This window comes from Dermacentor variabilis, chromosome 8 (assembly GCF_050947875.1).
Source record: "Dermacentor variabilis isolate Ectoservices chromosome 8, ASM5094787v1, whole genome shotgun sequence".
In the NCBI taxonomy this organism is placed as follows: domain Eukaryota; kingdom Metazoa; phylum Arthropoda; class Arachnida; order Ixodida; family Ixodidae; genus Dermacentor; species Dermacentor variabilis.
In genome coordinates, this window is record NC_134575.1 from 117,744,668 (window position 1) to 117,816,756 (window position 72,089).

The following is a 72,089-nucleotide window of genomic DNA, read 5'->3' on the forward strand; positions in this document are numbered from 1 at the left end:
AATACCGGGGAAAGCCTTGGTAGCGATCATTATATCATAGAAATCCACATTCAGGCGGGTCACCCCTGCAAGAAGAGCAAATGAGTTTCGCTCACGGAATGGGACCGCTTCCGCCAGATTCGGGAGACAACTGCCACCGAGCATAGAAACGATCTCGAGGCCTGGATCGGGGATCTCAGAGATTGCGTTAAACGCGCCACGAGAAAAATCCCTAAAGACGATGGTCTGGTCGAGGTGGATAGCCACCTCCTGCACTTATGGGAAGCCAAAAAGAGCATGCAAACTCGCTGGAAAAAGAATAAACTAAACCATACACTCCGCTTGCGCATCGCGCAAATCAACATGGAAATCAAGGACTACGCTAACCAATTAACCAAACACCAATGGGAAACGGTACGCGACAGCATGCAGGGACAACTCGGTCTAGCCAAAACGTGGAATCTCCTCCGATATCTTACGGACACGGATAAGAGTAAATCCGAGCTGGGGAAATACCTCAATAAGATCACTCACCAATATCAGGACACCAACGACGAGCTCCTAACAGAGCTCAGAACCCGGTACATAGGCACAAATGTACAAATACCCCAGAAGCCATACACTTGTCCGGAGAATCTTAATCTAGAGGCACCCATCCTAGAGGCTGAAGTACGAGCCGTCTTGCTGAAACTCCGCACTAAATCTGCACCAGGCCCCGATGGCATAACAAATAAGACCCTCCGAAATCTAGACGACGTATCTTACGCTGCCCTAACAGAGTACTTCAACCGCTGTGGGGAAAAGGTTCCATCCCCTCGCAATGGAAGCATGCACAAATAATATTCATACCTAAACATGGTAAGCGACTACAGCTCGAGAACTTACACCCGATCGCTCTGACCTCATGCGTAGGAAAACTCATGGAGCACGTTATACTTAACCGCCTCCACAATTTTGCGGAGGACAACAACTTATTCCCGAACTCTACAATTGGCTTTCGTCCAAAACTTTCCACGCAAGACATCATGCTTCACCTTAAACATAAAGTTCTGGACCACATACCCAAGAATGGTACCCGGGCTGTCCTGGGCCTTGATCTTACAAAGGCCTTTGACAACGTAGCGCATCAGGGTATACTAGAGAATCTGCAGTACCTAGGTGTGGGCCAGAGGACCTACAACTACATCAAAGCTTTCCTCAACCACTGCACAGCGGAACTAAGAACAGGAGAACTACAATCGGACAAGATCCCTCTTGGAAGTCGTGGCACACCGCAGGGATTAGTCTTATCCCCCTTCCTCTTTAATTTAGCGATGATCCGATTACCGGAACAAGTTAATCAGATTCCAGATCTACACCATAGTCTGTATGCCGACGACATCACCCTGTGGGTGGTTCAAGGTAGCGATGGAGATATAGAAACCACGCTACAACAAGCTGTAGACCGGGTTGAAAAGTACGTTACCGACAAAGGCCTCGCCTGCTCCCCACAAAAATCAGAACTCTTCCTACTCAGAGCCCCTACATACCGCAAATCCGACACTGCGCCACCCCCAGAAATCACTGCGCGCGCCGGAGGAGGCGCGATCCCCATGGTGACCACCATCCGTGTACTAGGCCTCTTCATGCAATCTGACGGGCGCAACGGCAACACAATTCATAAACTGCAAGCATGCGTTCAGCATACGATGCGACTCATTTCTAGGATTGCCAACCGACACTCTGGCATGAAAGAAGCCAACCTCATAAGGTTGGTACAAGCCTTCGTTCTCAGCAGCATCACCTGCATCACCCCGTACTTCTGCCTCAAAGCGGCTGAGAGAGAAAAAATAGAGGGAATTATCCGGAGGGCCTATAAACAGGCTCTTGGGCTACCTATAAGAACGGCCAACGCTAAATTGCTACCCCTAGGTGTGCAAAACGCCCTCGATGAACTTGTAGAAGCGCACCTTATATTTCAATACGAGTGCCGCCGGGCGAAACATCCTCCAGAATCTCGGTATCAACTACGAGTCGATGCAAAGCATTAAAGTAGACATTCTTCACGATCAGAGGCGCCATCACAAAAATAATTCACTCCCTAAAAACATGCACCCCGAGTTCTACAATGAAAGGCGGGCCGAGCGGTCCAAAGCCCTACATCCGAAATTCCACACTTTCAAAGACGTAGTCTGTGTCGACGCAGCAGAATACATAGAACGCAACTGTATGTCCCTTGCAGTGGTGGACTCCTCAGGCGAAATACGCGCTGGTGGGTTAATTCGCACCAGAAGCTCCGAAACAGCGGAAGAGGCGGCTATCGCTCTGGCAATAGCCTCCACAGATTGCCAATACATTATTAGCGATTCCAAAGCAGCAGTACGCAATTTTGCGAAAAGTCGGGTATCGGCTCCCGTAAAACACATAGTAGACACCAACCAACACTCACGACCAATCCAGATCATTTGGGCACCAGCACACTCCTCCCTACCCGGCAACGATACCGCTCACACCGCCGCTCGAGGACTCGCCAACCAAGCACCCGGACGGCTCACGCTAGGATCAGAGATAGATCGCATGGTCAGTTACCAGGAAATAACTCAGCACTACAGGTTAGCTTGGGCAGTGTACCCGCCAGCACAGAAATCGCTTAACAAGCGACAAGAAGTAGCTTGGAGATGGCTTCACACGAACACCTACCCCAATCCCGTAGCCTATCACTACTACTACCCGGACCAATACCCTAATACATGTAAGCATTGAAAGCAAAAAACGTATGTTTTCCATATTATGTGGTCGTGCTCAGCCAAAAATCACAAATCACGAAATAAGTAATACTGACCAGCGGGAGGCCGCGTTGCTCAGCTCCGACCCTGACCTGCAGGCCAAAGTCATCAATAGAGCTGACGAAGCCGCCCGGGCCCAGGGGCTCGTGGCTGCATAACAACAAGGTCATCCGTCAATACCTTGTTTTCAAAAAAAGTCTTTACTCACTCACTCACTCGCCTCCGCCTCGGGTTGGCCTGGCATTGCACTGTCTCCGGGATCGCCTCACGTATGGGGAGTTTTCTTGCTTACGACACGAAAATTTCCTTGAACACTAGAGGACCGCGAGATTTCGTCGTGGGAAACCACTCCTGGCCATTTCGCCCCTCGGTGAGACCTCTTCCTAAGGATAAATGCATGATAGTTTGGGCGAGTTGATATGTTTTAACTTTTTTAGGCTTGTAGCGCAGCTCAAAAGGTGGAGGGTGGAAGGGGTAATGAAAGGGAACCGAGAACAGAGTGAGCGCTAACTTCCAACTGATTGTTTATTTCGTGACAGAGAAGGCTACTTATACACTACGCGAACCATGTGACATCAAGAGATTACACAAAACCAAGCAACAAAACCGATAGTAACCATGTGAAACATACTCAGACAGCCTGTGGCTGCAGTCGCAGATACGCCAATTCTATGCTTCACAATGCTAATGAAGGTGAGCTTACAGCCTATGAGCCTATGATAACCTTTGCTTCGATGATTTATCTTGTGAGCTGGTTATGACCACGACCTAGAAAGACGCATTGCTCTAAGACAGGATCGCATCCACACGCTTTCCAGGGCTGCGCAAGAAACCCCTCAGCTGTAATACATTTCTTAGCATTGTAACCATGTTTGCGCAGCCTGTCATTCAGACATCGGCTGGTTTGACCAACGTAACGTTTTCCACACTTGAGTGGAAAATAATAAACAACACAATGTGTGCCATTAACAAACTTCTTTTTCTGATTCTTATCACAGCTAGGAGGAGCCTCCTTATACGGATTAGTGAGCTTGTAAATCTTCATCAGCTTCTTATTGACAGAAAACACGAAATAAACCATCAGTTCGGAGGTAGCACTCACTCTGTTCTCCGTTACCTTTAATTACCCCTTCCACCTTCCTTTTTGCTATTTCTGAGCTGTGCTACAAGCCTAAAGAAGCCTTCCCATGGAACACACTATGCAAGGGGAGGAACTTCCCCCGACGATTTTTTAGATGGTTCCTGCTGGCAATTAGCCGGCCGAAGACACCTTTTGACGAAATAGTCGAAAGGCAGGCCCAGCAATGAAGCTAGGCCTAGCGCGGTGCCCGGGAACAACGATCATGGCAGGACCTGAGCTGGTGTCAAGAGCTGCATTATTCGTCGTGGAAGAATGCCGGCGCTTCCCTGATCCCAACTCCGATCAAAATTGCAATCAAAGTGATGGGTGGCCTGAATATGTCTAGGATAGGTCCGAATGGTGGTGTCTGATGCAATCAACGCCGCTGCTTGCATCGATGATTCCAAGCGTGAAGCGGACATGATCTGTCTTAACTATCAACAGAATATCGTCGTAGTCAGCACCGCCGAGGAGGAGAACCCAACCAAATAGGTCAGGGTCAAGAATATTTTGGTGGCGGGTTGTCTCCACGAGGTAGCGGCATACCGCACGGCGCCACATGCTACCTGCAAAGGTGTGATACGGGACGTTGCCCGTTGTCACGGGCCAGAGGTGTTGAAGCACAAGATTTTTAATGCAAGACACACCCTGGCGCGTGCAGCCAATAGGATCAAGGACACCGGCACCGTCATAACTGCTTTTGATGGATACCGCGTACCCAACTACGTCAGGTATGACAATGCATTGGTCAGATGCACTTTATATCGTAAGCAGATCGACACCTGCTACGTTTGCAGAAGGCTCGGCCATCGTGCCGACGTATGTCCGACGCCCAGTTAAGGCGTATGCAGAGGATGGGGAGTCTCGAACCGAAGCGAGCAACATCAGTGCATGCCTAAATGCGAGTTGTGCGGCGAGAGCCATCTCAAAGCAGGGGAAGAATGCAGACAACGCTTTAAAATCCCATACGTCGTTCGACGTCGTCGAGGAAAACGAGCCAGAGACGAAAGGAGCCGGATGAGAAGCCCTACCCTGGATTACCGCGGCGCCTAGCTCCAGTTCCGGGAGCTCGACCAGCATCGCCCCCAGCAACCAGCCCCCTAGAGAGGTCGCCGTCGCTCCAGATCGCGGTCTAGGGGTCACCACCGTTCTAGGAGTTTGTCCAGGAGCTGTTCCCATGGTCGCTTCAGGGGACGATCTGCTTCCATGGTTCGCTTCGAGCCCAGAAGCCGATCCAGGTCCAGATCCAGAGCCAGCGGACATCAGCAGCAGCAGCATGTCGTCCGCAAGGAGGGCCACCCCACTTGGGCAGATCGGGTCCGTGGAGGACCATCGGAGGTGATGTCGAGGACGCTGCCAGAGCGTGATGATAGCTTGGAAAAAATCACGAGATTAGAGCGCGAGAACGCGGCCATGAGAGAAAACAATAATTGGCTAATGGCTGAGATAGCAGAGATTAAGGGCGCTAGGAACTCGCAACCCACCGATACCGTCAAAGCGGAAATTCTGGAAGTCCCGATGGACGAGCTTAGCGACGGGTCATGAACCCCGAAGAAGAAGGCAATAGCTCGTGATCAGGAGAACGTGTCACGAAAAGCTAAATCAGAGGCGCGCGAGATGTTAACAGCTCCCAGCAAAAGTATGAAACAAGATGCTAAGCAAGATGACGACGTTAGAAGCAAACACCAACGAGCGGTTGGCCAAAATGGAATCCTTTCTAGAGTTTGTTGTGCGCGCGGTAGCGCCACAGTATCCACCGACACGTCTTCCTTACCCAGCAGCTAGCATTGTAGCCACGATTCTAGCCCTACCTAGGATCGGTGTCCAGCTCGTAAGAGATGGCTCCGCCCCTTGAGACATTTCAAATTTGGCAGAACTGTAGGCGCTTCCCTATGAAGAAGGCTCCCCTATAGCAATATCTACGAGGTTGTGAAAGGAAGCCCAAGGTTATCTTATTGCAAGAAACCCTCTCGCCTGGCATCTCGATGACAGGGTTTCGCTCGGTCGCCGTGCAGTCGGGCGAAGGGGTATGTACTCTCGTTCGTAAGAAACTGATTAATGTAACGCATGATCTCAATATGGCTGGTAGTAAATTGAGTATGTCATGGTAGAGATCATACCTGGTCGGGTCAACCGAGACAGCATATATGTTCTTAGCATTTACAGTAGTCCCAACGACAGAAGGCAACGGTTCAAGACTCTGCTCCGCAAGGCCGTAGACCTGGCAGGCTCAAGCCCTCTTATTGTCGCAGAGGACTTTAATGCCCCGCTTCATGTCTGGGGTTATAAATATTCTCCCGTATACCCTGCTGAAGAATACACGCTGAATGGGGATCCAGGCGTTTGTACTTCACGAAACGTAACCGTTGACGAGCGATGCCGAATGAACCTCGTTCTCCTCTTCTTCAGTCCCCTTGCTGTGCCACACCATGTGGCACTACCCCCTCTCCAAAAAATAATAATGAAAGAATGAAAACGTACACAGGCTTCACGTGAGAGCGCCGAGATAGCCTAGGACGAATCCATAGGCTATAGTCACAATCACTGTGGTGTGCGATATAGTCACAAGTCACTGAGGGACGAGCAACAAGAACTAACGTAAGCGGCTTAAACGCAGAATTTTAAGGGCTATAGTACGGTTTCAACCGCACAAAGTGCACAATCTCAGAATGCGGTTTTCGACGTCGGGGAGGCTGGCTTCCGTCAGGAATGACTTCGTAACTCACGTCACTAATTCGCTGCAACACTTTGTAAGGTCCGAAGTAGCGACTCAAAAGCTTCTCGGATAGACCTTTTCGGCGCACGGGAGTCCAGACCAAAACTTAATCGCCAGGTTGGAACTCGACTTGTCGATGGCGGAGATTGTAACGTTGCGCATCGATGCTCTGCTGTTTCTTTATGTACACTCGGTCAAGCTGACGGGCTTCTTGCACACGTTGCACGAAGAGTTCGGCATCTTGGGTGAGATCGAGGTGGTCGAGGTTGTCGCAAGGCAGCATTGCTTCTAACATAGTCTGCACTTCACGGCCATAAACGAGCTAAAACAGCGTGAAGCGTGTTGTTTCTTGCGTAGCAGTGTTATAAGCAAACGTTACGTATGGGAGTATCTCGTCCCACGTCTTGTGCTGTACGTCTACATACATAGAAACCATGTCAGTCATCGTTTTGTTCAGTCGTTCGGTCAAGCCGTTTGTATGCGGATGATAGGCAGTTGTCCTTCGATGGGTTGTGCAGCTGAGTTGAAAAAACCTCTTCAATGAGCTGCGCCGTAAAGGCTTTGCCTCGGTCTGTGGCGACGTGCGATGTGGCGCCATGCCGTAGGACGATGCTCTGTATGAAAAACTGGGCAACCTCGGAAGCTGTGCCTCGAGGCAACGCCTTTGTCTCGGCATACCGCGTTAAGTAGTCTGTGGCGACGACTATCCACCTGTATCGAGAAGATGACAGGGGAAACGGACCCAGAAAATCCATTCCGACCTGGTCGAAAAGTTTGCCAGGTGGGTGAATCGGCTTCAGCAATCCCGCAGGCTTCACAGCTGGCGACTTTCGGCCGCACCGCTTAACACACTCGGCAAGTTTCGGCCAGTAGTACGATTTGCGCACTCTGCCAAGCGTTCGCCTAAAACCCAAATGGCCAGACGGAGGCTCGTCATGGCAGGCGAATAAAACTTCGGCACGGAGGTCTACTGGAACGACCAAAAGGTATGTCTTGTTGGTGTCAGCGGAGTTCTTATACAAGAGGCCATGTCGTAAACAAAAAGACAATCCTCGAGCGATGTGCCGGGGTAGTGATGGGTTTCGTCCCTCCATATGTTCGAATATAGGCCGTAGTGAGTCGTCTGCGCGCTGCCGTGTGGACAAATCAGTAATGCTTACGGCCCCCAGGAAAACGCCTTCGTCCTCAATGTCTTGGTCGGTAGTGTCGATAGGGGCGCACGAGAGTGCGTCGACGTCTTCGTGTATGCGGCCCGACTTGTACACCATGGTCACGTCGTACTCCTGCAAACGTAGGCTCCACCGTGCCAGTCGTCCAGAAGGGTCCCGCAGATTTGCAAGCCAGCATAACGAGTGATGATCGGTTACAACTTTGAATGGGTGGCCGTAGAGGTAAGGTCGAAATTTGGCCAGCGCCCATACGATGGCAAGACACTGTTTCTCCGTAGTGGTGTAGTTGGTCTCTGCACGCGAGAGCGTGCGACTTGCATCGGCAATCACTCTTTCAATACCTTCCTGCCGTTGTACAAGCACCGCACCAAGACCAACGTTAATGGCGTCTGTATGAACTTACTTGTCCGCCTCCTCGCCAATGTGGACGAAAGCTGGTGCTGACACCAGGCGCTGTCTAAGCTCAGTGAAAGCAGTCTCTTGTTCGGAGGCCCAGAAGAACGGTACATCGTCCCTCGTGAGTCGAGTCAGCGGCTCCGCCATCTTCGAAAAATTTACGATGAAACGCCGGTAATATGCGCAAAGGCCCAGGAAGCGTCGGACACCTTTCTGGTCGGTCGGTGTTGGAAACGTGGCTACAGCGGCAGTTTTCGCGGGATCGGGGCTAACGCCTTCCGCGATGACTACGTGTCCCAGAAACATGAGCTCCTTGTAGCCGAAATGACCCTTCTGAGGCTTAAGAGTGAGGTTAGCCGATCGGATCGCTTCGAGAACTTGCCGCAGTCGTTTCAGGTGGTCGTCAAATGTCGCCGAAAAAACAACCCCGTCGTCGAGGTGGACGACGCAGTTTTGCCACTTCAGACCAGCGAGAACGATGTCCATCATTCGTTGGAAAGTTGCTGGTGCTGAACAGAGCCCGAAAGGAAGTACCCTGAATTCGTAAAGGCTATCTGGAGTGACGAAAGCAGTTTTTTCGCGGTCTCGTTCATCTGCCTCAATCTGCCAGTAACCGCTCTTTAAATCGAGACACGAAAAATACTTAGCTCGCCGCAACCTGTCTAAAGAGTCATCGATACGTGGTAGCGGGTACACGTCCTTCTTGATGACATCGTTGAGGCGTCGCTAATCAACACAGAAACGAAGCGTTCCGTCTTTTTTCATGACCAGAACGACCGGGGACGACCACGGACTGTACGAAGGCTGGATGACACCATCATCTAGAATCTCCTTGACTTGGGCTTGAATTGCCTTACGTTCTTTCGGGGAGACACGATGAGGCTGTTGTTTAATGGGGCGTGCGTCGGCAGATGTCGTTATTCGGTGCTTCGTGATTGGCGTTTGGCCCACCTTAGTAGACCGAGCGAAGCATACGCGGAATTCGTTCAAGAGTTCCTGCAGTGCGCTCTTTTGTTCGTCCGTAAGCTCGGAGTTTACATCGATGTCGCTGAGCGAACCGTCGTCTGCGTCCACTTCAGAAGCAAAGCACTGGACGATGTCCATTGATGGTTCGGCGTAGGCGACGGCAGTGCCACTAAAATGTGCCGATGCTCAAAGGGAAAGTTGGTAATGAGGGCCGTTGTCTGGCTAGCACGAAGTTCCACAAGGCTTCGCGCTAGACAAATACCTTGGGTCAGCAACATTGAAATGTTGCCTTCTACAATGGCTTCACCGTCTTGTAGCTCGTCGCACTTGACCGGAACCATAACACTCGCACGCAGCGGTGTCGTGATGCTGTCGTCCGAAACGCTAAGTGTGGATCTGTGTCCAACGGCGTCGGTCTGTGTTGTTGCCATTTGCGTCGAAAAAGTGATGCAGCGCTCACGAAGGTCAATAATGGCGCCATATTCCCGGAGAAAGTCCATCCTAATAATTACATCACGGGAACACTCGCGTATAACCAGACAAGTGGCGGGAAAAGCAGCACCGCGAATTTCTACTCTCGCCGTGCATAAGCCAAGTGGTGTGATGACGTGGCCACCTGCCGTACGAACTGGTGCTCCATTCCAGGGCAACGTAACTTTTTTTCAGAACGGTCGCCAGTTTGCCACTAAGAATAGAGTAATCGGCGCCGGTATCTACAAGTGCACCTATTTTTCTGCCGTCGATCAACACAGGTATGTCCATTGAGATCTTGTTCGCGGGAACTGGTTCTGGCGTTGTCGTGTTCTCGTTGTTCTGCAGTCGGCACAATACGAGGTCTTCAGCGCGTCCAGTATCAGCGGCCCCGCCTCGGAATCGCTGACGTTAGTTTTCGCGACGTGGACTTGGTGATCTCCCTTGCGTCGTCCTCGAGGTGGTATCACGACCAGGGAAATATAGCCGCGGCGAGGGCGAGCGTGACTGCCGCTGCGATGTGCCCGGCGTGCGCTGTTGTTCGATGAATTCTGTGATGTCGGGAGGCCTCTGGCCAAACCTAGGTCTAGGCCAGTCGATAGAAAAACCCCGTAGTCCGAGTCGTCGATAGGGGCACTCCCGATACACATGACCAGCATCGCCGCAGTCGTAGCATAGCGGTCGTCGATCGGGTGCTCGCCAAACCTCTGATTTCCTTGCGGGTGTTCGGCGGTAGTCGAAGCACGGTAGCGGAGTTGACGGAGCGGCTTGCGCCGATTGCAACGCGACTGGCGACGCAACATAGGTAGGTGGGAAAGCTTGGGCGGGGCTCAGTAAGGTTTCTGCGTAAGTCTTGCGCGAGGACTCACTTGGCAGAGGTGGCGCTTCACTGCTGGAAAAAGATGCCTGCAGTGCCTGCTGTACTTCGTTGCGTACAACGCTCGCGAGGGAGCTGACTGGCGGTGGCGACGTACCGTGGTGCTTCTGCAGCTCGTCGCGAACCACAGAGCGAGTCAGCTCGCAAAGCAAGGCGACGTCGCACCCGAAGTCTACCGGCGTATCCGGAGTGCAGGCGGCATCTACTTGTCGGTTGTACATGTTTGACCGTTGCTGAAGGGTTTTCTTCATTGCGGTGGCTTCGCTGAGGAACTCCGCCACAGTCTTGGGCGTATTCCGAACAAGACCGCCAAAGAGCTGTTTCTTTACGCCTCTCATCAGATGACGCACCTTCTTCTCCTCCGACATGCTCGGATCGGCACGCTGAAAGAGACGCATCATGTCCTCCGCGTACATCGTGACGCTCTCGTTGGGCTTTTAGATGCGTGACCTAAGGGCTCGCTCCGCTTTTTCCCGGCGATTGGGGCTGGAGTAAGTCTCCAGTAGCTTGCGCTGGAATTCAGGCCAGGATGACAGGGCACTTTCGCGGTTCGTAAACCACGTGCGAGCACCATCCTGGAGGCTGAAGTAAACGTTCCTGAGTTGGCCGTTGTTGTCCCACTCATTAAACGCAGCCACGCGCTCGAACTCCGCCAGCCAGTCTTCCAGGTCTTCAAATGTGTCGCCATGAAAAGCCCTCGGCACTTGGGGGTTCAGCAGCGTTAGGTAAGTCGGTGTCACCCTTTCCGTAGAAGTCGCAGTTGTCGTAGTCATCACTTTTTCTTAGAGGTTTCCAAATTCTGGGGCGGGGCCTCGGATTTGCCGGCTTGTGCGGTGAACTGGAGTCAACTCCAATTGTGCGAGGTTCTTGCTGCCCAGGGGGCTCTGCTACATAAGTTGGGTGTACCCAGCAAGCTCCACCAAATTGTCGCGTATACGCCTCGTGCACCGCCTGTAGAGGCGCCACTGAAAGCCACCTAGCGGACGCTTCCAACAGTACACGTGGTAGCAGTAGCAGACGACAACCCTTTGCAGCAAGGATGGCTGAAGTTCGCGGCTGTGATTTCTCCTTTGTTCGGGTGCCAGGCTGTTTCTTCTGCGGTGACAGCTGTAGGGAAGATGCTGACCTCTGTACGAGCGGGTATGAACACAATGTTACCGGTGTTTGGGACAACATGGTCCACATACGTGCAAGGTGTGTCCCGCTGAGAAACGCCATGAACCCCATTTACATGACGTGGAGCTCATGTTGACTAGCCGATAAATTTTGTTGAGTGATGCGATCTCTCGATGGTTTTCCTTTTTTATTCTACCCTTGCCGCAATGCTGCTTCTGTATCTGAATAATAAGCACCCGTCGTTAGTGCAGACTTATATCAAACAAATCCACACGGTGCAATCTCTTCATATGCCCTTGTGATTTTTCTGCCGATGAATACATGTGGCATCGCCGAATAACTGCAGTCGAAGTGGCCTCAAGAAGAGTAATCGCCAATTTATTGATGGAAACGCGTACACTAGTCAACGAAGTCACCAAACACACGGGTTAATAAGAGCGCGTGTTAGTGCTGTACCACTGATGCAATTCTGCTGCATACGCCGACGAACTACAGTTTGTGCAATTTTAAATTCCCCAACAGAGCTGCTTGGAAACGTGCAAGGCTAAAGACTGGCTAACTTTTCAGTACTTTTTATATTACTAGAGAGAGGTGCCACATGATATATTTAAAGTCAGAGCAGCGCCAATCAAAGTAGATGAGCGCTGGCGGCAAAGCCCCGTTTAGTCGTCTGCAGCGTAAGTATAAGAAAGAATTCAGTTGAGTACAAAACTCACATGCAAGAAGGGACTACGTTGTGAAACAAACAAATCACTCGGCGTGTTAAGTTTGCTCAGGCAGCATCCAGGTGTGATGACTTCCCAAACGGGACGCGAACTTCTTCCAGTCCCAAGCGGGACTGGAACAAAAATACCATATGCAGCAGCTATTAGCAATTCTCGCCCTGAACGACCTATTTTCTAAACACATTTCCAAAAACGCAAACAATATTTAAGATGCCCTCGGGTGAAAAGAATAAACCTGTTAAAGAAGCACTTCCTTGGTATCATTCCGATAAGACACAGCGTGATTTATACCCTTTACAAACAAGGCAGCGAGAAAACTTCACAGCTCAAAAGAATCGGCAAGAGTTATGCATGCAGCAACTAGCAACAGTTAAACATAGGCGAAGCCACGCATAAAATAGATCTAAAAACATGAAGTGCGCGACAGCTGGTGCGAGGATTTACCGCGCCACATGAAACCAACAATTTCAGTTCTTGCAAACTTCAGTAGGCGCGCTATAACGTAAAACTATTCCAAACTTTTCTATTCCAAATCTGATATCAGCCCTCCACGATTGGTCAAAAACTTTTTTCGGCCACCCCCACTTCACCTGTCTTTCACGCGACGTCACGAAAACCGCGATACCTCCCCATCTGATATGATGCGTACACACTGATTATGCATGATTCGACAGAAAAAAGAAAAACAGTTATTTCTGATTCGACCCCTTTTCGCCATTAGCCCTCATCATCACCATCATCATCAGCCTGGTTACGCCCACTGCAGGGCAAAGGCCTCTCCCATACTTCTCCAACAACCCCGGTCATGTACTAATTGTGTCCATGCCGTCCCTGCAAACTTCTTAATCTCATCCGCCCACCTAACTTTCTGCCGCCCCCTGCTACGCTTCCCTTTCCTTGGGATCCAGTCCGTAACCCTTAATGACCATCGGTTATCTTCCCTCCTCATTACATGTCCTGCCCACGCCCATTTCTTTTTCTTGATTTCAACTAAGATATCATTAACTCGCGTTTGTTCCCTCACCCAATCTGCTCTTTTCTTATCCCTTAACGTTACACCTATCATTCTTTCCATAGCTCGTTGTGTCGTCCTCAATTTGAGTAGAACCCTTTTAGTAAGCCTCCAGGTTTCTGCCCCGTAGGTGAGTACTGGTAAGACACAGCTATTATATACTTTTCTCTTGAGGGATAATGGCAACCTGCTGTTCATAATTTGGGAATGCCTGCCAAACGCACCCCAGCCCATTCTTATTCTTCTGATTATTTCCGTCTCATGATCCGGATCCGCCGTCACTACCTGCCCTAAGTAGATGTATTCCCTTACGACTTCCAGTGCCTCGCTGCCTATTGTAAATTGCTGTTCTCTCCCGAGACTGTTAAGCATTACTTTAGTTTTCTGCAGTTTAATTTTTAGACCCACTCTTCTGCTTTGCCTCTCCAGGTCAGTGAGCATGCATTGCAATTGGTCCCCTGAGTTACTAAGCAAGGCAATATCATCAGCGAATCGCAAGTTACTAAGGTATTCTCCATTAACTTTTATCCCCAATTTTTCCCAATCCAGGTCTCTGAATACCTCCTGTAAACACGCTGTGAATAGCAGTGGAGATATCGTATCTCCCTGCCTGACGCCTTTCTTTATTGGGATTTCGTTGCTTGCTTTATGGAGGACTGCGGTGGCTGTGGAGCCGCTATAGATATCTTCCAGTATTTTTACATATGGCTCATCTACACCCTGATTCCGTAATGCCTCCATGACTGCTGAGGTTTCGACTGAATCAAACGCTTTCTCGTAATCAATGAAAGCTATATATAAGGGTTGGTTATATTCTGCACATTTCTCTATCACTTGATTGATAGTGTGAATATGGTCTATTGTTGAGTAGCCTTTACGGAATCCTGCCTCGTCCTTTGGTTGACAGAAGTCTAAGGTGTTCCTGATTCTATTTGCAATTACCTTAGTAAATACTTTGTAGGCAACGGACAGTAAGATGATCGGTCTATAATTTTTCAAGTCCTTGGCGTCCCCTTCCTTATGGATTAGGATTATGTTAGCGTTCTTCCAAGATTCCGGTACGCTCGAGGTCATGAGGCATTGCGTATACAGGGTGGCCAGTTTCTCTAGAACAATCTGGCCACCATCCTTCAACAAATCTGCTGTTACCTGATCCTCCCCAGCTGCCTTCCCCCTTTGGATATTTCCTAAGGCTTTCTTTACTTCTTCCGGCGTTACCTTCGGGATTTCGAATTCCTCTAGACTATTTTCTCTTCCATTATCGTCGTGGATGCCACTGGTACTGTATAAATCTCTATAGAACTCCTCAGCCACTTGAACTATCTCATCCAGATTAGTAATGATATTGCCGGCTTTCTCTCTTAACGCATACATCTGATTCTTGCCAATTCCTAGTTTCTTCTTCACTGTTTTTAGGCTTCCTCCGTTCCTGAGAGCATGTTCAATTCTATCCATATTATACTTCCTCATGTCAGCTGTCTTACGCTTGTTGATTAACTTCGAAAGTTCTGCAAGTTCTATTCTAGCTGTAGGGTTCGATGCTTTCATACATTGGCGTTTCTTGATCAGATCTTTCGTCACCTGCGATAGTTTGCTGGTATCCTGCCGAACGGAGTTACCACCGACTTCCATTGCACGCTCCTTAATGATGCCCACAAGATTGTCGTTTATTGCTTCAACACTAAGATCCTCTTCCTGAGTTAAAGCTGAATACCTGTTCTGTAGCTTGATCTGGAATTCCTCTATTTTCCCTCTTACCGCTAACTCATTGATCGGCTTCTTAGGTACTAGTTTCTTCCGTTCCCTCCTCAGGTCTAGGCTAATTCGAGTTCTTACCATCCTGTGGTCACTGGAGCGCACCTTGCCGAGCATGTCCACATCTTGTATGATGCCAGGGTTAGCGCAGAGTATGAAGTCTATTTCATTTCTAGTCTCGCCGTTCGGGCTCCTCCACGTCCAGTTTCGGCTATCCCGCTTGCGGAAGAAGGTATTTATTATCCTCATATTATTCTGTTCCGCAAACTCTACTAATAACTCTCCCCTGCTATTCCTAGTGCCTATGCCATATTCACCCACTGCCTTGTCTCCAGCCTGCTTCTTGCCTACCTTGGCATTAAAGTCGCCCATTAGTATAGTGTATTTAGTTTTCACTCTGCCCATCGCCGATTCCACGTCTTCATAGAAGCTTTCGACTTCCTGGTCATCATGACTGGATGTAGGGGCGTGGACCTGTACAATCTTCATTTTGTACCTCTTATTAAGTTTCACAACAAGACCTGCCACTCTCTCGTTAATGCTATAGAATTCCTGTATGTTACCAGTTATCTTCTTATTAACCAGGAATCCGACTCCTAGTTCTCTTCTCTCCGCTAAGCCCCGGTAGCACAGCACGTGCCCGCTATTTAGCACTGTATATGCTTCTTTTGGCCTCCTAACTTCACTGAGCCCTTTTATATCCCATTTACTGCCCTCTAATTCCTCCAATAGCACTGCTAGACTCGCCTCACTAGATAACGTTCTAGCGTTAAACGTTGCCAGGTTCATATTCCAATGGCGGCCTGTCCGGAGCCAGTGATTCTTAGCACCCTCTGCTGCGTCGCAGGTCTGACCGCCGCCGTGGTCAGTTGCTTCGCAGCTGCCGGGGACTGAGGGCCGGGGGCCGGGCCATTAGCCCTCGGCCATGGGTAAAAAGTTTTCGGGCTGCGCCCACTTCACCTGCCTGTCACGCGACGTCACAAAACCGCAAGAACTCACCGCGTCAAAGTGACGTGTACGCGATTAAGATGCATTATTATGCCGAACAAAACAGAATTTTCTTCGGAATAGCCACAGGCTGTCCCGTTCCGAAAGGAATAAAAGATGGCTGCCAACGATCGCCCAGACGCTGGCTACTCGCACCTGCCGGAGAGCATGGGTGTATTTGTGTATAATAAAACTTCTTGCGTCACCGTGTAACCTTTTCGAGCACTTTCGTCACGTTTACCCCCTGATTCCGCCAACTCTTCTGTGCATAGAGCCCGTTTTAGCATCATTCTTGAGCTTCCGTTGCATGCCGCCGCGATTTTTTACCAGCCACCGCAAGCTAAGTAAGGGAAAGCCGACCAATCGTAGACGCCGGCACCACCCTCTTCATCCGGTTATCGGCTTTCAGTGCAGTGGCTCGGCCCCATCGAATCCCTCTCCATTTGAGCTTTCTCCTTGCGTCTTGTCAGCCAATTTGATACGACAAGCCGCTCAGTGTAGGCAATGTTATTCGTTTTTCAAGCAAACAAAAGTGACCTCCTATGAACGAGTAGAGCGTTTGATTGGTCTGTTCAAACAACCCTGCGGGTTACTGCCCCGTGCTTGCGTTGGTCGTTACGCAAATTTGACGTCAGGAGATTGGAATAGCAACATATTGGAATAGTTTTACGTTATAGGGCCCTAGCTTTAACATACAACGCAATGCGCTCGTGCAGTCGTGCTGCCTAGCTAGCGCAACGCGCTAAAGAAGCGGACACCAATATAAACGGCAAACAGCATTCCGAAATTTAGCGAAATGCCTTTAAACCTCATGCTGCACTGCAGACGAACTACGTTACTCACGCGTCTACCTATGATCGAGTGTAAACAGGAACACCGGCGAGACAAAGGAAAGGATGAGAACAAGAAATTTTCCTTCGAAGCGACGATCCATTTTTGCTACCGTTGCTCCCGCTGATGAGGTTTTGCCGGGAATGATTAGAACCGTATCGCCGGCACGTTTTCACCAGTATTTGAGCCCTCCACCCTGCAACAATTCTCCTTCGACATTCCCTGAAGCTTTGGCCGCCTCACACGTGCGAGTTTTATTGCCTATCTTGCTCTGAAAACGTGAATAAGACAAAGAAGCACGATCAACCACACAACAAACTACGGCGCGCGCCATGCTCCTCTCCCGCGTATTCTGCGCACGGCCGCCACCAGTGGCGCGTCCGTCGGCGTGCACGGCGCCTATACCCTGCTGAAGTATACACGCTGAATGGGGATCCAGGCGTTTGTACTTCACGAAACGTAATCGTGGACGAGCGATGCCGAATGAACCAGGTTCTCTTCTTCAGTCCCCTTGCTGTGCCACACCATGTGGCAATATGACACCAATAAGGGTAAGTATCTCTGGCAGAATGCCATGGATCTGCACCTGAAACTGATCACTGACCTTAACTTTCCCACCCGAATCGGGACATCCACGTGCAGAGAATCTACCCCTGATCTCATCTTTGTCAAGAACGTGACTGAGGCCAAATAGAATAACTTGGCTGAGAACCTTGGTAGTGACCATTACATTTGTGAGGCCCAGTTTCCTATCGCGGGTAAAAAACAGCGCGAAATCTTGTGCGCGGACTGGGGGGAATTCCGCAAGGTTCGGTAGGAGAGGCCTCCCTCAGATTCCCGACCCACCATAGAGCAATGAATGCGTCAGGTCCAAAAGGATGTTCGGCGTGCATCCTCTAAGGTCAGCATTAATCTTTCTATTGAGAAAATTGACAGCAGGTTAGGCCATCTGTTAGAGGCCAAACAGTCCATTCTCAACAGATGGAGGTGTCGACAATTTAATCATAAGCTATTCAAAGAGATCTCTCAGATTAACAAACAGTGAGGAGCATTGTATAACCCTCTGTAAAGAACAGTGGGACGAAGCTTGCAATTCGATATACGGCCGAATGCGTAATGTAAAATTTGGAACTTGCTTAGGCATCTGCTTAACGAGAACAATAATAAATCGAATCAGAGGCATGTCATTGGTATAACCATACATGAGGCCATACGTATGACCTCTCAGGATGAGTTAATTCGCATGCTTGCTGACAAATATCTCCCAGTAGGCTCAAGGCGATCTCCTGTACATGTCTATTACCAGGGCAGACCAATTCCTACCTGGATGAGGATTTTGGCGTTGAGGATATTCGTAGGGCTCTACGTGGACTTAATGGTAGATACGCACCAGGGCCGGATCGTATCTCCAACAAGACATTGCGAAATCTGGATGAAAAACCAATCGCATACCTCACAGACGAAATTAATTAAATTTGTAGTAATGGAACCATCCCATTGCCTTCGAAGACTGCTCTCGCAGTACTCATCCCCGAACCTGGCAAGACACCTAGTGTTGACAACTTAAGGCCCATCTCGCTTACATCCTGTGTGGGTAAGGTAGCGGAGCACGCGGTCCTTAATCGACTCTCCCGGTTCTTGGGGAAACACGACATTTACCCACATAGTATGATAGAATTCAGAGCAGGCCTATCCACACAGGATACCATGAAACTCATTAAGCATGAAATCATAGACAACGACTCTAGGGACACTCGGGCCATTTTGGGACTTCATCTTGAGAAGGCCTTTGACAACGTTCTATATTCGCAGATCCTAGCCTCGATATCACGGCTCAATCTGGATGAGGGATGTTACAACTATGTTAGATTGTTCCTCTCGGATAGGAAGGCTACCCTCCGGGTGGCCGATCTCGAATCACAACTGCTGGAAATTGGCGAGAGGGACCCGCCATAGGGGTCAGTCATTTCCCTCTCTTTGTTCAATATAGCCATGGTCGACCTTAGCAGAAAGCTTCTCGTGATTGAAGGCATTAAACACACTATGTATGCTGTCGATAAAAGTATATGGTGCACAGGAGGCAATGATGGTTAGGTTGAGGGAGCCTTACAGGAGGCCATAGACGCTATCGAAGCCTATCTCGAACCCAACTGTCTCAGATGCTCCCCCTTGAAGTCGGAACTCTTACTGTATAGTCCCAAAAAACGTGGTCCAAGGCCCAAGCGTTGGACACAGAAGAGAGACATTAACCTATATACAAGAAACGGTTGCCGCATACCAAGAGTCGATTCAATCAAGGTCTTGGGCATGATCGTTGAGTCAGGGCGTACAAATGGCAAGACTATAGGCAGGCTAACTGCTAAAAGTGAAAGTGCTGTTCGTTTAGTTCGGAGGGTATCAAATCAGCATCATGGACTCAATCAAGATAACCTCATTCGACTAATGCATGCCTTCGTTCTGTGCCGCTTAACATGCGTGGCAGCCACGCATCGATGGAAACGGGCAAAGCGGTATAAACTGAATGGACAGCTTAGGGAGATCATTAAGCGGTTTCTCGGTTTACCCGTCTACACTTGTACAGAGCGTTTAATGCAGCTTGGCATTCATAATACTCTGGAAGTGATTGCAGAGGCCCAGGAGCGCGCACAGGTAACCCGCCTCACTACAACAAAAGCAGAGAGGTCCATCTTGCAGAAACTCAGATATCACCCCGATAGAGTAGCGGAAGAGTTCTGTGACGTTCCTCCGTCGATTCGTGAGAACATTACGGTCGCGCTCATGCCTAGGAACATGCAATCGCGGTAGGAGGAGGGCAAGAAGGGCCAATCTGCTTAGGCAAATACACATTGATCAGCGACAGGTCAGCTTTGTTGATGCAGCTCCTTGTAAGGGACGTCGGGCCTTCACCATCGTCACTGTCGATGGTCCGCAAGGAATCAGCAATGCTGCCTCGGTTCGGGCCATGAACTCCGAAATTGCTGAGCAAACGGCTATTTCACTAGTCCTGCTGGTTAGCTCACGGGATGTCATCTATAGTGTTTCGTGGTCTGCAGTCAGAGCATTTGAAAAAGGCACTGTATCCAAACAGGCCCTCAGATTTCTTGGGGGCAAGGCAATTACGCACCACTTCATTTACTGGTTTCCCTCACATCAGGGTCAGGTAAAGGGCGCTCCTCCAAACCTTAACGATTCGGCTGACGGGGCTGCACGTGAACTTGCCCACCGCGCTAGCCTCGATTATTCGGAAGGCGACTCCTCAAAGAACAGGGACACGCCCTCCACCTACAACGAGATTACAAAACACTACTGTCTCAGCCATAGAACCTTCAAACGAATTACTTCAATTACTTCAAACGAATACGTATAACAATCCGTCGCTCTTACATAAAATCTATCCGGATACTTACAACAATGGTGCTTGCCACTACTGTGGCGAAATAGCCACGTTAGAACGCATGCTTTGCTGGTGTACGCGGTCACGCTCTATCATCGATAACAGCTCGGCCAGGTGGGAGGTGGTTCGTCACAGCCCTCTTCTGGCTGACCAACTCTGGGCTCGCCAGCAGGCCCACGATGTGGCTGAGATGCTTGGCCTCCCGGTTCCCACGTGGGAGCGGCCCGCTTCGTGAAGATCCACGATCTACAGGACTTCAATAAAGTTCTACCTTACCATACTAGCGCTATACAACTTCGCTGAAAAAAAGCAAGAATGTAGCTCCATCCGGCTTGTCGACAACGGCAAATGGCAACGAGAGATTGATGTGGTGTTAAGCGGTCTCGTAGGGTGCAAATAAAAATATGTAATCAAAAACACCGGCCCAGGACACGGGGACAAGGGCTGTACTACTGTGTGATATGTTCGTATCGACCGATGCGAACGTTTTCGGCAACATAGGTTCAGACGACGCGGAACACAACGCAGAGGGCAGCACCTCGGCTTGACTACAGTCAATACCAGCATGATGGCGACAGTGAAAATCCCAATCCAGGATGACATCATGCCAACAGGCCGGTAGCACAGGAAACTAAATGGCATACACATTTCGAATGACGACGTCAGCTGTGCAGACGGCTGTTGGCTGAATATGATGTGCGCTGGCAGTACGGAAGGGCAATACCGTTGACGTTGTAGTAACGTTGCTAAGCTAGCGTCAAAGATTTATGTCTATCACTGAAACAGCATCCACAAGCGCAACGCTACGAAAGCCACCCGCAAAAACTTCAATGGTTTGCTGGCGAAATTCGAGGACTTGAATTTTTTGACGACGACGCACTTCGTGCCTCTAGTTTTCTCTAATCCAGTTTTCGGCGCCAGAAAGGCATTGTCGACGGCGTATGTGTGACAAATAGCGGCATCGGAGTGATGGGGTTCGGCAACTAGCTGAGCGTAGGCGTTTGGGTGAAGCGGAATGTTGTAGCCGCTCAGCCGTTAAAGCGTCTAGGGTCGTACGCAGATGGGTGAATGGTATCCGTTCGGAAAGGAAGGCGACGGCGACAGAAGTGTGCCACATGTCTTGCACAAAAGCAAGAATAACATTTAGGGTGACTGTCCGCAGCGTGTCATGGATTCGTGAATGTGGCGACTGGTCGGCTTAATAGAACTAGTGTTGGCCGAACGGGTGCTGCCACGAACATATAGCTTGGGCGACCCGACAGCGACGACTTGCACGCAGGACGAACGCGCAGGCTCCAGAGGTGGCGGACGAACGAAAGGCATAGGGTCAGTGACCTCTTCCAATATCACTTGTCAGATGACTGAGGCCAGATGCTGTGCCTGCACTGCCTCGGGCGTGCTCGATAAAATAGAGGTCCATCGGGCGAAGATCTCAGGCACGAACTGCTTGATCTGAATCAACAGTGTATTCTGGTGGCCAAAAGTGAAGGCCGCGGTTGAGTCGTTCTGTTCCAAGGCCGTAGAGTTGGGGCGCGCTGTTTGTGAAATTCTTTAGAACTCTGACACAAGCTGACAACTCCTGCGTTGGTTTGTTGGCCTTTAGCCAATAACACTTGAAGTGCGCCATCGGCTATATTTTGCAGAATGTGCTTGATCTTATTTGACTCATGCACCGACCGATTTAGAAGCTTATAGAAGTCGACGACGTCTTGAGTGCAATTGGTCATGTTCTCACGGAGTTGTGGAGTGCGTTCACGAAGACGCTGTTCTGTGCGGAGCTTGCGTACCGTGAGGCAGCCGAAGCTTTACGAGCTTTATGAGCGACAGGGAAGCTATGAAGTAGTCAAACCTATCAGCTTCATAATCCACCGTGCCCAGTGATATTCGTGGAAAGCCCTCCCCGTCAGCAGGTCGGTGACTGATCTTGTAAGAAAGTGTAAATGGAGACAAAATGTTGTAGACGAAGGGCCCATCACGCACTGCGACTGGAGGGGATATAAAGGCTGACCAGCCAGCACAGAGAATGATGATCTGTGAGCACGATAAACAGGCGACCATAGCCGTATGAGCAAAACCGCTGCACGGCAAAGACTGTTGGTGGACATTCCTGTTTGGTCACTGCATAGCTGCGTTCAGGTTTGCGTACGTTACGCCATGCTCTTTGTTGTCAGACAATTGGACGAGAATGGTACCGGCGGCTCAAAAAATTGCGCTGGCGAAAAGCGGCAACACACTGCAGGATTCACTTAAACGGAGTCTTTTTGTGTAAAAGGCACGTCACAACGGGAGAAACATCTGCCAACCCACGAATGAACCGCCGGAAATCAGAGAAGAGCCCTATGAAGCTGTGAAGCTCATTCATACACTTAGACGGTTTTAATGATTCTGCGACCAGCAGCTTTTGTGGATCGGGTTTAATGCAATAATTTTTTACTTGATGTCCCTACACCAAGGTTTGGCGCTCGCCAGAACTGCACTTGGACTGAAAACAATGCCGACCTGCTTAATGCATTCAGGCAGAATATGAAGACGAGTATTGCGGTCATGATCTTCGGCTCTAATTGTGATATTCTGCAATGTTTCTGCCATATGGTAGGCGCTGTGTAATCACATATTCGAGAGGCAAAAATCAAACACTTGCGAGTGCGTAGAACGGACATCCAAAAGTGTATGACACCCACTTGTTCTAAGTGACTTGCTGATCATTTGAACAAGTTGCGAGTCGTGAGGGAGGAGGTGAACTTGCTCGTTGGGAGTAACAATTAGTAAAACTAGCGTTGCAGATGTTTCCAGCGAGAAAAGGGCAAGTCTCATGCCACCAGACAAAGCCACAGCATCCGTCAAACAATTCATCGTGCATACGCAAGCGAGTGTTTAAACTACCGAAACCACGAAATGGCGAACAATAATGTTCTTTTTCATAAAGATTAAATGAATCAGCTTATTCACGGCCTCAAGCATCGTAATGTCATTGACGGAAAAAAGAAGTGAAGCGTGCAGACAGGACGCAAGAGTAGAGAAGTGGACAACACGAACGCCGGTCATGATGGCGTTCGCGTTGTCCACTTCTCTACTCTTGTGTCCTGTCTGCACGCCTCACTTCTTTTTTGCATAATGAATCCTTACCAACTAGCTCAGCTTTCTGTCGTTTTAATTCATTGACGGAACAAGTAACTGGAAGCAACACGACTGAAAATGAGGGTATTAATGCATCTTCGGAAACAGAAGACACGCTAATGCATCTTCAGAAAAAGAAGACACGAATTCATAACAAGAGGAATGGTCAAAGATCTCAGTTGGGACTGTGCACCAAAACTTCTCCAATTATACATGGAGTAGTTGCACCACGCTCCCATAAGAAGTCGCTGCCCTAAAAACCGTGCTGTGTACATCGTGCCATAACCGCAAGTTCCGAGGTAAATACTTTACCGCACAAGGAAACGTCAACCGTACAAACGCCAACAGGACGCATTGTATCACTACTTCCAGCACGGAATGTCTCACGGTGGTTCCAAGAAAACATTACTTTCCGTCTTAGAAGGCGTTCAAACTGAGACTCATCACAGAAATAGTCGCCCTTGTATCTAAGACCGCCCTGGCAGGTACGCCATCGACAAGTACATGAACTGTTCTATATCGTCGGGGCTAGGGGAAGTATATCTATCGGTAGTGCCCGACATCCAGCGGCCTTACCTCCATGGGAAACTCCGACTACCTTTTCCGCGGGGGTGACAAAATGCGACGCCGTGGTGATGGAGATCGCGTAGCAAGGTATACCGACGCCATACATCGATAAAAAGCCGCCGAGTTGTACTGAAAGCCAGTTTTCTGAAAATCACCATTACGAGTTGTACGTCGCGCCTGTCGCCTATAAAACGATTGGCAAAAAGGCTCAGAAGACGCGAGAACTGGCTCACTTTGGAATGAAGCACCTCATTCGCAAAAGCGCGCGATGTGGCGCGGAACAGAAAAGCTGTACGATACAGGCAGGGGTCGAGACACGTGCGGTTTTACGAAGCATTGACTCATGTCGGATGGCACTGGGTACAAGTTTCAGTCCTCATGGGCACCGTAGTTTGTCGGCGGTTGTTGAGAAAAGAAAGAGAAAGCACTTTATTTGCAGCCGTCAGAGAGTATGTGTGATCGGGGTGAGACGTAGCTCCCCCTTTCACCGTCTACCTCCCCCCCCCCCTAGACGTCGGCCGGAATTAGTTGGCTTCCGGCGGCGGCCTGGGCTTGACCGATGACAAAACAGCGGCACGCAAACGTCGGTCGTAGTTAGGGGACTGCCGCCGGTATCCGAGTTCCTGTCGCACTGCACCTCAGTATTAATCGGCGTCTGCTGTGTTAAACCGCGGTTGTCAGGGGGCTGGCGTCACAGATTGCGTTTCTCTTGCATATGGGACATTTACTGGCACCGAAGCAGTTCTTTTTGTGCAATCCGCCGTGTGATGATCAAAGCTTATTAGGCGGGATTGTGTCGACGCTAAGAAATGTGGGAACGTTAGAGAAAAGGCCAAACTTTAGTGTTTTGAGTGCGCGTCAGTGTTGTGTCACGTCGGACACTCAATTAAGCTGTCTTTCCTATAAAACAATTGTACACGGCTTCGGCTATCTCTTGAAGAACTTGTCCCACCTTCTTCGAACATTATAGTATTCACAGCCTAACACAGCCTCCACATTTCTACAATATGCGTAGTACAAGTCTGGCTTGGAACCTCTGTTGTTTACGCCAACATCGACCCAGCACGTTTCTTTCTCGCGTTGGAATCGCCGAAATACTACTGATTTTCCTCTAGAAGACGTTCCGAGGCGCGAACTTGTTCTCGCGGTATTCGTACCAAATGAGAGCAATATCAGGGACCCCACCTGTTGAGTCCCATTCTTTGCCCTTGCTCACACGCTTGTAGTGCTTCAGCCACTAGACAACGTCTTCTCCTGAGGTCCCGGTGAGTCTCGGTGGCTCTTGGTGGTGCTAGTAGGAACCGACAGGCGTTGCCTGCGGAGCATTAGAATACTGGTTTTGGGGCACGCTAGGTGGCGGCTGCAGCGGAGTCCGCGTAATATTGATTCTGTCGTTGCATTCTTGCTGCACCGCACTTATACCACAACTGTTACGTGGTTTACACTCTTAAGGCAGTTGCACCCTTTAGGGTGTATATTTGCCCCCCCCCCCAACAATAGTCGTATCTGTCTTGCTTGTATTTCTTTTCTTGAAAACGCTGCGCTCGTTACTTTCCTGTAGAAAATGCAGTGTCATACTGATAACGTGCATTCCGTTCGTGATCTGGAAGTACCGGGCTCGCACGGTTGAAGAAAGCAAATTCGGACAAGACAGATGACGACTATTGTTGTGGCAAATATACACCCCAAAGGGTTAACTGTTTTTAATGTGTAGAGAAGTTGAAGGGAATATTAATGTGGCAACTAGAACCGGAGGACAAAGACCGTGATGAGCCCAATAACTTCGTTGTCTTCCGTTTTCTCTCTTTTCAGCACCTTCGCCTCCCTGCAACGATGTTATAGAGTTTTGGTAATAAATATCGCTACATTTTGTTATATGCCTATTTACAATAGCTTATTTTTATAAAACGGCTCCACTTCTTAAAATCAATCATTCCGTAAGCACTGGTCTTATTCAGTTCACCATATGGCGGGAGCGCGAATAATTCAGAAAAAAAAGTCACACTTGTCAAGGTGGCCTTCACGGTGGGAAAACGCCAAGCTTTCTTTAGAAATTGTTCGCGCGAAAAATGAACGTTCTTGTAGCAAAAATTCCAAGGAGATAACATAAAAAAATATTTCTTTAATATAGCTCTTAAGCATAGCTTCAATACATCAGTTGGCCAGAAAGAGCGTGGAATATTCTTTGTATGTGCTACCAATTCTATTTCATTCAGCGCAGAAGGAGAACTAACACAGGCGAAGAGGTCAAGAGACAAACACTTCTGCCGTGGCCTTCTTTCCCTGCGTTGTCTTTTTCAACTGTTGCAAAATGACGCTACACTAATCGCCCAACTTCTCACCAGTTTAGAACCAATTCATTCTGTGTCAATATTCATTAATAAGTATATACCAGTTTCAACACTTAGAATTCTGGCCAATTTAGTAGTACCACTGCAAAGGTGGGACTCAATGGTTCAATCCTGTTATTTCTTTTCTTTCTCAGCATCAGGACCTGTAAACCAGTGCCTACGCCGTGATCTGATGACAAATGCAGGAAAGGTGTGTGCCTTTATGAACATGCTAACCAATTTGTTTGAACACGCGAAGCAGTATTAGCCTAAATTATATTATATTAGGTGAGTACCTTGTCTAATATTCAGCATAAAGGTATTAAGAATATATACATGTCAGGAATTACGTCTTTGGGATATTAAACTCATGAATAGGGCTTCCTTATACGGTTAGTGCTGTCGTATTAGTAGTCGTAATAAACGCTACTTTTATATATTGTGTCAAGAATTACGTAAGATATTCTATTTGTAACTGAAGCACACTTCTTATACCATATATGTAAGTTAGGGCATGAACATGCACTTTTCTCACTGATGTCACGCGTGCTTACAGACTGATATATCATTTTCTTTTGTTTCATCTCCTTTTTTCCAAAACAATGCAAACTGCAGATGCATGCACTCCACCTGAGAGATGAGGCCCAGGAGTAGGCGTATATTACCGAGCTCCATTATACAACACAACTATTGGGACCTGGATTTCAGTTATGTGTTTAATCAAAGTCCTTACAGGCTCTCAGCTGGAGTGCTGCTTCAGGGAAAATCAGAGATCCACCCGTTCGTAGCTATTGCTACAAAGGAAACCCATACTGGTTTCTCGAAAGAAAAGCCTCAGAGTTGAAGAAAAATTCGTCCTGCTCCGGGATTCGAAGCCGGGACCACCGCCTTTCCGAGGCTCTCAGCTGGAGTGTTGCTTGAGGTAGTTAAAAATGCTAAATAATGAAAAGAAGTTACGGTCACCTTAATGTATAAAATTTAGTTAGCTATATAAAGTGACAAATGGCTGTAGCGAATGAAAAATATTTTCTTCTGATGAAATGGCTCATGAAGCAGATAAGGTTGGCGACATATAATGTCAGAAAAGTTGTGCGAAAATCATTCAACTGAGTTAATTTCAGGACATGTTTATGACGTGATCAACATAGGTCCCAATTGCACCTGTAATCGTTCACAATGTTGCCTTAGGATATGCTGAAGAATGCCTGCCCACCACGATGTGCCATGCACAGTTTTCTGGCTGCATTTGCTTTTGATGCCCTGAAAGCTGACAGTAACGAATTACTCCGCCGAGTGTGCGGAGTGCGATTCGCATAGGCTGAATACGTACTTTTTGAAACCTAGTCTTAAAGCAAAATGACAGCTTTCATTGGTTGTCACCCCAGGGACTGCTTCAGGGACATTCAGTTCGCCTTTTTAGCTTGAAACCTCCCGTGTCTGCCCAGCGTTAGAATGGTAAGAAATTTGTCTCTATCTGTAGAAACTCAAGCATTCACATAAATGTGGTTACGTACACGTTCCTCATACAAGCTGTATGAAGCAGTTGATATTTTTGTCTGAAATATATGTCAAGCTCAACATAGATATGGCTCGTTTTCGTGTGTGCGTTTTTTTTTTTTGGTCTCTGAATATTTCTAATGTGACTTGGGGGAGAGAAGAGGTTCCTTTTCGTGCCTGTGTAAAAGTTTAATGCTGCACGGGATTCATTTTATAGAGTCGCCACGCGACTGGCGTAGGGCATTTTTTATTTTAACACATACTGTTGCGCGTTTCCTCGTGTCCAGAAAAAAATATGCATTATTCTTTTTTTTTTCTCTTTGAAGTCATTGGAGCAATATTGCATGATGAGGACGCAAGTTTCCTTTGCATTTGCAATTGCCATTCTCGTGAAACAATGTTCTGCACGCTCAATAAAAATCGCCATACTCGATATGAGTTTAAAATGAATCGTGGCAAAGTGAAAAGAAAGATGGTAGAATCTTCCGCTCTTGCACTATAAGTAAACAATTGAACGCCCTGCGTTTGACGGAAATCACGGTATGCGACTATCTTTGCGACGCTATTTGTCAAAAGAATGAAAAGTAGGCAGCCAATGTAGGCTTTACTAGGTTGCTTTATGCATGAGCTATCGGAATTTGAGCAGAGGTGGTTCCGTGCGCTTTTCATTTCTTTTTCTGAAAATTGCAGTCCTAAAAGTACGGCTCACAAAAACTCATCAGTCACCACTCGTCTTGTTTAAAATGAGCTGCCAGGCTGACTTATGAGATCGCGGCCTAGCTGACGTATTTTAACATCTTCTGTCATGCAATGGTTACCGCAAATACTTCATGAAGATTCGCTGATGCACATGTCAATAACTATTACACGAAAGCGTCCAAATATGAGAAGAGTACCGCCGTGCAGGCATGTTTCTGTCGCCACCACGAAGTTGTGTATGGTTATGACACCAATATGTCGCTGGAATAAACTCTTCAAAGCGCGTCCACTTTTCTGCCTGCAGGCCAGCCGGTATTTTACCAGCTTGTCCGTGCACTGTCACACCGAAAGGCACAGTGAAGTTTCATAACTTTTGACTAATATTGAGTTTAATATCAGTCGTAAATACGTGAAGTGCTATTCGAAGCGTCTGTTCCTAAAGCACACAGGCAAATTAAGTACTTGCAAAGTTGGCAACAGCTGCATATGGCCGCCGCAGGAACTGCAGGAACAAATTAGAGGGACAGTGCTGAGGCAGTTTGTCTCTCTTGTATACCCAAGTCATTCCTTGATCATGCCTACGTCGTCGCGTGCTCCTTCAAGAACCCGCAGTCATTGGGCAGGATGCTCCAGTACACGGCCCCTGGGGTGGTCAACAAAGATGTTTCCTATTATAATGTTTTACTATGGCGTAAAATGCTTACGTTAGGGTTACCTTGCTCCGCCCGTGAAATCTTTGCGTGACGCTATTTGAGAAAGCTTTAGTATAGCTTAAAACAAAGATGCGCTGCAAAGTGCAAAACTTGTTCTCATCACAATTAGGTACTAATAAATGGACAAAATTATGTTTTTCTTTCAAGTGTTTTTTGGAAATGCATGTGAACAATCCCAAATAATTATTTTCTGTTTTGAACAATTCGCTGTTACCCTATTTCAAATCTGTTTTATTTCATTCAGATTATGATAAGCTGCAAATTTGAGTGTAAGAACGATCAAACGTACGTACATGTGACAAGCAAGCAGGAGTGCATTGTGAGTTGAATTCTACTACTTTTAGTTGCATTTGTAGTGAGAGTGCCTATCCTCCTATGACTAACTATGGATACAAATATCACTTGGTATTTATTCTTATTTTTAGTTTATTAAATGCAAAAAAGTGAACAAACGGGTCATCGTAACACATTTTATTTCCACTATCAATTGATAGATAGCATGCCTGATATTTGTTGTAGCCTTCAAATTCTTGTTTTACTTGGGTAAATTAGTGATTTTTAATATGCACTATATCTATCACTGCCACATTCTGCTAAAACCAATTTACTCTCTTGCGCGCCGCAAACGTTTGCCGCATAAGAGCAGTTTATCCCTAAAAGATCCACAGCGCATGACCCATAAAAGAGTGAATTTTCGTTTGCACCAAACTATGACTAACTTAACTGTCAACTTTCAACCTCATTTCGCATTTTCCTATATGCAGCAAAAGGAAATGCAAGGGCAGGAACAGAAAGCTGCACAATCGCAGCTTGACGAGGTTCCCGTCTCCCTGACATCCATATTCACATCAGAGCATATATATGTACATATATATATATATATATATATATATATACATATATATATATATATATATATATATATATATCCTAACCCATACTCTATACATATTTGTATCTGTACATGAAGACATACATCTATATCCAAAAAAGGGGAAAAATCATGCACAAATGATAAGAAACTCGTCAAAAATGCACGTTACAAATAATAGAAAAAATTTAGTGAACGTCACATCAATGTTCAGCGGAACATAAAAAAGGAATGCGGAACGATGGAAAAGCGAAAGATTTGGAACATGATACAAAATTTATATAACTTCACCTTTATTAATTAAATTTCATTTCAGTGCTTTTCACGTAACAGCGTTTAGTTCGGCATGGGAGGCACGTATATCACGTTTAATATTCTCGGCACCTGGTGCTGCCAATCGCCTGAAACCGAAATTAGTTCTTGTGAACGGTAACATCCTCTGGCTCTGTTTTCTGAATTCATATAACGCTTCCTTTGAATTGACTAAGTTGCACAAATTTATGAAATCTTTGTTGTTGCACCAAAAATATTTTTTAACTTTTAGGACGAGGTTATAATCATAAAAATATTCAATAGGGAGGTCATTAAGAGCGCCAAATATTTCGAGTGCATGTTCGTGAAACAGTGCGTTAAAAACATGTCGGACTTTCCTTTTGCAATGTTTTTAAGCTTTGTATGTTTGCTTGCGATGTCGTACCCCATACTAGTTTACAATAGCTAGCATGTGAAAGGAAGATACTGTTATATAACATCAGTTTTACCTTATAGAACAGTATGTGTCATAATCGACAGATTATTCTTCATGCTCGCGCCAAAGTGGACATAATACGCTCAACGTGTGCATTCCAAATTAAATGTTTGTTAAAATTTAGACCTAACGTTTTCACACTATCAACTAATTCTACCCTTTCTGTGCCGAGGTAAAGAACAGTATTGCAGTTTACCTGCTTTTGTGACGACGTCAACAACACAGCCTTGGTTGTATTCGCATTAATTGCTAATGAGTTTAGATTACTCCACTTTTGTAATAGGCTAAAATTTTTTTGCCATAGCTGTAAGTTGCGCAATATCAAGTGATCTGTAAAAAATGCTAGTATCATACACATAGACAATGAATTGTGCATGTTCACTGATATTGGTGAAATTGACAGTTGCTACGATTAGCTGAATGTCTCATTTTCTCTTAATACTGGTTATGACATTATTATAAATATTAAATAAAATCGCTCAAGTACACTACCTTGTGGAACGCCTTGTGTTAATTCCCTTGCTGATGAAAGTGTTGGTTCAATTCCGACGCTCTGCTTTCTGTGCTCAAGATATGATTTCAAATGTTTAAGTAGAATCTCCTGAAAGCTATAATGGCTTAAGTTTGAAAATGGGATTTTATACTTAACCTAATCGAATGCCTTGGAAAAATCAACGAATACACCTAGAGTTGACATTCTGTTCTCAAAGTTATTTAAAATTATTTTTGTGTCAGCAAGGTAAGCTCTGTAGACATTTTATACCGGAAATCAAACTGCATATCTCACAGGACGCTGTGTTTATCACAAAATCACGTAATTATCTCGCAAATGATCTTTTCCAGACTCTTCAAAATTACAGGAAGTATAGATACTGGCCTATAATTTGTTAACTCGCTTTTGTTTCCGGGCTTAAATAAAACAATCACTTTCACATGTTGCATTTTCTCAGGCTAAACGCGCTTTAATGAGCAAAGGTTAAAAATGTGATAAGCACATACAACAAGAGATCAAGCACAAATTTAATGGGTTTAGTCTGCAATACTCTATATCACGCGATGTGCTCTTTTTTAAGGACCTAAACGTCGAGTATACTTCTTCTGGTGTTTCAGGTTCAAAAAAATCTGCGTAAGTACTGTAAGCTGTGTAAGTATAAGCTATTTAAGTAAATAAGTAATAAAAGCTGTGTAACCATTGTAAGTCTTCTTCACGTTGCACGAGGAATCGAAGGTCGTGTTACTTGATGTTATGCTGGGGAGTGGATTGTTCGTTCAATATCGTTACTACGAGAAGGTATACTATGGTGTCCTTAAATAACTAAATCACGTGAAATGAAGCGCATGAATGTTACCACAGAGCTTTATTTCTGTGAAAAGAAACGCTTCGTTCTTTCTGGTGTATCCAACACGTACAGGGGCTAGCAACCACTAAACTGACGTATAAAGACATAATGGCGGCGCTAATTGACCGAGAAATGTAACTGCTGAAACTACATGGACAAACCAGTAAGCGGGCATCATTGTAGTGGAAGATGCGTGTTTTCGTCTTAATCTTGTCTGTTATTTTGAGGCATGTGCAAATATCTTGACTTTCGGATATCATTAGTAGTTGTTAGTTTGCGCGTCATCTTGCGTATCTGATATGTTTGTCTTCCCCTTCCTTTGGTTACAATCATGCGCCACAACTTGGCTTCCATGTTCAAGAACCAACTATCCTACACACAATCGGTTATTTATTTATTTATTTATTTATTTATTTATTTATTTATTTATTTATTTACAGATAGTGCCAGCCCTTACACAGGGCTATAGCAGGAGAGGAATACGAATAATTATAAATCGCACATTTTGTACATGGAAAATTGTACATTGAAACACGAAAAGGGACAATAAATTAAAATTATAACACCAAGAGATAACAGCATAAACCGCTGAAGGTAACAAAGACAGAAAGTAAAGTATATTACTTACAAACTAGGATATTTCTAATGTCTTTTGCGAAGAAATCAATCGATGAGGATGAAATGGCTTCTTCCGACAGGGAGTTCCATTATTTGATAGCTCTTGGAAAACAGTCATACTTGAAACAATCGGTATGTGTAACAGGGGTACGAAGAAACATTGAAGGACGATGTCTGGCGGTTTCACCAGAAGAAAGAAGACGGTCCGGTCAGCCTCATGACACGAGAGAGTAACGTTGTAGTGGCGTCATCGCCAGAGCATAGGTGCAGCGGAGAAGGCAGCAACGGCAATTGCAGGAGCCTAGGGGTAGATTAGTCTAATTTCGTGCTTTAGCATGGGGCTCCTAAGGCTGCCGCTTAATGTCTAAAGCTGGTGCAGGTCTTCTGGGCATCCATTGGAGCACAGACCAAATCCTCTGTGCTCCTTGCCTTCCGATCCTGCCCTACTTTCCTGCCTTGTCGTGCCACGTAGTCTCGCCGCCCCGCTACACCTAGGGTACCTCAGTACCGTAATATCTACACCTTGACACCCCTCACTCCGCCTTAATGTTATCACCCGATAGGTGGCACCTCGTTCGCTTGAAACGCAAGCTCAGTGATTCATCTAGTGTATTATTGCTACCCTAGAGAGGCGTGCTCGTGCCGCCAAACCACGCGAAGCCCAAAGCGCCTCAGGACGTTGGACGTTGACATACATACTATGCTTGCGCCACTGCCATGCAAGTAACCCTGTCCTCGCCTTCTCCCTTACAATTGTTTGGCTTCCCTCAATCAAAACAAAAATACCGTGTCGCTTGAGATTTCTTAGGAGGTAACCTCCTCCTCCTCTTATCATTCGTCTCTTTCCGTTTTCCTGTCTAGCTACTGGGGAAGAGGAATAAGTGACTCCTGTGCGGGACCCTGTTTTGCAGTGCTCTCATTTTACCAGTATTTTTACTTGTTTTCGGGAGGCGCTGCTCACGACACGTTCGGCGATGGAAGCGGAGTCAGCTAGACGTCCACAGGAGACAGACATCACAGCGTCCAGCGCTCCGAGGAAGCGCAATCACCTCATTAGCGACACAGGTAGCGAGGACATCATGCTGTATTACTCTGCTTCAGAAGATCTGTCAGATGGCGGTGATTACAGTTGCAAGGAAAAAATGAAAGAGGAGAATTGACACTGCTTCCTCGTCTTCAACAAGGACGACGGCGATGGCAACGACAATGACACGGCTCATACCTACCTCTTCTTGCCCGAGACGCCAACCGACGACCTGAATTGGTGAAACAGGCAAGCCGTATCTGTCACACTGGAGGCTATTTTTTTCCGTTTGAGATTACGGATGTGAGAATTAAGACCCATAATATCATTCTCGTGGTCGATGTCAAGAACAGAGCAGCGCTGGATATCTTGAGTACAGTCAAAATGATAGGCAAACTAAATAATCGCATCACAATACCACAGGACAGCGATCCGTCATCAGGTGTGGTTTATGATGTCAATGAGTCAATCAACGACAACGATCTGCCTATTTCGATAAACCCGCCACAGCAGATGTAACAATTATTGTAATACGTCGCCTAGGAGAATCACCTTGTGTGAAGATAAAGTTCAAAGAAGGAAGCTTGCCGTCACACGTGAAAGTTGGCTTTTTTCGTCATCCAATACGACCGTTCGTTCCAACACCACTTCAGTGCCACAATAGTTTGAATACTGCACATGTCAGCGGCATATGCAATATTCTACTGCATGCCCAAAATGTTCTGAACAGCACAGCGCTGATGCTTGCCGTGCGACTGATATCAAGTGTGGAAATTGCTCTGGTTCCCATGAAGCATCGCCGAAAGACTGCCCGAGACACCAAGACGAGCCTGAAAGTCCTAAAACAAATGGGGAGAGGCAACTCAACGCTCCGAGAGGCCGCCACCAAAGTGCTATGGCGTTGCGCCCACCGCAGACGATCTTCGTCTACTAGAAATACTGAGACTGCCGTGAGAAAGACCCTACTTCCTGCAGTTGGGGGTCCCCATGGCGCTCACCCACACTAAAAACGCGGTATCTGGTGACGCATTGAATAAGTCTACTGCGAACGCCTGGCCTGCACTTCCGACATTATGTGCTCCAGCAGGACGAAGATCGACGATGGACTACCAACGCACCAATGACGACACAAATTGCATGAGCGGTCAAGACAGCAAGTAATCGCTAAAATAAAGTCTCTAATGGAAGTCATTAACGTCTCTCTAAAAGACACGCAGACGCCATCTCCTCGGGGTGCACTGCAAGTGCTGGAGTGTCTGAATCCGGTTCTTGCGAGCCTCGAGCAGCAACTACAATGGCTCTAACGCGTCAGCCTTCTTCAGACAAGTCAAGGAAGCGTCTATTATGCAATGGAATACCCGTGGACAGAAATCCCGTATTGCTGATTTTCGTCATTACATTTTCACCAATCGATCTCCCATTATTGTCGTCTGTGAACCGATCCTACAGTAACTCGTCCGGGTCTCAGGCAATGAACCTTATGTGTTATCAATTTGTGATGACATTAGCTAGGGGATCATATACATACGGTGTGAACAGACTTACGTTGTTCATCCAGTGTGGCCACATAACAGTAATCAGTATGTCTTTGTGACCGTGACAAAAGGCAAACTTCTGTTTACCATAGTGGACGCTTACCTTTCTGCATCAATTAGTGTTGACAAACAGACTTATAGAGGTGACTCGTGGTCCATGCATTGTTGTTGGGGACTTTAACGTAGATCATTCCCTCCTGGGAAGCACCAAGGTAAATTCCAATAAAGAAACTTGTATTTCTGCGGTAGCCGCAGATGAACCACGAATACAGTCACGGCCGCAACGGAACTAGCACTTTATTCAGAGGCACGTATATATACAGGTGACAACACCGGCGCCACTGGCGGCGTGTAAGGGCAAACAGAAACTGAAACTGAGGTACTACATATTCCCCTCCTTTCAAGAACAAGGTAACTAATAATTAATTGATTAGTATTGTTATACATATATACAGGTATTTGCAATTAATTAGAAATATCTTCAACCATACATGTCATGTGCTCATCACTAATAATACTGTATGGAATAACTACACAGCATGGCCTAGGACCAGCAACGCAAAAAGACAATGCAAAAAACGACAAATTGCTCGCAGAGACACACAGCCATCTGCGCATAGTTCGTGCAGCACTCAAGTTGTCACACTGCACCCGTCTGCACCTAGCACACAAGCTACATGTGGTCCCGGTTTCGATCTGGAGGCCTTCTGTTCCTCGGTGGTTGGACCCGACGTTCAAGCATACGGTCATCCGACAAAGCTGACTCTGGAGCTCGTAGCGTGGGCCTAGCTGGGGAGGCTTCGGGTCGAGCTGTTGAGGCGTAATAGTTGGATTGCCGAGATGCCGACGACGGAGTCACGGGTTCGGAAACGGCATTATGCTGCTGATTCGATGAGGCTGAAGTTGCAGGTACCCTGGATAGCTTCGACGCGTTCCAGGTTCTTCCATCACCAACCCGAAACGTTGATGGACGTTGTTGACGGTTTACCTTTCTCGGGTGGCTAAACGCGAGGTCTCCCTTAACCGATATTCCAGGTTTTTTAAATTCTAACGTAATCACCAACAAACACTGCTGTCTTCTTCGCGGCCCTGCGATTGTCTGTGTACTCTTTGCTGTAGTCTTACTTGCTCTTAACTCGTTAGCGCAGACGATGAAGTTCGGAAAGAGGATCGCTGAAGAAATCCGGTGACGGGTGACCCACAACGTCAAGGCGTGTTCTCGGTCGCCGTCAGTGTAGGAGAACATACGGTGCAACTGCTGTAGTGGCATGTGGCATGCATCTATATATGCCCAAATACTCGGTTACCGCTTGTCGAAGCGGACGCTGTTCTAGCATAGCGACCTGCACAAAATTCATGATGACCCGGTTAAACCGCTCGACAAGTCCGTTCGCTTGAGGGTAGTAAACGGAAGAGTGCACAAGGCGGATGGCGCGATCTTTGAGGAACTCAATGATATCCCTACATGAAAAGTGGCGCCCGTTGTCGCAGACCACCACGTCCGGATAGCCTTCACGGGCGAACACGTGAAGCAAAAAGTTTATGACGGTGCGGGAGGATACTTCACTGCACAATTGCACATCTGGTCATTTGGAAAAATAGCCGATGAGCGAAATGGCGTATCTGCAGTCATGTGGGGCTCTCTCTATAGGGCCGCGATGTCAACAGCAACCTTCTGCCACGGACGCTCTGGCAGGGGTACTGGCTGCAAGGGGGTAACAGCAGTCTTGGTACCTTTGTCAGCCATCTGACATATGCTGCAGTTCTGGATGGAGAGCTCACTTGTCTGTCCATGCATGGCCACCAGTACCGTTTTCGTAGCCGAGCTTTTGTTCGAACTGTACCAGTGTGAGCTCCATAGGCAGCAGCGATTACCTGCGGTGTGAGAGACAAGGGAACGACGATTCGTTCGCGGCGCAGGCGTAGGTTGTCAACGACGGACAATTCCTCGCGTACCAAGAAGAAAGGCTGAAGTTCGCCCGAGAGCGTCTGTTGTGCAGGCCAAGATGTGGCCACATAGACCTTGACTTTTTCTGGCATGCAGTCATCACGAAGGGCCTGTTGAAACTGCTCTTCAGTGAGGCACGATAACTGAACAAAGGACACAACCTCATCAAATGAGACATTTTCCTGTGGAGACAGAACTGGAGGGCGGGAAAGGGCATCAACCACCTGGTTTTGAGACCCCTTCAGATACTCTACTGTATAATTGTAGCGAAGCAGCCATTCGGAATAGGCACTGGAATAGGCTTTTTTGAATAATCTAACAGCTGTACACGGGGCGAAGACAGCAGCACCTGTTCGGCAAAATGTGTATCAAAAAGATCCCCCGCTAGAATGGAGAGGGAAGATCCAGAGTCGATAAGGAATGTTAAAGTCGCGTGACCAACTGCTACCTCGACTAGAACTCCGGCGCGGCCGGATGCGGTCACATATAGAATGCTCATAGCTTCATTGTCAGTTTCACTGTCGGGCAAGGTTTCATTGTTGGGCAATGTCTGTTCGCTAAGCTCACGAACCGCAACGTCCCGTCGCTTCTTGTTGCATGCCGCGCTGAAGTGACCAATGAGACCACAATGATAACAACGTTGACCTTGGGCTGGGCAGCGGGCTGATGCGGCACGATGCTGGCGCGAACCACAACGATAGCAGTGAGAGGACGAGTTGTATGGGCGCAGATACGAGGCAGGTCGGCGGCTGTCGTGTTGCAGGCTCGCCTCGGTGCGAGGTTCACGCAAGGGCGCGTCGTTACGCGGAGGGTGGCGCGTTCCAGTGCTTCTATTGTCGTATAGCGCCAAGCTAGAGTGCCCTGATATGCGCTGCACATTACCGGAAGCAAATTCTCGAATGTCCACATTGGTCTGTTCGACTAGTGAAGCTAATGCTACTGCTCGGGGGAACGAGAGTGTCGAGCCCTCAAGAAGGCTTTCGTGAAGGTGCTTGGATGCGAACCCTTCCACGAACTGGTAACGAAGCGAGTCTCCCAGAGACACATAAGAACATGCTACCGTGAGAGCACGTAGTGCAGCAACATACAGACTCCCCCGGTTGTTGAATACGACGGTGAAACCAGTGCCTTTCCGCGACGACATTGCTTGTGCTTGTGAGATGTTGCTTTAGGATTTCGATAACTTCGTCATAAACGGAAGGCTGAGTGGCGTCTCCGCTATCCTTACTACGTTTACCGCCGGCAGCTGACTCACCGCTCTGGGCGGCATCCGACGTAAGCAGCAGGCTGGAGATCCTGTTTCCGAACTTCATCGTCTGCGCCAACGAGTTAAGAGCAAGCAAGACTACAGCAAAGAGTACACAGACCATCGCAGGGCAGCGAAGAAGACACGTTGACCATCAACGCCGGGGCTGTGTATCAGCAGGGCTTTTCGACGTTCGGGATTGAAGTCAGATACTCGTGATGGCAGTAGGAAGTTCTCAAACATCCGGTACCATTGCGGCCACGCAACAGGACGGCGGCCTGGTACAGGCAAGAATGGGGGCGGCGGAGCGAGCCCGATACAGCTCATGGCGTAGTAAAGTTGCAGGCGTGGTTACGCCCCTCAAAAATGTCCCACCCTCGTCGCCATTGTTGTATTTCGGCGGTAGCCGCAGATGAACCACGAATACAGTCACGGCTGCAACGGAACTAGCACTCTTTATTAAGATGCATGTATATATACAGGTGACAACACTGGCGCCACTGGCGGCGTGTAAGGGCAAACAGAAACTGAAACTTAGGTACTGCAGAAACCTCGTTTCTTTTGCCTGCGACAATAAACTTTGCTGTCTAAACAATGGCAGTCCCGCGTTTCTGCAGAGCCGGACGTACAATAGTTCTTTAGACTTAGCTTTCGTCTCGCGATGCCTCCCTTGCTGCGTCCATTGATTCGCGGACGTAGAAACCCACGGAAGCGGCCACATTCCCACCTACCTGAAGATAAAAGGCTTAACCCAATCCGTTCAATCAAATTTTAAACAAACAATAGATTGGTCCGTGTTTAAGTCACTTAGGGAAGACACATACCACGAAGGCATTTTGTCTACACTAGAAATTCAGATCGCCAAGGCTATGCAGAATGCTACGCGTCCATTTTCGCCATTGGAGAACTACACAGATGTTGATGCGGAAATGCAGAGCCTCCCTGCAATCCGTCGGTGGGCGCAGTGACGGCACAGACGGACTAAATCGGCTTACGAACTTAGAGAGGCCAGACGCATCCAAAAGAAGATTCAGCGTCGCCTTGCTGTACTGAAAAATGAACGCTGTAAATCCTTTTGTGAGTCCCTCGATCCGCTTAAATCTCTGTCGGTTGTCGGGAGAACAGTCCGCGGACTTCGAACAGCTCCTCAACAGTGCCAGCCATTTAAATATCTAGCCCTCCATCAATGACGCCGAGAAGTCGACGTGCGGAAGATTACTTGACAAGGATCGCGAATCCGGCGTTCACCTATTAGCATTGCGCACCTATTCCTATGATCGCCCCTTGCTACCGAGATGCTCGTATGGAGGCTCCTTTCTCCGTCGAAGAACAGGAAGCCGCGCGTGCTGGGTGCAGGTGGTCTTCGTCACCAGGACCCGATGACATCACATACTCTGCGCTTGCGAACTTTGGTGAACAGGCCATAGATGCATTTCTTGACCTTTACAACGCATCGTGGCATGAAGGCCTGGTCCCTACCACGTGGCAATCCCGCCGCCTCTTTCCACTCCTCAAGCCTGGCAAATTTCCATTGGAATTGCCATCTTACCTTCCAAGAGCATTGGTCAGCTGTGTCGGCAATGTAATGAAGAGAATGAGCCTTACTCGGTTAGAATGGTACTTAGAATTTTACAACGTCTATCCAGAGGTAATGATTGGCTTTACATGCTGACGCTCGTCAATAGATAGCGTTATTGACCTTATAACATATGTACAGCACCCGTAACATCTACAACGAATCACTGCGGCCTTATTCCTTTGTGTTAAACGCGCGTACCACAGAGTACATAATTATGCAGTTCTGGATACTTTAGAAGCTGTAGGGATTGGTGGACATGCCTTTCGCTGGATAAGCAGCTATTTGAATATAAGACCTTTCTTTTTTTTGACTGCGCACGAACCAACTCTGTCTAGGTGTACTCAGCCCTACCCTTTTCAGCCTGGTGCTCGTTAGTCTCGCTGATTCGTTACCGCAAACCTCGTTGCTCGTTGGTCTCGATGATTCATTACCGAAAAACCGCTCACGTCTCCGTATATGCAGACGACATTTGCATATGGGCTTCAGCCGTGACACGTGTACATGTCCGCCCACGACTTCAGAAAACTTCAGCGGCTGTGTCAACATACCTAAGACGGGAAGGCCTGGAGATTTCACCTGAGAAATGTACACTCGTTGCTTTTACTGGCAGAGATGGCCCCATATTCTTCGCGGATTAATGACCAAACTGTACGATGAAGGCGCACACACTGATTTCTTGGCGTTATCATTTACATAAACTTGTATTGGAGCCGTCACTTCTCGAACATGTCAAAGCGTTTTGCCGCCATTGTTGACCTTCCTGGGTTTGTCGGCATGAATTACTGGGGCGCAACAGTACCAGCAATGACGCAGCTATATAAAGCCTGATTCTTTGACTTTCTGCGGTACAGCTTACCTGTACTAGGAAATACTTGCATTACAAATATCCGCGAACTCTTCAGTGTACAAGCACAAGCACTCAGAACTTATCTCGGTCTCCCAAAAACTGCGTCATCAATTGCGACAGTGGTTATCCCCAGAGACGCTCCTTTGAGAGTCTACATTGATACAGAAGTCCTGAGAGCACACATCGGACACCTAACTCGGATCCCTCTCACCATCTTGCTTGCTTACCAGTAAAGAAACCGCAATAAACTTTTGCCAAAAGTATTGTAAGATACCAGCCCTACTTGCCATCACAATTTACGCCTGCTATACGATTATCGGATTCATTGTGGTGTCTACACCGGCCGCAAGTGCAATTGCCAATTCCAGGCATCAGAAAGAAAGCTGGAGCGCCGTTGCAAGCTCTGAAGCAAGAACCTTTAGAGCATATTCACGACGTACACAGACTCCGGCAACAAGTCTACACAGAAGGTTCGGTAAAGCTCAACAGCTCTGCTGCTGCCATAATCGTCCCGGCAAAATATGGAGAAATCAAATTAAAATCTTCGTTTGTAACTACATCGACGGGTGCAGAACTTGCAGCACTCTTTGCTGCACTTTATTTTGTTAATCCCGAACCACTACAACAATGGACAGTCATTACCGACTCCAAGGCAGCCCTTCAGAACACACAAAGCCCAATGCGCCACGGACCCATTGAACAACTGGCCTCAGATATTCGACAGATATATCATCGCAGCCATGAGAAGGCACACAACATAATATTTCTACGACTTCCGCAACGTTGCGACATCAGAGGGAATGACCACGCCGACGAAGCCGCCCGATCTGCCCATCAAAGTGGCCAACGTGTCTTGACTCCGCATTTGGGAACATGCGCTGTGGCTGGGCTACGATTTATGTCACGTGAATGTACCGTGATGTCCAGTGATGTCCCGTGAATTATAAAAGCATTCGAGTCCCACAGGGACTCGAATGCTTTTACCATGTGTCGTTTGCGTTCATTGTCTCCGGACATGCGGATGCACCTACCGCCTGGGTTGCCACAACGTCAACAGGCCATGCTGTACCGTCTGTGGCTAGGCATGCATAGGATTGGTCACTCTGGTCCAGTACTTGGCCACAACCTTCTATATGAATACAGCAAACAAACCCCGGCCCTCAGTCCCCAACAGCGGCGATGCAACGGACCACGGCGGCGGTCAGACCTGTGCCGTAGCAGAGGGTGCTAAGAATCCCTAGTTCCGGACAGGCCGCCATTGGAATTTGAACCTGGCAACGCTTAACGCTAGCATGTTATCTACTGAGGCGAATCTAGAAGTGCTACGGGAGGAATTAGCGGACAGCCTCCTACGATTGAGTCCCGTGAATGTAACGTGATGTTCGGTGATGTCCTGTCAATCCTCCTATATGAATAGAACAATCAAACTCCGGCCCTCAGTCTCCAGCAGCCGTGAAGCAACTGACCACGGCGGCTGTCAGATCTGTGACGCAGCAGAGGGTGCTAAGAATACCTGGCTCCGGACAGGCCGCCATTGGAATATGGACCTGGCAACGTTTAACGTTAGAACGTTATCTAGTGAGGCGAGTCTAGCAGTGTTATTGGAGGAATTAGAGGGTAGTAAATGGGATATAATAGGGCTCAGTGAGGTTAGGAGGACAAAAGAAGCATATAGAGTGCTACAAAGCGGGCACGTCCTGTGATACCGGGGCTTAGCGGAGAGACGAGAACTAGGAGTCGGATTCCTGATTAATAAGAATATAGCTGGTAACATACAGGAATTCTATAGCATTAACGAGAGGGTGGCAGGTCTTGTTGTGAAACTTAATAAGAGGTACAAATTGAAGGTAGTGCAAGTCTACGCCCCTACATCCAGTCATGATGACAAGGAAGTCGAAAGCTTTTATGAAGATGTGGAATCGGCGATGGGTAAAGTCAAAACAAAACACACTATACTAGTGGGCGACTTCAATGCCAGGGTAGGCAAGAAGCAGGCTGGAGGAAAGTCAGTGGGGGAATATGGCAAAGGCTCTAGGAATAGCAGGGGAGAGTTATTAGTAGAGTTTGCAGAAAAGAATAATATGCGGATAATGAATACCTTTTTCCGCAAGCGAGCTAGCCGAAAGTGGACGTGGAGGAGCCCGAATGGTGAGACTAGAAGTGAAATCGACTTCATACTCTGCGCGAACCCTGGCATCATACAAGATGTAGACGTGCTCGGCAAGGCGCGCTGCAGTGACCATAGGTAGGTAAGAACTCGAATTAGCCTAGACCTGAGGAGGGAACGCAAGAAACTGGTACATAAGAAGCCGATCAATATGTTAGCGGTACGAGGGAAAATAGAGGAATTCCAGATCAAGCTACAGAACAGGTATTTGGCTTTAACTCAGGAAGAGGACCTTAGTGTTGAATCATTGAACGACAGCCTTGTGAGCATCATTAAGGAGTGCGCAATAGAAGTCGGTGGTAACGCCGTTAGACAGGAGACCAGTAAGCTATCGCAGGAAACGAAAGATCTGAAAAAGAAACGCCAATGTATGAAAGCCTCTAACCCTACAGCTAGAATAGAACCGGCAGAGCTTTATAAGTTAATCAACAAGCGTAAGACAGCTGACAAAAGGAACTATAATATGGATAGAATTGAACAGGCTCTCAGGAACGGAGGAAGCCTAAAAGCAGTGAAGAAGACACTAGGAATAGGCAAGAATCAGATGTATGTTTTAGGAGACAAAGCCCGCAATATCGTTACTAATATGGATGAGATAGTTCAAGTGGCTGAGGAGTTCTATAGAGATTTACACAGTACCAGTAACACCCACGACGATAAGGTGAGAGAGAATAGTCTAGAGGAAATTGAAATCCCACACGTAACGCCGGAAGAGGTAAAGAACGCCTTGGGAGGTATGCAAAGGGGGAAGGCAGCTGGGGAGGATCAGGTGACAGCAGATTTGTTGAAGGATGGTCGGCAGATTGTTCTAGAAAGACTGGCCACCCTATATACACAATGCCTCATGACCTCGAAAGTACCGGAATCTTGGAAGAACGCTAACATTATTCTAATCCATAAGAAAGGGGACGCCAAAGACTTGAAAAATTATAGACCGATCAGCTTACAGTCCGTTGCCTACAAAGTATTTACTAAGGTAATCGGGAATAGAATTAGGAATTGACTTCTGTCAACCAAAGGACCAACCAGGATTCCGTAAAGGCTACTCAACTATTGACCATATTCACACTATCAATCAGGTGATAGAGAAATGTGTGGAATACAATCAACCCTTATATATAGCCTTCATTGATTACGAAAAAGCGTTTGATTCAGTCGAAACCTCAGCAGTCATGAAGGCATTACGGAATCAGGGTTTACATGAGCAATATGTAAAAATACTGGAAGATATCTATAGCGGCTCCACAGCCAGCGTAGTCCTCCACAAAGAAAGTAACAAAATCCAAATAAAGAAAGGCGTCAGGCAGGGAGATACGATCTGTCCAATGCTATTCACAGCATGTTTACAGGAGGTATTCAGAGACCTGGAGTAGGAAGAATTGGGGATAAAAGTTGATGGAGAATACCTTAGAAATTTGCGATTCGCTGATGATATTGCCTTGCTTAGTAACTCAGGAGACCAATTGCAATGCATGCTCACTGACCTGGAGAGGGAAAGCAGAAGGGTGGGTCTGAAAATAATCTGCAGAAAACTAAAGTAATGTTTAACAGTCTCGGAAGAGAACAGCTGTTTACGATAGGTAGCGAGGCACTGGAAGTGGTAAGGGAACACATCTACTTAGGACAGGTAGTGACCATGGATCCAGATCATGAGACTGAAATAACCAGAAGAATAAGAATGGGCTGGGATGCGTTTGGCAGGCATTCTCAAATCATCAACAGCAGGTTGCCACTATCCCTCAAGAGAAAAGTGTATAGCAGCTGTGTGTTACCAGTACTCACGTATGGAGCAGAAACCTGGATGCTTACGAAAAAGGTCCTGCTGAAATTGAGGACGATGCAACGTGCTATGGAAAGAAGAATGATGGGTGTAACGTTAAGGGATAAGAAAAGAGCAAATAGGGTGAGGGAACAAACGCTGGTAAATGACATCTTAGTTGAAACCAAGAAGAAGAAATGGGCATGGGCACGACATGTAATGAGGAGGGAAGATAACCGATGGTTATTAAGGGTTACGGACTGGATTCCAAGGGAAGGGAAGCGTAGCAGGGAGTGGCAGAAAGTTAGGTGGGCGGATGACATTAAGACGTTTGCAGGGACAACATGGCCACAATTAGTACATGACCGGGGTAGTTGGAGAAATATGGGAGAGGCCTTTGCCCTGCAGTGGGCGTGACTAGGTTGATGATGATGATGAAATGGGATATAATAGGGCTCAGTGATGTTAGAAGGACCAAAAAAGCATATAAAGCGGGAACGTCCTGTGCTACCGGGGCTCAGCGGGGAGACGAAAACTTGGAGTCGGATTCCTGATTAATAAGAATACAACTGGTAACACAGGAATTCTATAGCATTAACTAGAGAGGGGCAGGTCATGTTGTGGAATTTAATAAGAGGTACAAATTGAAGGTCGTACAGGTCTACGCCCCTACATCCAGTCATGATGACCAGGAAGTCGAAAGCTCTTATGAAGACGTGGAATTAGCGATGGGTAAAGTAAAAACAAAATACACTATACTGATGGGCGACTTCAATGCCAGGGTAGGCAAAAAGCAGGCTGGAGACAAGTCAGTTAGGGCATATGGCAAAGGTTATAGGAATAGCAAGGGCGAGTTATTAGTAGAGTTTACATAGCGGAATAATTGGCGGATAATGAATACCTTGTTCCGCAAGTGGGATAAACGGAAGTAGATGTGCAGGAGCTCGAACGGCGAGACTAGAAATGAAATAGTCCTCACACCCTGCGCTAACCCTGGCATCATACAAGATGAGCACATGCTCGGCAAGATGCGCTGCAGTGACCATAGGATGACACGATCTCGAATCAGCCTAGACCTGAGGAGGGAAAGAGCAAAGATTGGGTGAGGGAAGAAACTCGAGTTACTGGTATCATAGTTGAAATTAAGAAAGCGAAATGGGCATGGGCAGGACATGCAATAAAGAGATAAGATAAACCATGGCCATTAAGGGCTACGGACTGAATTCCAAGGGAAGGGAAGCGTAGAATGCGGCGGCCGAAAGTTAGGTGGACGGATGAGATTAAGAAGTTTGTAGGGACGACATGGCCGCAATTAGTACATGACCGGAATAGTTGGAGAAGTGTAGGAGAAGCTTTACCCAGCAGTGGGCGTAAGCAAGCAGATGATGATGACGAGGAGGAGTAAGAGGGAACAGAAGAAACTGGTACATAAAAAGCCGATCAATGAGTTAGCGGCAAGAGCGAAAACAGAGAAATTCCGGATGAAGCTAGAGAACAGGTATTCGGATTTAACTCAGGAAGAGGACCTTAGTGTTTAAGCAATGAGCGACACTCTTATGGACATCATTAAAGAATGTGCAATAGAAGTCGGTGGTGAATTCGTTATACAGGATACCGGTAAGCTATCGCAGGGGATGAAAGATCTGATTGAGAAACGCCAATGTATGAAAGCTTCTAACCCAAAAGCTAGAATATAACTGGCAGAACAGGCCAAGTTAATCAACAAGCGTAACATAGCGGACATAAGGAAGTATAATATTGATAGAATTCAGCATGCTCTCAGGAACGGATGAAGCCCAAAAGCAGTGAAGAATAAACTAGGAATAGGCAAGAATCAGATATATGCTTTAAGAGACCAAAGCCGACAATATAATTACAAATATGGATAAGATAGTTCAAGTGGCTAAGGAGTTCTGTAGAGATTTATACAGTAGCAGTAGCACTCACGAAGATAATGGAAGAGGGAATAGTCTAGAGGAAGTTGACAACCCACATGTAACGCCGGAAGGACTAAAGAAAGCCTTAGGAGCATACAAAGGGGAAAGGCAGCTGGGGAGGATCAGGTTACAGCTGATTTGTTCAAGGATGGTGCGCAGATTGTTCTAAAAAAACTGGCCACCCTGTACACGCAATACCTGATGACCTCGAGCATACAGGAATCTTGGAAGAACGCCAACAGAATTTTAATCCATAAGAAGGCGACGCCAGAGACTTCAAAATTTATGGACCGATCAGCTTACTGTCCGTTGTCTACAAAGTATTTGCTGAGGTAATCGCAAATGAAATCAGGAACACCTTTGACTTCTGTCAACCAAAGGACCAGGCACGATTTCGTAAAGGCTACTCAACTATAGGCCAAATTCACACTGTCAGATGATAGAGACATGTGCGCAATATAACCGACCCTTATATGTAGCTTTCGTTGTTTACGAGAAAGCGTTTGATTCAGTCGAAATCTCAGCAGTCATGCAGGCATTACGGAATCAATGCGCAGACGAGCCGTATGTAAAAGGCGCCGTAATCCTCCATGAAGAAAGCAACAAATTCCCAATAAGAAGCGCGTCAGGCAGGGAGATACAGTCTCTCTAATGCTATTCACAGGGTGTTTACAGGATGTATTCAGAGACCTGGATTGGGAAGAATTGGGGATAAAAGTTAATGGAGAATACCTTAGTGACTTGCAATTCGCTGATGATATTGCTTTGCTTAGTAACTCCGGGGACCAATTCCAATGAAGGCTCACTTACCCGGACAGGCAAAGCAAAAGGGCTGGTCTAAAGATTATTCTGCAGAGAACTGAAGTAATGTTTAACAGTCTCGGAAGAGAACAGCAGTTTACGACAGTCAGCGAGGCATTGGAAGCGCTAAGGGAATACATTTACTTAGGGCAGGTAAGGATCGCGGAGCCGGATCATGAAACTGAAATAATCAGAAGAATAAAAATGGGCTGGGGTTGCGTTTGGCAGGCATTTTCAGATCATGAACAGCAGGTTGCCATTACCCCTCAAGATAGAAGTATATAACAGCTGTGTCTTACCAGTACTCACCTACGGGGCGGAAACCTGGTGGCTTACGAAAAGGGTTCTACTTAAATTGAGAACGACGCAACGAGCTATGGAAAGAAGAATGACGGGTGTAACGTTAAGGGATAAGAAACGAGCAGATTGGGGAAGGGAACAAACGCGAGTTAATGACATCTTAGTTGAAATCAAGAAAAAGAAATGGGGGCATGGGCAGGACATGTAATGAGGAGGGAAGATAACCGGTGGTCATAAAGGGTTACGGTGATATATGTGACTATACGTGTCAGTATGTGTGCGTAAATATGTGCGACTATACTGGCTGTCCTAACTAACGTGAGCCAAGTTCTTAAAAATACTATCTGGAACATACGCAAGTAATGATATTGGGCCACCACAGGTGGTGCAACACTGGTGGCCCACCAGTGCTGTACCGTACTAAGTACGTCATTTCTAATCCCAATTTTCACAGTTTAAGCACGGATAATTAAATAAGAATAATTAACAAACTATTCAATACTGAAAGGAGCAGGAATTAGGCAGGAAGGTAATAATTGCATTTTAGACATCCAATTCAGTTTCCTTCGGTATGCTATATATCGCGGTAGTATTTTGTCGGTGCTCTAAGGAAAACATGTGGAATATGAGTTTATCGACAGAGTTACGCGTTCGTACGCCGCGATAGCAGCGGTACCACGTGTTACTCGGAAGAAATAACTCTGCTCACTGCCTTTTTCCTCCTCCCTAATGCTGATGCACACTGTGTGGCTTCACGCAGGAAAGGCAACTCGCCATGACCAACGCCTAAACCATTGCCTTGGCCCTTTCAAGTGGCAAGGCATTCAAGTGTTCTGTCACCCAGACGCACAACGCAGGTCGCGGTGCACAGTTGCATACTGCTCCTGCCCCCACCCCCACCCCCACACACACATGAACAGGTGTTGGGATATAGCAGTGCAAATTCCGAAAAACTAGCAATTATATAAAACATAGTCATGAATTGACATATTGTATACAGGGAAAGTCCATCTAACACGATGTGATGAAAAAGTGACTCACACACAAGATAACTCGCACCAATAGAATGCCACTTAAAAGAATGCTTAACATGATTTCAGATAATTTTAGCACCATAGCAAGGCAGCTCTTTCCAGTACATTATCACGTAGCTGATGGCGAGCTCACTGGCACGCAGGCAGACAAAACGTGACACTTCATTGGCAATAAATTTAAAGAGAATTTATTGAGACAACTGTTGCCCAAAAGCAAGCGATCGAACAACCTGGCGACGTCGAAAACAGCGACCGCGTATGGCCTTTGTTGTATTGATGAACCAACGGAAGCAGTGGCCCTTCATTTATACCTTGTGTCGCGGAATATTCGAGACGCGTCCAGCGATGCCGCGCGAGTCGCACTGCTCATACACAGAAAAGTGATAACACGCCTGAACGGTAAAGCAGAAACAAACACACATGGCATCAGAGCCCCCCTCCTCTTCCTATTTGCCATTATAGGCATTCGAGCCATCCCTAAATAAATACATCTTGTCATCATCATGGCATCTGAGTGAGTCCTGACGCCTTAACGCCTCTAGCACAGTCTGCAGCCTGTGAAGGTGCTCGTCGAATTTGGATGCAAAATTGACAACGACGTTAGGCAACAAATCATGCACTAAAGACAGAGTAGTCAACCCCGGTGTCGACGAGCGCAACCAGTGCACGTCCGTCTCGGCTAACTTTCTTGTCGACATTTGGCGTCCGGCTTCAATGTCTGTTGGTCACCGACTGTGCGGTCTGTCGCTTCGTACGGTAACGGCTGCGTCGGGTGGAAGCCTGCTGTCAAGGTGCTGTTGCAGTGGTTCTGTTGGGACGGGGCTTCGTGTTTTGTGGCGTCGTCGTGTGGATTCGAAGTGGCGTATCATTACGTTGCGTCGTCGTAGCGTCGGATTGCGTCGTGGTCGTAAGAGGGCTCTCCGGTCTTCGCTCGAGAGCGGCGTCACCTCCCGACGTCGCTGGCTTTTATTTCTTCTACGAAGAGTGCGTGACTTCCTCCTCGCATACCCTTGGTACGGCGATGACGAGCGGCGTTGGTAGGGCGACGGGGACCTGAAGTGACGTGGAGCGGCATCTTCAGTCGTTCGCAAGGCAGTCCTTGCAGAATCTTCGGCCGCAAGACTGGCCTCAGTTTCTCAAGGCTGCTGGCCAGGAAAGGCTCGTGGGACGTTGATGTACGCACGGAGACCCACCTGAGAGTGGGGGTTCTCTCGAATGAGGTAGCCGGCTTCACCGCTTTGAAAACACAGCTGTCAACAGTCTGGAGTTCAGCCTTCCTCGGCGTTATTTGCAGGAACGTATTTGAACTGACAGCCTGCTGCGGGCGTGGCGGCTGGGTGTTGGGTTGGCTGCGATGTGGGGGCGTCAAGGTTTCCCATCGCAAGCTGACTGGCCTCGCATGCCTTTATAGAGCGGCGGCGTAATTTGAAACCCGCGGCTCCTGGCAAGGCGACGATAGAAATGGTGCTGGCTCGGTGGGATCAACTTTGCCCCGGGCTAGCTGTACCTCGTTACACACAAATTCGGCGAGCGAGAAAATTTCTGGTTGGGCATCCAGTTGCGCAGCTCTTCGCGCACGATAGCGCGGATGGTATCCCGAAGCGGAGGAACTTTCGGGATCATCACTGTCTGACGGTGGAGCGAGCACGTGTCGGTCGCGCTGCTTTGCGGGAAGCTCGAGCGTCTTCTCGATGGTGACGGCTTTACTTATCCAGTTTACTTATGCACTTATCTTATCTTACTTATCGTATCTTACTTATCCACTTTACTTACTTACGATGGTGGCGGCTTTACTTATCCACTCCTCGACGGTCCTCGGTGGGTTGCGAATGAGATCGAGGAAAACTTGCTCCTTGACAGTCCTCATAAGTTATTAGCCATTCCGCCACGCGCGTGAGCGTGGCGGAATAGCTATTGCATTTCTTCCGCAAAGACGGTTACGGTCTCGTTTGGGTGCTGCTGGCGAAATCGAAGCAAGGTCTCAGCTCGCGGTCTAAGCATAATACTTTCGAAAGTTTCAGATAACTCCCTCTTGAAAGAATGCCACGTTGTCAATGACAGCTCCTGTTTCTCGCACCCGCTTCCAGCGGAGTCTCAGAGGAACAAGACGTTCCCAAGTTTGCCTTCGTCGTACCACTTGTTGAAGGTGGCAACTCGCTCGTAACGCTCTAGCCAATCTTGTACATCCTCATAAGGCAGACCACTCAAAATCAGAGGTAATCGCGGCTGCTGGGCGACGAACGGCGCAGCTGCGGTTAGAGTAGTTGCAGCTACGCATGGCGACCAGTGGCAGGTTGTGGTCCAAATTCAGCCGATTGGCCCCGTTCTCGGCAGCGGCGCCGGGTTTCTTCCTTGTGTTCTCTGGAGCTGTCTGCCATGTCGCCAGCTGCAGAGGCACTTGGGATGGTGTCCCGGCTTGGTGGGGGTGTCAAAAGCATAAGCACCTCCACTTAATGTCACGTTGGTGACGGCGAGCTGGCTGGCACTCAAACAGGCAGAAAGGGACTCTACGTCGGCAACAATCTTAAAGACAGTTTATTGGGCGAAGTGATGCTTACGACACAACAGGCCCCGGAGCATGGCTACCACAGCGACTGTCATTGTGAAAAAAAAACCGAGAAGATAACCAAAAAGTGCATCGCAGTTACCGCTTTGACATTGGGCAGCGTATTTTGCGGCACTGCTACAATTTTAAGATCATATGAAAGGAAAAATATATGTAGACTTATGTGATACCCTTTGCTTTATGAATATGTGTTCTTTTGTTCATGTTTAAGGCATTTCGCGACGTCATACATATGTTGACGGAATATTTCAGTTTCAGCATATTAGCAATATTCAGTGGCATGCGAATGCTACTGTAAATGGACGTCAGGCTGGCACTCTTTATATGTCAGCTTCAAAAACGGTTTTTCTGAAAATAAAATTCGTTTTGTGCCATTTACTATGCTCTCTTTATGAAAGAACTTTTGCAAGAAAAAATGTTTCACCCTTAGGCCGTTGAAATGCGATGAATGTTATTCGGACACCTCCTTTTCGAACCTCAAACCGAATAGAACTTTCTTTATTTCACAACTTGCGCGATTTCATCAGAGATATTGTTTGCTTCGAATATTGCGCAACGTTAACCTGTTTTGGTACGTTATAAAAGCTATAAGAAGCATTTTGCGGCACTTGCTCTTTTCTAATCATTTAAAATCTTTTATTAGAGGGCTTTTAATATATAGACATTTTCTTCTGTTCAAACTCCTTCTTCTCAAAATGTTACTCCGTGCATTTTATAATTGCGCGGGAAGTGATAATTTTCTTGTAATAAATATTTTAGCATAAAATATTGTGTGCTCTTTCCTTATACATTAAGCCGTGCAATGAAGTTGCACGGTTTAATGTATAACCGTTGGCAGTTGGCAGGTGGCAGTTCTTGGCAGTTGCTTCGGAAAGAAATCTGCCACGAGTCACACTTCTCAGCTTTTTCATGATAGCCCGCTTTTGCTCCAAGATATGGCTCTCGTAGTCGTTGGTTGCAAGATTATTTTACCATTGCGTACCTGCTAAGTAGCATTTGTTTCGTACGTAGCATTTCACTGTGATAACGGTTGGCGCGACAGGCGTATTTTGGGAAATCTTCATTGTTATAATATATTTCCAATTCTTCATAATACAATCACCTGACAGGTTCTAACTACATATGCGTTACAAGAAAACATGTAACGGCACCATGGTGACTAAAATTTTAAATTTTTTTCTCGATGTTGGCGACATACCTTAAAATTAGCAATACAGTATTTCTTTGTTGATAAGTTACTTCTCTTAAGAATGAGTTCCAGAGCTTCCTAAATCAAGTTGGCAATCATTCACTTATTTACAGAACACGAGCCACGAAGCAGCTCATTTAATGAAAGTAAAGGCGAATTACACATGCGAGTTGGGTGTCTGCAATGGACATGCTCAATGTGTACATTCCGGACTCTATATCGGCTGCTGGAAAGCAAAGAAGTTTCAAGCATTTTACAAGGAATAAAGGTTCTGACGCACATGGCACATTATAACGAAAATGTGTGTGAAGTGACAAGGAAGGGAAGCGACTGAATAAAGAAGCCTCTTCCATGTAACCTTGTTTTACGGTTATTGAAATACATGATGACAAAAAAATCCAAAGCCATATTTAATAAATTCTATATGGCACTTTTTTAATATGCAACATTTGCTTTTGCGTGATAGCATCGTAAAACATCGTAGACGAGAGATGTATTTACAGCAAAATCTATATCCACCCCGCTTCTCCCTCTACGAACAATTAGGAACCCCTATTTGTGCACGTACATTGACTTTACTGCGAAGCTGTACCTGGGAGAGTTCCGCGACCGCTTTCTCGTGGTGGCAGTTGCTGGCGTCAAGTCGGCATCGACTCTCTGCTCGAGGACAGCCAGCAGCGCAGCTCGTGTCGGAGCCCAGAATCGGTCATGCTTCTATAGAGGTTATACGATTTCGCTAGTGTTTTGAAGGCGCCGGCGGAAATGAAGTTATTTACAAGGGCGGCCGAGAGATGGCGGTGCCACAGGCTAACCCGTAAGGTAAGGGGGAGAAAGATAGAATTCACTCGTATCGACCGTTCACCATTACATCGGTAATATACAGGCAAGCAATGCAGGCAATACAATTAAACCTTCAATCATGGTCAGAGAAAAATGGTATTTTGGGAGAACTTCAGATAGCTTCCGAGTAGGTAGTCCAAAATCAAGAAAGGGGCTGACAGATGGAATAGCACACTGTGGTATAAAGTTTGTGAACATGGATAAGGTGCCTCGGAAAGGCTGGCCAACGTTTCTATAGGAGGACCTATCTTAGTCAAAGGCGGCCTCTTCATCCTCGGCATGTTAGTTTTAAATGGTTAGTGTAGTGACGTCACGTGCGTTCGTTGTAGGTGGAGGCCGGTTGTAAAGGGAGAGACTTCAGAGGTAATGAGCGCTGTCGCCCGACATCTGTGAGCGCCGTTCCCAAGATGAGGGGACAAGAGCGGGGGAGTGGGAAGGCTGGGAGAAAAGAAAAAAGAAAAAAAAGAGAAAAACGGGGGCGGATACCAAGTTGGAAAAAAGGGGGGAGGAAGAGCGAGAAAAAATAACAAAGGAAGTGGGGCATGGGGAGTCGTTGGGGAAGCGAGAGGTAACGGAGCATTCAAAGGTGTCGTTGGCGGCATGTTTCTGTGGCATTAGAATAGCCGGTTAGGCGATCAGTGCGCGAGTAACACAACAGGCAAAAAAAAACCCTGAGTTGAAAGTGCGACTTTAGTACCATAGCAGCAATGCCCCGAGTAATTTTGAAGTATTTAAGGTGTCGACAAGGAGTCTGGCATGCAATGCATGGCGTATCTGGAAGGCAGCGGCATGATCTTTCAAGGGCCGTTAGCCCCAGTAGCTCAACGTAGGTGTCGTTACGGCAGGATACAGAAATGGCGATACCCTGTGTGGCTCAGGCGCCGAAAAAGGTATAATGACGTCCGGGACTTCTGAATGTGTTGGTGAGGGTGTTTCAAAAAGCATATAATAGAAAACAGGCAACAAAAGTAATAGGAGGGGGGGAACCGAAACCGGAATAACAAATAGGAGGGTGACGTGCGCAGAAGTGGGCGGGGGCTGGTGTACATAAGAAAAGGGGGTAGTACAGTCGATATAAACGCAAAAAACATGAATTAAATTGAGTAGTAGGCAGGAAAAAATTTTCGAAATGGAGGAATAGGTGAGGTTAAGAATTAAGGTTAGCTGGTGTCATAATCTGTTGTGTCTTCGTTGTTGATATGAGAATTTCAGATGTAAGTTACCACTTTTAAAGATTCTAAGTTGCCATGTACCAAATTTCGGTCGGGTTTAGGCAGTTAAACTTATGTATGAGGTATGATTCCGTATATTTCGTTTCACGAGGTGAACGGAAATTTGCTTGTAGTATATAGAGCCTTGCCTTGTCAAATATAAGACCATGTTCATTAATGTGGCTTGCTACTGCTTTAGGTAAATTGTGTTTGGTGTGCGCGCGGTGACCGTTAAGCCTTGTATGAATTTGTTGGCCAGTCTCACTTATGTATTGTTTGTAGGCGTTTAGATGATAACTTATTTGTTCTTAGTCGGTGTATTGGCATATCAAACGTTGAAAGCAGACCGTTATATGTCGCCTTTTTAGACACTACAGCAGCCTATGACAACGTAGACCGCCACATTTTGTGGAATGTTCTGGAAGGGGAAGGCTTAGGCGACGAATGTCTAAAGCTTTTGAGAGAGATTTACCTAGAAAATACCGTTTGCGTTGGATGGGAAGGGATGAGGAGCGAGGAGAAAGTTCATTTCAACAAGGGACTGAGGCAAGGGTGCCCTTTATTCCCCCTGCTGTTTATGAAGTACATGATGAGGATGAAGAGAGCACTAGAAGGATGTAATATCGGCTTTAATCTCTCATACAAACAGGCGGGTGCAGTAGCAGAGCAGCAGCTTCCAGGTTTATCTTATGCGGACGATATTGTGTTGATAGCTAACAAACAAAGTAATTTGCAACGCCTGGCTAATATCTATGGACAGGAAAACTACACTTTAGGTTTAAAATTTAGCGTTAGAAAATCACGTATTCTGGTATTCATTGAAAACAGTGAACAGACTGTGGCGATACAGGGCCAGGTTAATACCTGGGGTAACAGAATATAAATACCTTGGTAAATGGATAAACGAAGGCAATAGATAGATGTTAACACAGGAAAAAACAATAACAGTGAAGGGGAAGAGAAATGCAGCCATAATGGAAGCACAGAGCGCTATGAGGGATACAATAGGTATGAGGCGCTTCAAGGTATGTGGAAAGGTGTAATGGTTCAAGGACTTACTTTTGGAAATGCGGTTGTTTGCTTTAAATCAGGAGTACAATCAGGACTCGATGAGAACCAAAGATTGGTGGGCCGCCTCGCATTGGGCGGGCACGGGAAGACTACAAATGAAGCTGTGCAGGGTGATATGGGCTGGACTGGTTTTGAATTGAGGGAAGCCGGCAGTAAAATTGAGCATGAAAAACGACTGAAGAATATGGAAGAAAGTAAATGGGCTGGGAGAGTGTTCAGGTATCTGTACAGGAAAAACATTGATTCACAGTGGAGGAAAAGAACTAGGAAGCTTACCAGCAACTATGCTGCCTGTAAGGTGGGCAACACACAACAAAGAACGTCAAGCGGAAAGCCAAAGAGGCTGAAAAAACTGGTGGCGGCAATGGAAAAGAAACCTGCCATGAGTAACTACTTAAGAGGACAAAACGAAATCAGGAAAGAAACAATTTATGATAATTCAAAGGGAAGCTCATTGCTTTTCGAAGCGAGATCGCGATGCCTTAGAGCATACACCTATAAAGCGAGACATAAGAAGGAAGAAGAAACATGTGCTTGCTGCGGTAAAGCATGGGAAACTATCACGCGTGTTTTATTAGAATGTGAAGACGTCGACCCAGCGGTTGATTTAGGCACCACTGGCCTCCTTGAAGCCCTTGGGTTCAGCGAGAGCAGTGGAAAAGTAAACATGTCTGCAATATAGATTAGTTAGAGGCGATTGGAACATCGGTGGAAGAAATGTAGGGAAATGACAAAAAACGGAGACGTATACAAGCACATCTCTCAAAATGGCATCATAAATATTGGTTGTGGGAGTTCATAGGTTAAACAATAAAAAAAAGAACGCTAAGTAGGACATTACGCAGTACAATAGCAAGAGCTTGGTGGCGCAACCCACCGCCCCTTTCCATAGGGAATGCTCATACCATCCATGCATCCATCCGGTTCCCGCACACTCTCTGGCCCGCTTGGTAGCAATGCCCCACATTACCTTTCGTTGCGCACACTTCGCTTTAGCACCTACGATCGTCGTTTGGCTAGTTGAAGTAACATAATATGGTGGTCAACATTTTATTTGTTGTATGCGGCATCGTTCAAGAATGGTATTCTAACGGAATCGCATTCAAAGCTATCACTTTTAGCGGACGCTAATTATCCAAGCCAGCGGGCAATGTTTTCGTTCTTCGCACTTAGGAGACCGTTTGATAATGATAAAAGCGGTATTCAATATTTATAATATTTATTTTTTTACTTTATATTACTATGACTTACAGTAACCATTCTCGAAAAAGAAAGGCTAGTTGCTCAAGAGATAGAAGGTATCTCCGAAAATTATTGACCGAAATAACAGACCTCAACTTTCAAAGTAAATATCGTGCATGGTCGTTGCATGAATGCAATGTTTATTTACATTACTGCTGCATTTTAGTGATTATTGGCAACGCCTCGATGGAGCAGCTTTTGTTTTTGTCGAAGTGATGTTTTCTCTTTTCTGCCTTCGTAAAAGAATGTACAAGTCAAGGCATAAAAATTGATTACGTTCCTTGTGGCTGAATGGCGTTGTTCATTGCAGTCATGTCCTTAGAGTACATGCCCCATGACGAAATGTACAAGAGACTCCATGCTCCCAGCGTACATGTAGTTTGTCTTGAAGATAATGGTAAACGCGTTCTTCAGATCAGTGATTAAAACTGCAAGGCTTCTTAAAGGGCTGTTCAGACACCCCTAGGGCTTGGAACAATCAGAGTCCGCGGATAGTATACGCTGCTGTGAACAATACAGCCAAATTTCGCAGTTGTAATTGTAAATTGTAAGTTGTAAAAATTTTGCACTCGCAACTGGAGCGCGAAGGCACCTTTCTCTCAAACCCTCTTTGTTTTACAGAAGCCTGCCCTCACTTCTTGCTGGGCAATTCATTTGGCAATACAGAAGATTCCCATACGCGGCTTTTATTCCCCACTGGCTGCCATTAATCAAGAAGAGTGTTTGGATCAGTGCGCTTCTCCCTGCTGGTACTGTGCATAATTATTGACGCCGTTTGTTAAACAGGCTGAAGGAAGCTAGGAAATGCTTTCTAATTCCGATAATAATTATGTAGTTCCAGTAGTAGGCGACTGTAGTCCACTCACGCACGGCCGCCGCCACCCGTGCAAGATTTAAACTTTCGCCACCCTGCGCCCTGTTTATCGGTGTCGTAGCCCTCAGGTATCGTTATTTCGACTAATTTTGAACGCTCAACTATCCTCGCACTACGCCAAACTTAAGGCAAGACCATACACACGTTTGTGAGCACGCGCTTACTCCTGGCCGCTCCTGGTTAGACGCCTTGGCAGACTTTGCGTCGTATTGAGCTCTTGACAGCGTTTCGAAATGTGCAAGTTAGATGTGCGTACTATCCGTCTGTCAAGCTGGTCCTGGGAAAAGCTTGTTTGCGGTACGTGGCGCGACCACACTGTAGCATATCAACGCCATCGCGCACTGAATCCCTGTCATGCACAAAGCAAACGCGGCGAATGCGCACTGCAGTTCCATATAGGTCGCCTACGTAGCGCAGATACCTGGTCCACGGCGGGGTGCCGCGGCAAGTCCTCTGGCTGAGCGCATTGCGGGTCGCTGAGGACGACCGCTTTCAAGTATTGTTTAGCTAGTCGGAGCCGCCAAAATCAGCATTGGCGTCTACGTGAACATGCAAAGTCAAAATTGAACTGCGCGCCATAGTGGAGCGTTGTAAGGACGCCGCGCTAAGCCTTGCAAGAAGTTGCACATGCGAGTGAAAGAACTGCGAATGTGATCATACCAACCATTATAGCCCAATAAATTCGCTTCTGCTAAATCCATTGATGTACTGCTTGCGGCAAAGTATCTTCTAAATAGTCTATTTTAACTTCAAATGGATTGATGTATTTCAATAAAAAGATAATTCAGGGTGCCTTTAAAGAGTACAGAAAGCCTCAGCACCATTGGAAATAAATCACATGTAACTTGTCCTTCAATCGCAGCATTTGCGGTCCAATATGCGGCGGTGTTCTTCCAGCGCAGCTGAAGAATTTGGGTCAGGTTTCTCACATTGAATAGATGATGAATGTGTCTAGCTTGCTATATATGCGGTGCCTTTCCATTCACTGCAGAAAATGGCAGCTTGCGAGTTTCTGCCCATTGGTGGCTCCGCCGAGGTGTGCAACATTATTTATTAAAGCGAAAGCTGCTTTGGGAACAAATGATCGTTGCAGCCGATTGATTGCCTTGCTATAAAAAATTTTTGGCACCCACTGACTGTCACCAGATATTTGTAGCGTAGTCACAAATTTCAACACTGACCGACTGGTTTTTAATGTCACGTGAAGTCCAATGCAGCCCCTGCTCTGAGAAATCTTCCCTCGTGCTGCGCAGCATAGCGTTATCGTGCATTCATCAAACATTTCATAGTAGTTCCACTCTGTGAATGTGGCCACCAGCGGACCAGTAGGAAAAACGTTCACACCACTGATTGTAAAAGTTTGCTTATTTTAGAGGCTTTTCCCTTCGGTGTCTATAGAATACCCTGCGAACGCGCACAACGGCTAGTATTAGCGGCTCAACCTGTCGAGGCGTCCAAATCTAAGCGCGCCAAGCATCTCAAGGCGCTGCCTTGCCCCTAAGAAATTTAAGAGAGCGTTCTATGACGCTAGCCGATGCATGTGTCCATGGCGTAATAGTTTTGTAGGCAATGAAGTGACGCAATCAGTCACGCTGAATAGTAATATGTATTTTAAAACTCACACTGACAAACAAATGGTGATCGCAGAACAAGCGGTACACCAAGCGCGCGTGACTTCATCTTCCTCTTCGCCCTTCGAGCCGACTCTCCGAAATGTAGTAGACGCTACAAGGCCCTCCCCCTGGTGAGGAAGCCATGGGGCTTCTTAGTGATGCGAAACGAAGAAATGAAGGTCGTATGTGTAGCAAAACACACTCCTGCACGCGATATATTGGTTCAAAGGCCTTTGCGGGGGTGTGCGTGCTAATCGATTCCTGGTATAAATGAGCCACTTTAAGACTGTCAATGAATACGGTGTCTTCGCGCCCTTAATCATCATTATAAAGTGTTTCGGCGTACGGTGTAGTACCCTGAACGGGCTGTCGTATGGTGGTTGCAGCGGAGCACGGGCTGAGCCTCAGCGTATGCAAACGTGCGTGCAGTGGCTGATGTGCGGGCTTACAAACTTGTTCCAACTTGTGGAGCGAACAGGTATCTGAACAGGTGTCCATCATTGCTCGGAGACGACTTGCGTAGTTGGTCATTTCAAAGGGTACAGGTGATGACTGTGTACCAAAAAACCCTCCGAGCACGCAGAGTGTTGTGGCAAAAACATGTTCTGCCATAGAACCCTGCATGCCGTTCTTCAGGGCAGACCGGAGGCCGAGGACAAGAGGAAGTCGTTCCATTCATGGCATGGTATTGTCGCAACACATTAGGGTAGCCTGTAACTGTCGATGAAAAGTTCCACCATTCCGTTAGACGCCGGTTGTTAGGCAGTTGTCTTAATGTGTGAAACCAAGTGTTTTTGAGACTTACGGGAAAATGTGGACTCAAACCGACGACTGTGGTCAGTTGTTATAGCAGAGGCTACGCCATATCGGCTTGCCCAGAATTGGACAACAGCTTGTACGACTGTTTCTGCGCTAATGTTCGTAAGTGCAACAACTTCGGGCCAACGAGTAACACGGTCGACGCATGGTAATATGTATTTGTGCTCTTGCAGAGGAGGCAAATGTCCAACAATATCTATGCAGATATGACTGAAGCTTCCATCAGGAGGTAGAAAACTTTACATTGGGCCGGCTGTATGCCTAGAAACTTCAGCCTGTTGGCATTTGAAAACACCGCGCGTTAAGCTGCGAACATCAAATTTGATACGGGGCCACACTTAATTAGAGGATAATAAGCTTTGCGTCGCTCTCGTTAGGGAGCGACGCAAAGCGACGCAGGGAGCGTGGAGCGTAGGGTTTCAAAGACGGTTCGGCGAAAAGCGCATGGTGCATACGGACGACAGCTGGTTGTTTGAAGTACCGCAGGCAATCGGAACGTCACTGCCAGGCATGAAAACTTCTTCAAGCACGAGTGAAGTACAAGTGACGCGGAACTTGCGTCATCACGCTGTGCTGCTGCAAAGCGTGTGATATCCCAGTGGAGTTTGATGACAGAGGTCGAGTCGACGTGCAGCCGAGATAGTGCATCGGCCACTCTGTCTTCCTTGCTGTTGACATTACAAATGTCACCGGTAAACTCAGATATGCGCGCCAGATGTTAAAGCTCAAGAGCAATGTACGAGGTGCACTTTGAATTTAGGGCGTACGTTAGACACTTGGGAGCTGTCAATATGGAGAACTGACGACCTTCCAAGGAATGGCGGAAGTGTTCGACAGCAAGCTATATAGGACACAACTCGCGGCGAAAAGTGCTGTAGCGCCGCCCTTGTGTTGCCATCTTCTTAGAAAAAAGGAAAGGGGCTGCTAAGTGCCAGTGACAAACCGTTGGAGGACAGCACCAAGAGCCACATCCGAAGCATCTACAACAACGGAAGTGAGGCTACTGGGTAATGGGCGCCTCGTCGAGTTCAAGTTTTATGTTTTGGAAATCTGTGGTGGCTCCTTGTGTCCAAGGTAAGCGAACACATGGCCTTGTGTGGCCATCACACAAACCATGAAGTGGCTGCAAGATGGTGGCGCTGCGACGCAGGAACCTGCGGTAATATTTCAACAGTCCTAGAAATTCACAAATATATCTCACTTTTCTCAATCGTGGAAATTCGGAAATTTCAATGACACGGCTTGGAAGTGGTCGTATACCGTGATGGTCGACACCATGGCCAGAAAAATCTAACTCTGGGACGCTCAATTCGCTCTTCGTGGTGTTGGCAACGAGACCATACTCCTCCAGTCACGTGAAAACTGAACGCAAGGAACTGAAGGACAAGAGACACGAGGAAACAGCTGAAGACAAGGATATCATCCAACTAGGCGAACCAACAAGAGAGGCCACGAGAAACAAGTCAACAAAACGCTGAAACGTCTGGGCCGCGTTGCAGATTCCGAGCTGGATACGAAGGTACTCGAACATGCCAAAAAAAGTGATGATTGCAGTCTTCGGTATGTCGGATGGCTGGAAAGAGATCTGGTGATGCATTTTTACCAAGTCAACTTTAGAGAAAATTGTACAGGCGTGGTGTGCGGCAATGAGATTTCATATATGCGGAATTGGGTATTGGTTGGGAAAGGTTACATTCATCAAAGCGCGATACTATCCACTCTTTTTCGGCACCGTGTGAAATGCTGAGGGCCACGACCGTAATGAAGGGCGCCGAAATGGACGGCCCTGATCAAAAAGCATGTGCTCAAATTCTGGGCGAGCAATATTCTGGTTCTAGCCGACGGAGTTGTTCCAGGACCAGTGAGCCTTTTGTGACGATGCGGTGTGTTACTTTACGTGTGACAGGTGTGTCAGTGAAGTCCGGAAGGAAAAGGCTTGGAAATTCCGAAAGAACTGCTGACCAGGGAGATGGAATATTTGAGTGCGTGTGGAGACGCTGTAGTGGGTGAAGATGCGATAAGATGCCTTTGACACTCGAGTGGGTTTCTGTGTCGATGAGACGATGTTGTCTGAAGTCAACGAGGTGCTTGAAATGTCATAAAATGACAGCGCCTACGGTGGGAACTCGGACGTCAGCTACAAAAAAACACCAAAATTTCTGCGTCAGTCCAACATCCGGCATTACCAATCGTTGATTGTAATTTTTAATGGTTGAGGCATTGAGGGCGCTGACTGAATGCGTAGAATGGTCACGTCGGCGACGGTCTTACAACGCAGGCGGAATAACGCAAGTATCGACGCCGCTGTCTGCGACGCAGCGAGTCTTCGTCACATCGAAGAGGCGGTTCGTCCCAGAGGCGACAACACTGGCCGGCCCTAGTGCAAGGCTTGTGGTTTCCTGCAGAACTGCAAGGTGGACGGCACTGTCTAGCGCGGGTACCGTAACGAGCGTGGTACCAACAGACTAAAGACGACAGAGGCGGTGAAGGAGAAACTCGGCGGTTGCGCCCATTAAATGGCGGCTCGGGTAAAGAAAAGGGAGTTTGCGGACGAAATCCAGCCAGCTCAGTCGCAAGCTTGTCGACCTGTATCGCGAGGTTTGCTTTCGACTCAATGCAGCGCTCGAGATGGTCATCAAGAGATGGTGTTTTGGCGGCAACATCGTAACCACGGTAGACTGCAGCGATGCCTGGGATTCCAATTTACATAATTTTGTCTGCTTCTTAAGCTAAAGCTTCGAGTGAGTCTACAGACGATACGCTTAGAATCATGCGTATCTAGTGAGGGAGTGGCTCAAGAAACAGCTCCCTGAAAATGCTGGTGTCCGCTGACGCTGCATCGTTGCCAAGACGGTGCCGCATGCAACGCAGCAACTGAGTTGGTTTGCGATCGCCAAGTTCATGCGAGATGAGAAGTAGTTGCATCCGACGTTGGTTAGGTTCTGTCGTGCGGCGAAGACAGGCAGCGTTCAGGGTGTCGAACGGATTTTTGGCAGGTGGCGTCGCAAGGACGTGACGAACGACGGATGTGTTCGAAATTGTTAGGTCGACTTTGACTCCTCTGATGTGATACAATTTCGTCGGAAAAGACACACGATGATGGCAAACAAAAGGGCAGGGTCTCTAGACCAAAAGTCTGGAAGCCTGACGGTTGCAATATCACAAGCGGCGGAGGAAGCGGTGGCGTCTTATGGCCGCAACATAACTGCCTCTATGAATAAAGAGCATTGAAGAGGAATCAAAGTGCGTGTGCGGATGTAAGAAATGTTGCAGCTCAAAAGCGTCCGAAGTCACCGCTTGTAGGTAATGAAGTGACGCATTCAGTCACGCTACATAGAAATTTATATTTGAACACTCACACTGGCGAACGTATGGCGATCGGGAGCGGGGCTCTTTATTTGCATTACGAGATGGTTCAGAACGACAATAATCCAGTTTTGGCCAGAAAGAGAGCACGGATACGGTGCATAAAGTCAATTACAATGCGTTCAAAAGCGTCAGCTACAAATAGTAAAGAGTGCAGCTGACCGCTTGTATCGTGAAATGGCATCCGTAGTTTATATTTACCAACAAATGTGTAAAACCCACGCCAGTAGTAGCTTTCGCGAATCCGTTGATGCGTTTTCAGCCCACCAGCGTGGGCACGTCATGGATCAGCATAGAAGTATGCACACACATCGTATCGAAAGTGCTTGGTTATGACTGAAAGCCACTAGGCTGTTTCACATGGTCCGACTGAAACGACGAAAATCGGTGCAGTCGCACGCGTCGCAATGCCATTTTTAGCGGACCCATTACACATGATTGCGATTTCAACAATGTGACTGGTGCAGCGCCCAGGGTTGCTTAAAGCCGTGTTTCGTGGCATGCGCTGCATATTTCTGTTATTGAAGTGAACAAAACTTTTCAATTATAATATTATGGTACTTTCTTGATTAGGAGCAAATAATATGCACATTTAGTAATTTGACAACGTGTTCAGATTTGTTTTGGAGTGCGCAATGGCGGTTTCTGAAGTTCAGTGCGACATGGCGCACGTAAACAACTGTTCGCAAGTGGTTCAGCGGTTTGTATTGCCTCGTCTGCCATCTATGACAGTTTTGTCCTGCATGCGCTACAACAATCTACAAGGTGACCTATCGACAAGTTCATATAGCTACCCTCACCGCATATGCAGTATTCGGAATTCGGCTGCCACGAAGTCGTCTTGTCAGTGCAACAAGATCCTCGCGCTACCCGTGCTCGGCGTCAGCTTCTGGAGAAATGATGTGTGTATATTGCTCGTGATCGCGCATATGGGGAGCCTGCTCCTACTCATATTCTTGCGCCGAAGGCAACAACAAGCATCGATACGAAAGCCAGCGTGTGCCCATAGACGAAGCCGCAAACGAACGGTGTGATTACTGGACGTGGATCAAAATTCTGTTGTGAAATTCAACTTTAGCGCTAGCCTGGTTCGTGCATCGCCATGCGTGTGCTGCGAATATATTTATGGGTGTCCTCCCTAAATATTTCTAAAGGCGCGAAAGCCGACGCATCAAATGTTTTGAGCAGTTACCGTCACTTTTGTAGAAACCTGTACGTTGTACCATAGCATTCTAAAAGGCAGGCTTCTCGTCCACTTTGTTGCCTTGTGTCTCGCGCAGGTAGTATGCTCTGAACTTCTAACAAGAAGACCACATCAATACGCGCTATCCATAATGCAAGGTCGTAGGCCCACGGCAGGCGCACTTTCCGTAGGGTTTTTCAGCTTTCTGCTCAGCCTCGCACGCCGCTCACGGTTAGGCTGTGTTGTGGAAATAAATATCATTATTATATTGTTATTGTTATTAGATAGTCTAGTTTCTTCCCTGTAATTTATAGCAATCATCCAGATTTCTGAAGTTAGTCACGCATTTAACCTGTATTAGATCAAAATTGTTACGGCATGCTTAAGGAAGTCACTTCAAGCTAGCTTGCTCAGCCAGAGAAGGTACAAATAAAAGTCTCAGTGTTTATTCCAATTTGGTATTCCTAAACAGATTAAATGGCAGAATTTTATGCCTGCTTGCATTACTGCAATTCTATGTTCAGAACAGGAAAAACTGATTCCTTTTCTTCCTGTAGAAAGGCTGCTTCAATGTCGATAGCAAGCTACAATTATTCATTTGGAAAGTGTTAAGCAATGATTATATCTCTAAGCTTATCAATGGGTTTTTCTTCCACGAACACAATTAAGTTTTCTTTCTCCCTCTCATTGACAGCCATGGAATTAAACTGTTCACTTTCATAAGTATCAGGATGCAAACATTATGAAGTTCGTTCTGAGCATGTGTCTGCATCGTATTGGGGGCGAGAACTTACGGAGTCACCATCTGTCGAAAGCGCCTCCCTTGCGCACGCGGCGCGCTCCTCATAGGTTTCGCTTACGGCGCTCAATAAGAACACCACGCGGCAGACCTCCTGGACATTTATGTAAGTACTCTCAAAACGAGGGAACCTTTTGACTGTTGATACAAAAACTTGGAGGATGCTTAAGCTTCACCTTCAAGAGCGCAACTCGATAGCGTTATCGCACCCCGTTAGCACCGCTAGCTCATTCGCTCGGCATGCTCTTGAGTCCAACGCAGCGTTCGACGCGGCAACGAAACATGCGCCTGAGCAAGCGGAACGAACCAAAGAACTCAGTGTCTCGGAGGGAGAAACAATCTACGCGAGCCAAACGTCGTGATCGGCACGGACAGCCGGGCCGCGACGCACCATGATGCCAGACGCGATCATGGCACTGACGCCTCGATGGGATCGTCCTCTATCTCGCTTGGGAGCACCACGCAGACGCATGACTCCTCGGAAGCAGCTCGGCACAGATCGCGGGGGACGCTTTCCCATCAGACGCGCTACGGCACAGCGATCACTTCAGAGGCGTCCCACATCGGACGCTGCACCTAGGAATCGCGCTGTGAGTTGAAGAGGAGCCGCGTCGCCTAAACACGAGTGATCGAGTGACGCACGCTGGAAGTTGGAAGGGGAGAGAGCGAGAAATGTTATCAAATGCAAGGTTAATGGGGCATCCTCGCACCGGTCTACCACGGCCCGCAGGGCCGCACATTGCGAGGAGGGCGTCTTCTGTGTTTGCCGCAAGATGGCTCTGCTTGTGCGCAGAGCACAGAAGAAATGTAGCCGAAACGCACTTCGCTACTCGTGTAACAGCGACTTCTGTAATTTACATGCTCATAATTACGGATATACACCGCAGTATAAGTTTCTACGGCAAGTTTCTAAGGCAACACCGCATTCACTAGAGGCGCTTTTATGCAGCGTTGAGTCATCGAACTCGTGGCTCAGTGGTCGAGTCTCCGTCTCACACTCCGGAAACCCTGGTTTGGTTCCCACCCAGCAAATCTTGCAAGTTGTTTTTTTTATTTGTGAAGTGCTTTCCGGGATTTATCGCTCACGGCCAACGCCGACACCGGCTTTTCTGCGACACGAGCTCCTCAACGTTATCGCGTTAATATTGGGCAAACTAAAAGCACAGAATCGTTTACAGGCGCAATCTCTTTACCGAATACGTACAGTGAACGCCACTGCGCGCGGTCGCTGCGATGGAGTCTCCCGAACCGGCTTCCTTAGTGAAAGGTAGGTAATCGCTGAGAGTAAAGTGTTAAATGTGTTCTTATAGTGGGTTGTCTGTATAACAATATGGAGCATAACACAATGAAGCCTCAATGCGAACCCGTGCCTCTCACGGGTTCGCGGCGACCGACGGCATTCCTGCATGCATATCCGCGCACAATGTTTTCTTTCGCTATGAGCGCGTTTTCACACCGTGCCGTGAGCTGTAGGCCGCAGCAGATGAGCATTTCACAGTACACTAGCAACCATTGTTGTGTGGACGCTATGAGAACTGTTTAAAAAGTAATTTTGTTATGCAGACTTCGACACCAAGGCCACTGTGATGTGCCGTCACGACGATTCAATCAAATTTTTGGCCATTTCAATTATTTCTCAAGTTGCATCGCAATGTATGTTTATCAGTCTTCTCAGCGTGTGATTTGCCGCTGCTTCTTTTCGTAATCTGGTGCATTAATTCATAACAAAAACATGACCATATGTCATGCCTTTTTTTAATGTGCGTCTTACCGCTCCCTTTCCGTTCCAGTGAACTTGCCAGTATATAGCATAAACAAGTTCATAGACCAAACCGTCATGGCATTAGCCGGGCAGCAGGCGCAGCCGAGCCTCGAAGTACGCGTTTTCTGCTATTCACCGAAGGTCCCAGTCCCGGCTCCGTAGCAGAAATCTTCCTCGCGTCTGTGCTTGCTGCATACCCTAGTTGCAGCCGATGGCTGTCTGCCAGTTCTAAGTTTCGCGAGCGAAGCTTCATGCAGTTCCTTGTTCTGCGGCTACGTGTAACTAAGGCTAACACCGGGCTCCGTTGCGCACGTCCGGCACTGCGGCATTGAGCAGTAGCCTACCGTCACGCATACGTTAACGCCTGGTGCACTTGCTTGAGCAGGTGCAGTGAACACATGAACGCAAGGTGCAGCACACACAACATTCTTTCGATATGGAATTTTAATAGCAGTAGCACACGGTAACATTCAACACTTATTGCAGACGGGCTGCGTCTTGCCTTGCTATATTTTACCCTCGCACTACCGCGTTAACCAACGTCTATGCGGCAATCGTTTTTATACGCTATCGTAGGGGCGATTAGAGTACCGGTTCTGTTCGGGGCGGATATCGGCGTCCCCCGGTCGGTGGTCCGTCGTTGCAATCTGGTCGTCTTCAGTCGTCGCTGTTGTCCGCAGTCACCGATGCCCCAGGTGACGTGACGAAGGCACAGTCGCTGAGGAGCTGTCGCGCTCCGGCAGAGCGGGACTAGAGCCGGCTGGCGCTCCTGGTGGCGTTTTTACAAATGCTAGTAGGTACAGCGGGGTGTTGCGCTTTTGACGGCGCTCGAGATTTCTGCGCAGGCGCGAGTAAGAGCGGGTACGAGAGATAAAATCCGGGGGCCTTTGCTCCTTGAATACGTGAGTCCGCCAAGGCACAACGGAGGCGGTTTATGCGTTTGTCCCCTAGGCATGCCGGCATTGCGGAGTGCGGTCCAGCTTCATGTGCTTCGCTGCTGGCTGCCTGCGCGGTGAGGCCGTGGGCACGGACACCCCATTTGGTGATCGCTCTTTCTGAAGGGGTAATGTTCTGACTGGTGTTGTATACTTCGTGGGTCGCTTTTTTAGTCACGACGATACATTGCTCTTTGTACAAGCACTGCTACAGGAGGGCACATGTAACCGGCAAACGGAGGCCTCACGAGAGCACCTGAGGTTATAATAAAGCAGGCGGCGCAACATCTCCGGGGAATCCAGGCGTTATCGGGGCGATGAAAGCTTCAACCAGTATGGCCCGTGGGTTAGGGCCGCGGAGGCCGAAGCGCGGCCAGGGAGTGTTCGTATAAAAAATTGGCTATCCGCAATTGCGGACAGCCGATACTATACTCTCCTGGCACGCGCAGGCCTCTGCGAGCGCCAACCCACGGACCAGTGCGGTTTCTAGCTTTGATGTTCCGGTTGCCGCTTTGGTGCCCTGGAGGCGCAGCCAATAATGCGAAAAAATAACACATTGTTTTATTTAGTAAAAAACATGATTGAATAAATATGATTGCATCCAGCCGCCAACTTGCGATGCTAAGTTCAGCACTACCGCGCCCCGCGACTTCTGCGGGCACACTAGGAACAAGCGCATACAACGCGCGCCAAGAAACTCCTCCGAAGTGCCTAGGCACAGTCGTATGTTCAAGGAACAAAAGTCCCCACATTTCCTCTCTCGCACCCGCTCTTATTCGCCCAAATGTCCATCGTCTCCACAAGTGCCACGCCCCGCTGTACCTACTAGCAATTGCAAATACGCCCCATGCTGCACGCCGGCCCAGCTTAGTTCCCTAGAAATGTGACTGGCTGCAGCCAGCCTTCGCGCGTCTACGCTCAGCGGCGTTAACGCTAACGTGTCCTGGCAGGTATATCTGGGCCAGCGGTAGTTCCGAGGAATCGCTCATCTGCTCGCCGAGCCTGATACTCAGGCGGGACGTCGCTGCACCTCCTAGGTAGTGGAGCAGGACCCAGAGTCGCGATCTCCGGCCGTCTTCTCCTGGAACGCTGCGCCCCTGGCCACCCCGTCCTTCTATGCGCGCGGCCTTTCTCCAAGATGACCGCTCCCCGCGCTCGCTTCACTCCCTCTTCCTTTTTTTCTTTTCAATCTCTTCTTGCGTGCCTTCGATCGTAGTATCACTTTCTCGTCTTCTTTCTTTGTTTGCTCTTGTCACTCCTGACAATGGCCCCCTATTTTCCGAGTTTTCGTCCCACGAAAACTTCCCTCACTCTTCGTCACCCCTTGGGTTTAAACGGACACTGCACTTCGCTACACCACATATAACTTCACTACGCCATTTCTTCATTCACACATCACTGCACTACACCGCATTTCACTGCGCCCACGCGCACATCACGTAAGTTCTCCCCGAGTATTAACACTATGTCCATGTCAACGGTGCCACAATTCACTCAGCACGGTTATACTTTGGTGGCGGCACCATTTGGCTTCCTTAAACATCACCCTACTCATAAAATCCGCCCCCACGTTGTCTCGCCCTTTAATATACTGCACCGAGAAGTCATACTCTTGTAGCACTAGGCTCCAGCGCATGACTTTGGCGTTGTGCTTTACCCGGTTTAGGTACTCTAGTGGCTCATGACCAGTTTGCACGACAGAGTCCCATATATATAACTATGAAAGCGTTTGACAGCCCACACTGAAGCGCAACATTCCTTTTCTACTGTAGCGTATTTTCTTTTCCGGTCATTCAACTTCCGGCTTGTATAAAGGACATGGTGCAATACACCATCGGCTTCCTGCAACAGCGCAGCCCCTTCGCACCTTTCCGAGACATCTGTTCGCAGAACGTTTTCTTGAGATCCGAGAATATCTCATCGCACTATTTTAGCACTGTCTTCGTTTCTTTTCTTTCCACCTCGCTTAAAATAGGGTTTATCACCACCTTCTCGCGACCCATTGTTTTACTGTACGTTGGCATTTCTGCTTCGTAGGGACTTTTAGCGTCCGATTCTGTGATGACCATTCCTGCAACTTCCTCTACATTTTCTTGTCTCAACTCGTACCTTTCAGCATGTTGACGTGAAATACTTTTCTTCTTTCTCCGATTTCTACTTAGTAGTCTGCGTCGCTTACCATCTTCCTCACGTTGAATGGCCCATCCCAACTCGTGGTGAGCTTGTTCGTGTGATTCGGAAGTAGCAACAGTACCATGTCCCCAACCTGAAGAACGCGTTTCCGGCTTTTCTTATCATAATATATCGTGTGCGATGCCTGGGCTTTGGGGAGACTTTCTCGGGCTGTGCGACAGGTTTCTTCTAGCCTATCTCTCAGTTACAATAGACAGACATACAAGGACTTTTGTTCTTTCATTTCCGTGTTCGACCACATTTCCCGCAAAACCATTAATGGTGCTCGAACCTCTCTGCCATAGATTAGCTCTAATGGCGAAAATCCAGTGCTCTACATGCAAACAAGAGTGCAGGTAGATAGCGATCCCATTCTTTGGGTTTCTCTAGGCACGTCTTGCGTAACATGCTCTTAAGCGTGCCATTGAACTTTTCTGCCAGCCCATTACACATGAGGTGATATGGCGTCGTCAAGAGGTGTGGCAGAGACAACAGTCTACAAATCTTCGTGATCAATTCTGACGTAAAATAGGTTCCTCTATCGGTCAGTATGTCCCTCATAACTCCATACCCAGCAAACGTTTCTAAGAAAGCCTCGGCAGTTGTTACCGTGTCCACCATTTTTATTGGGACAGCGTCTGCATATCTTGTGGAAACATCCACCATCGTGAGGATGTACTTGTTTCCTTTATTCATAAGCAAGGTCACACCCACTATGGGGGATTGGCCAAGAACCATTGATTTAAGAAAAAGATTATTTGAGTCTGAAAAGAATCACCAGTGAGAAATTTTGAATGGCCAAAGAAATAAATTCACATTTGTTTCAAGAACTTAGGACTATCACGCTGAACTTCCTTTTCTTTCTCTTTCGGCGGAAAAGACGCATTCTCACTGGAAAAGTCGAAAGCGAAAAATTCTTATGATTATAACTTTCGGAAAGTAACAGCGCTAAACGGTCAAGGACTTAGGCAAACAAGAACACGACACGGGCGCTGCCTAAATCGTTCTCCGTTTAGCGCTCTCACTTTAAGGTACATGAATTACCACCAACTTGGCCAAGTTTCCCTTGTAGGTAGTTGTGCTTTCTATTCTATAAAACGATGGCCATATGTGTATCTGCATTTTGCAAACTCAGTGACCGAACACGATAGGCTCAACAATTACGCAAGTTTAATTTCGTTGTTCATTCGGGGTGTGTCCTGTATGGACAAAGGGAAGGAACGTGAGTAACCGTTGGGAAACGCCTGTGGGAGACGCATGTATGCGTTATGAATAGTGACAGCGAGATTGGCGCGATCTCGAGTATGTATCCGCAGAGTCGACGCGGCTGTTCAATGGTTGTACCAGTGGTTGACACGAGTAGTTCACTATCATAGAGTGTGAACAGGCTGTTCATGAAGCGTGGCAGCCGCAGATGTTTCGAAGTATTGGTTATATTGAGGTGGTCGTTTCAGTAAACCGACGTATGGCCTCCCTTCCTCTAAATAACAA